Raw genomic sequence first — 70,351 nt, 5'->3', positions numbered from 1 at the left:
CCAATAATTAATTCGCGGACTTCGCAAAAATAATAGCATTAAAACCAGTACTTTAGGGTTCGAAAAGTGGGGCGTTACACTTACTCAATCGATCCACCACCACAAATATAGTATCAAAACCCTGCGAACTTGGCAATGCTTCAATGAAATCCATAGAGAGATCTGTGAAAAGTGCTATAGGAACTGGAAGAGGTTGTAATAGTCCAGATGGAGCTGAGTTACTTGGCTTGTATCTCTGGCAAGTAACACATAATCGAACAAATTCTCTGACATCCTTTCTCAATTTTGGCCAATATAAGAGAGCAGATATCCTCTTGTAAGTACCCAAGACTCCTGAGTGACCAGCTAAAGCAGTTCCATGAAAAGTAGACAAGATTTGAGCCTTTAAAATCACATCATTTCCCACCACTAACCTGCCTTTCCTTCTCAGTTCATCTTTATTCCAACTGAACTTTGGGTGAGAATCCTTGTCTTGTTGTTTTTCCTGAAGAATCTTTTGTATCAAAGGATCTTGTTTCCATGACTCCTTGATTTTTGCAATCAACTCAAGAGGAATCACAAAAGAAGTCAAGGTATAAGTCATTACTTCTGGAACTCTGGAAAGAGCATCAGCCACTGAATTATCACAGCCTTTCTTGTATCTGATTTCATAGTCAAAGTGCATTAGCTTAGTCATCCAAGCTTGCTGCGTAGGAGTAGTTAATTTCTGATCCATCAGATACTTCAAACTCTGATGATCAGTTAGAATGATGAATTTTTTACTCTGCAAATAGTGATACCATTTCTTCACAGCCATCAAAATAGCTAGCAGCTCTTTTTCATACACTGATAGAGCCTGATATTTGGGGGAGAGGGATTTACTGATGAAGGCTATGGGATGCTTGTCTTGCATTAGCACAGCTCCAATTCCAAACCCTGAAGCATCAGTTTCTACTACAAACTCCTTGCTAAAATCTGGTAGAGCCAACACAGGAGCTGTAGTCATAGCTGCTTTGAGTTTATCAAAAGCTTCTGGTGCTTCTCCAGTTCATTTGAACACATTACCCTTAATCACTTCTATCAGAGGCCTTGCTATCACCCCATAATTTTGCACAAACCTCCTGTAATAACCAGTCAAGCCCAAGAAACTTCTCACTTGTTTCACAGATTTAGGCTGAGGCCAATTTCTCAATGCTTCTATTTTGCCCTCATCAGTTGAGACTCCAGCTTCAGAGATAACATGGCCAAGATACTCTACTTTTTTACACCCAAACGTACACTTACTTCTTTTTGCTAACAAGTTGTGCTCCCTCATTAATTCCATAACAACTCTCAAATGTTGTTCATGAGCTGCTTGACTACTGCTATATATCAAGATGTCATCAAAAAATACCAATATAAATTTCCTCAAATAATTTCTGAAAATAGTGTTCATCAGATTCTGAAATGTTGTAGGTGCATTTGTTAAGCCAAATGGCATAACTAGGAACTCATAATGCCCTGAATGAGTCTTAAAAGCAGTCTTATGAATATCCTCTGGCTTCATCCTCACTTGCCAATAGCCCGACCTCAAATCGATTTTAGAAAACCAAGCTGCCTCTCCTAGCTCATCCAATAGTTCCTCAATCACAGGTATGGGGTATTTATCTTTGACAGTGATGGCATTTAAGGCTCTATAGTCCACACACATTTTCCACGTAGAGTCTTTTTTTCTTTACCAACACAATTGAGCTTGCAAAAGAACTCTCACTATGCCTAATAACCCCAGCCTTAAGCATCTCCTCAATCATTGTCTCAATGACATTTTTCTGATGTGCTGCATATTTATAGGGTTTCATATTCACTGCTTCAACTCCCTCTTTCAGTACAATCTTGTGATCTTGCTCTCTTTGTGGTGGTAGTGTTTTTGGCTCCTCAAATACTTCAGCAAATTCTCTCAGAATCAACTTAAGATTAGGCCAAATTTCCTCAACACTGATTTCATAGCAGTAGTCTGCTTCAACTTCCACAACAGGCATGCACTGATTCAATTTCCTCTGATTTACATCCTCTTCTTCTGGATTCATGATGTGTAGAAAATTCAACTGCTCAGCCTTTGGTATCCACCTCTCACCTTGCAATTTCACTTCTTCTCCATGGAATTTGAAGATCATACTGAGATTATGAAAGTTCCATTTGATTTCACCCAAGGTAGACAACCATTCTCCACCCAAGATAAGATCATAAGTTTCCAGAGGAATAAGATAAACCTCTGCATGAAATCTGGACCCTTGCATCTCCCACTCTAATTTGCTACACTTTTGAGTACATTGCAAAATCTGTCCATTGGCTACTTCCACAGCCTTTGAGTTAGCAGGAAGTAACTTACAGCTAATTCTTTTAGCTTAGCACTCAGAAAATTATGAGTACTGCCAGTATCTATTATAATTCTTAAGATCCTCTTCTGACATTTCCCTCTAATCCTCATTATTTGAGGTCCATCCTTACCCCAAACCGCATGTAATGAAAGCTGTAATTCAGACTTTTCATCCTCAATTTCTTCATCTGTTTCCTCTTGTTCTTCATTACATTCTACTTCACCCACATCCAATAGCTGCACAACATATGATTTCTTTTTGCTACACTGATGATTTGGTGTAAACTTTTCAGTGCACCAAAAACATTCCTTCCTTGCTCTTTTTTCATCTATTTCTTTAGGAGTTAAGTTGGTACTAGCTCTAACCCCTCCAATTCTGTTACTCTCCCTGTTTCCTCCATTCCAATTATTCATAGTTCCCACTTTATTATTATTAGTAGCAGTCACTGACATTGGTCTGCTACTTGAATAATAGCTGCTACTAGCCTGTATAGTGTTCTGATTTCCCTTGGCCTTAACTCCTAAGGCTCTAACAGTAAGTTCTTGCAGCTTAGCTAAGGAGTAAGCTTCAGCTAAGGTCTTTGGTCCAAACATACGCACATGCATTTGTAATTCATCAATCAATCCGGACAAAAAGAAACTTAAAGCTTGATCTTCTCTAATTCCAGCTCTAGGATACAATTCATCAAAAATGTCCATATAGTCTTGTAGCGTACCTTTTTGTTTGAGGTTCCTGAGATCAGCCAAAGGATCCTCGTACGCATGAACACCAAAACGAGCTGCTAGAGATGAGCTATAGCACGGCCAATCAGCATAGGCCATATCTCCATGTAAGCTCTCAAAGCCTCTATGCCACTGCAATGCTTTCCCTTCTAAATGAATCGCAACCACTCTAACCTTCTCCTCATCCGGTACCTTAGCTACTTGGAAAAAATACTCAGCTCTCATCATCCATCCTTCAAAACCGTCACCATCAAACTTAGGAAACTCATATCGCGTCGATCTTCCCCAATCGGATCCATTTTCATACCGATTTCCCTTGCTACTGCCTTCACCGGTTTCCATTTCATGATTCTTCTGATTTTGCAGGTTAATCGCTGCAATTGATTGCATCAACTCTCTAATGTCGTTTTTATGCTCCTCTCTCATCTCATGCATTTTCTGCTCCATCATCTCTAGCATTTTCTTCTCCATTTCTGCGCCTCGAGTCACCGTTCCTACGTCCGGAGATCGATTGCTCTGATACCAATTGTTACGATTTTACTTCGCAACCTCCCTATCTTAACTCAAATCCATCGAGATTCCGCGATAAGACACAATCACAACACTTGAATGATCAATGAAAGGATGATTGTATTGATACGAATTGATAAAATGTTCTACAATCGTAATGAACACACAAAGAGGAGCTCCAGATCCACGATCTGAGCTGATTAACTCTCAACTAAGCAACTTCCATGATAGCTCAAAAACAGAGTAACTATGGCTATTTATAGTTCGCATCTTAGCTCATTCTTAGCTCGCCTCGATCATCTTCCACGTCGGATTGTTGTACACGTCATAGCTCTGCTCCTATTGGTTGATCACACGTGTTCCCGCTCTCTCATTGGTCGATCAATTGCTCTTTAACTAACTCAACTAACTCCTGCCACGTCACTGAGATCACATGTATGTTAATACACACGCACACGTTGCATGCATGTATGTTGTTGATGTTAATCTTGTGCATGCAACAGAATTACATTTTCCACCGTCCAAGAAGATATGACTTTGTCGCCTACTTTCTGTTACCCTTCGCGTATTTTGGAAGACTTCCCAACGCACAAGCGCGGTAACATTTTTCGTTCTTGACTTACGAACTTTGTATTCATACAATTTATCATATAAACAACGAACATAAAACGAAAAACATATGCGACCATATAATTCACATAAACATGAAATTAATCCACATAATCAGAGCCAAAAAATTGGCTCTGATACCAATTATTGGTCTAGTGCTCCTTGCACAACGGAAGACTTGTACAAAACTGTAGGGATCAGACCAGTCGGGGTTCACTAATTCCCGAGACCTCTTTGTTCTTCTTACAAGAGAGCTCAGCTAAACTCTCAACCACGCGGCTGATATTAATCAAGAATTACTAGCTAGATACTAGAATTGATATCTATCTATTACAAGTCTTGATATGACTCATAGAACACTCTTGATTAATCGTCTCTCAAGCCTTGAAGTTTCGTGCACACTAAAACAGCTTGTCAGTAACACCAAACAAGATCCTTACGGATCTAAAGTTATTACACAAGAAAGAACAAGAGTCAAGCAGAGATCCGAATAGATCAAAGGATGATGCCTCAGCCACCCGCCTATAGAGTCGATCTATTCACCAGAAGTAGATCCAAGGGAGCACCGTTGAATCGACTAGAGATCACCCTCAAACTGTCGATATCTCCACCACAGAAACCCCTTCACACCGGAGCAAGATCCACCGCACATAATCTCGGACTAAAGCCCTCACACACAAAACCCTAGTTCTCACCAACACACAGGCAATCGAAGAGGTTGCCTTCACCGGCACTCACATTGATCAATCACACACAGAGTATTGGAAGACCAAGAAGAAAATTGCCGGAGAACTCATTGGAGAAGAAGAGAGAAGAGAGAGCACACACTGAATCGAGTGAGTAGAAAGAGAGTGAGAGAAGTGTAAAGTGAAGAACAAACCGGCATACACTTCATACATAACAAACACAACCCTCTATCGCACACAATCTCAGACTAAAGCCCTCAACATACATGCGATCGAAGAGTCTATAAAGTTTTTTTTCCCTCTATATATATCTCTGTATTTACATAAAATGGAATTTGTTGTAGGCATTTTTTTGACCTCCACATATCTCAGAATTTTTGCACAAAATCCAAAAACTTGATGCGTAGTTTATTAACATTAAAATAGAGTAAGTACTGCAACTTGGGCTTTAAACGCTGTTTTTACTTTTGAGCAACTCGATTTTGAAGAATTTTATACTAATAAACAAGTAAACAAAATAAGTAAACTATAGGAATAGATCAAGCAAAATTAGGAATTCTAGAGCGTTGATTTCACCAACTCTATTTCGATAAAATAATATTTATGACATCATCTGGACAACTGGAATTAATAAGACGATCACTTATGTATTCTAAACCTCATCTCAGACAATCTATAATTTTAATTACACTCAATATTGGATTAAAACATCATACTCCCTTCGTTCCAAGATAAGCGAGACATTTCTTTTTCGCACTCATTTTGAGAAAATGATATTATAAAATAGTTAGAGTGAAGAAAGAGTAAAGTAAGAGAGATAATAGTATAAAGAAAGAGTGTTATCTGAAGGGGTTGTCAGCGGAAGCGTGCATCAAATAAATCAGATAATAATTGCGATCTATTTAACAGATTATTTAGACAAAATCTATTCGCGTAATTATCACATGTATCATGCTCATAACTTGAATTAAACATGCTTTAAGTATAATTGAAACCTAAAACATGCTTTTCTAAGAAGTAGGAATAATAGCTTGATGATTCTTCAAAGAATCGACGATAACTCGCTACTTCTCCTCGTGAAGATGTCGAGTACTAGACCACGGATTTTCTGACTGGTTCCCAAACTGTATTCCGATATCAGTGTGGACTGATCTCACCGGGATACTAGGACTTAAATAAAGGAGACAGAAAAACCAATCTCACGGAAGAGAGCTGAGAGAAAAATCGTCCTCTTTTGTATAGAGAGGGAGACGAAAATTTTGATAGAAATTAAGTGTATTTTCTATTAGGTTTGGTATACTGAAAAAACATGTTTCGAGCAAGTTCGCGCGAATTGAATCTTGTCTGTATACGGAAAACTCTACAATCCACTTTTAACCCGATTCAGTATTATTCGAGCAGTATCGCACAAATAGGATCAATATATTATTACATTGTGTTTGCTTGTGCATTTATAAGATGTTTTATAAACATTTAAATGTATAAGAAGCAAACAAACTCTAAGTCTTTTGCTTAGTAGACTGGTTGTGGGCGTCATCCACTTTAAGGTAACACAGTCGGTTCTATGCAATGTTTTGCAAAAGAAAAAGAAGAATTTCATAACTCAGATAGACTTAGACTACCTATCGTGAAAGGTTGCAATGTCAGTCTGATTATTTCTAAGCCTTTTTTAAATAAGATGACATTGGTGTGGTATAACACTGAATGGATCTAACAGCAGACGTGTCTTTATGCTATATGCTGAAAGACTAGGTCTTGATAAAATACTATTTCTTAATCTACATATGTTAGCATTGAGCATACGGTATTGATTATGCACTACTTTGACTTATCAAAAGGTGCGGGTTTTTTGCAACCCAATAATCCTGATATATTGGGTAGTGGTAATTAATATCTAGCGGTGCTAGGATTGCTATTATTTTGAATCGCGCGCGAGGTGAGTCTCGTTTGATAATGTACTCAAGGGGAGCTTGAACAAGTTTTTTATTATTCGGAAACTGACCAATTGGAATTTAATTATTCCATGAATAATAAATAAGTGTTTCTTGCTAAATCCACTCTTAGAATTAATAAGATTTTAATTAATTAAGTCCACAGCAGACATTAATTAATTAATGGACATTTAAATCTTAAGCGCGGGAAATAAACAATAAACAAAACGAAAAACCGGATTACTTGTAATTTCGGATTTGGATGGGCAGTGCAATATTACTTTTGTAGTGGCTGGTCATAATATTCCAATATAAGCTTATATTAAATTGTGGGTTCAATTTAATTAGTAAAAAGCTAATTGGGTGAGGCATGAATTATTTGCGTTCTAGCATGCAATTATCTGTTTAACATGTGAATTGATTAATCGCATAATCGGTCAAATAGATCCATGTCTGATTTATTTGTTTTTGTTGAATATTGTTGGTGGACTATTATTTGGTCTATGAATTAATTCTGGCCCAAAGTCGAATTATTGGGCCAGGCCCAAGCTTGTAAGCCCTTTAGCCCGATGACTCTTACTCTCCACCATCTGATTGCTGCCACGTCTCCCCTTCACTTAGATTATGATTTTACACCGTTGGATGGAGGGTTTTGTTTGTTTTAAAAAAAAAATAACTCCTATGTAAGGGAGGAAATTACAAATAAACTCCTATACTATAGATAGGAGGAAATTACAACTGATGTCAAGGGGGCTCGAACTCGGCACCTCATGGGTTTAGGGTTTAGGGTGAAGTGTGAAGTGTGAAGTGTGAAGTGTATGCCGGTTTGAAGTGTGAAGTGTATGCCGGTTTGTTCTTCATTTTACAATTCTCTTACTTTCTCTCTCTACTCACTCGATTCAGTGCGTGCTCTCTATTCTCTCTTGTTCTCCGATGAGTTCTCCGACAGTTTTCTTCTTGGTCTTCCACTACTCTGTGTGTGATTGATCAATGTGAGTTCTAGTGAAGGCAACCTCTTCGATTGCATGTGTGTTGGTGAGAACTAGGGTTTTGTGTGTGAGGGCTTTAGTCTGAGATTAGTCTGAGATTGTGTGCGGTAGATCTTGCTCCGGTGTGAAGGGGTTTCTGTGGTGGAGATATCGACGGTTTGAGGGTGATCTCTAGTCGATTCAATGGTGCTCCTTTGGATGAAGATGTAGAGGGAAAAAAAACTTTATAGACTCTATATGGATGAAGATGGTGGAGCAGATAGTTAGTGACAGATGTATATTGGAACAAGAAGGTAAAGTTTTACCCAAAACATAGTAATAATAACAATGAGACATGCATTAACAAAATTGTCATTGGTCTAGTGGCAAAATCAGTCTCCATGGTTCAATTTCTAACTAAGGCGTCTGTATCTTACTCCTCATGTCCGCGAATAGAAATCTCGTTTTTTCATTTTAATTTGTCTGCGAATAAGAGTTCTGATTCATTTTTACTATAAATGGTAATAGAGTCACACATTTCACTAACTCATTCCTCACATTTAATTTAAAACTAATATATACAAGTTGGACACATATTCCACTAACTTTTTTTCACCTACTTTTCTTAACATTTCTTAAAACCCATGCTGCCAAAATATTGGACTCCTAATGGCGGACGGAGGGAGTATATTTTATTTTTTAAATCTCCGCTAATTGTTTTTCATTAGAGAATTTATATCTCTTTATTTTTCTTTTAATACTTCAACTGTCTACTAAAAATAGTTTCATTGTAGGTTAACATGAGCTTTAACGCAAATTCAGTAAAGTATAAAAGAGAAATAAATAAAGTGGGTATAGTAGAAGAGAGAATGAGAAATATGGATAAAGTAGAAGAGAGAATGAGAAATATGGATAAAGTAGTAGAGAGAACGACAAAAAAGTGAAAATAAATTGGAAGTAACTTTTCATTTTTAATATAGATATTGGCCATTAATATCATGGAACTTTCAAAAAGTTGGGTTTTTCCACGAACTTTAAATTTGGCTAATAATATCACGAACCGGAATTTTTTCGGTTATATTAATATCACGAACTTTTATCCGAGTTTGTTATTTCCTACCAGCGAAAAAAATCTGATTATATTAATGGATTGAAGAAGAATTTCGGAGGGTGTGCTTCAAGAAAAACCATCCTCAATGATTTAAGAACTTGAAGCTCTCGAAATTATGGTCAAGAAATTACGAAAAAAATCTGTATCATAATATTATTTGCCGAAATTTTTTCGCTGGTGGGAAATAACAAACTCGGTTAAAAGTTCGTGATATTATTTACCAAATTTTAAGTTCGTGGAAAAAAACCTAACTTTTTGAAAGTTCCATAATATTAGGGATCAATATCCCTTTTTAATATTCCTTCTGTCCTACGTTTCAACGCGAAATTTAAGAAAATTGTGTTTAATGAGTTAAACAAAGTAAAATAAAGTAGAGTAGAGAATAAAGTAAGAGGGAATGGAAAAAATAAAGTAAAATAAAGAAAAAAGTATGTGTGATTAGATCATTAGATGTTTTGTTATAGTAAAAAAAATGATACTTGGGACAACCCAAAATGGAAAAACGAATTTTGATAGATTAACGAAAATAAAAAGACTAGGAATGGGGTGGGAAAAGAAAATTCGAGAATATTTTGCCAGTATTAAGTTTTCAATTAAAATATGATACGTAATTTAATAAATTTTATGTTGAGTTTGCTTAACGCAAAAAAAAATTATTATAAAAATCTAGTACTACTAAAAAAAATTAAGGTGTGTTTTACCGAGATATCCCAAGAATGTTATCGTAATTATGAAAGGGAAACATAAAGAGGACATCAAATAATTTTTTTTTGAGTTAATCAGTAATAAATTCCAATAATAAATTCTTGATTTTGTTAGATTTGGATAATTTATAATCTTCCAAAATCTTGGCATAGATACACCAAATTCTCTTATCTTCTTCCACACGAGATAAAATTTAATCTACCATGTGCCACTGGCCTATTTTGTAGGTCAAATTCATAACAAATGTTTACATGTTGTGTGTGATGATATAAACACGGTTGACACCTCATCTCCTCATACACAATTTTATTCATTCCAACCGATTTAGAGAAAAATAAAGGCATCCTATATATACAGACTCTCTTTCCAATCAAAAACTCTCCCTTTTGTCTATCTTCTCCTTCTCCTTCTCTCTTCAGGGAAAAAAAGGAATACTGCACAAATTTCCCATCATCTAGATCAAATTTTTAATCATTTGCGTCGTCTTTCAGGCTAAAAATTCAACCACAAGTAATCACCTGTAAATTTCTCTTTGGATCACCAAAATTTAAGACTGTTGCTTTGTGATCGGAAATTTTTGATGAGTTTTTCATAGCAGATGCCACGTGGGTTTTGAGGGGAATCTTGTGCCCCTTTTGCATGTAAAAACTTTTGCTTTTCTGGGATTTTTATACCCCTTTTGTTTCTTGATCTGTTTATGTATAACAATGTGCAGAATCAAGACTGACTTTTTTTTGTTGTTGTGAAAAAAATTCCCACTTGATCTTGAGAGTGATCGTGGAATTGAACTTTTTTGGGTGATCGGATGTTGAAAGATTGGATTTTGAGGTCAATTTGTTTGTGAAATTGCGATGATCATTGTTTTGGAATCATCATCATCGGCCAAATTTCTGTGATTTTTGTTGGGATATTATTCAGTGGTGGTTTTGGGCATGCTTCATTTAACAGTATTCTTCATTTTGAGTATACGTATAATCTACGTTTGCACTTTTTTTTCTTGTGGAGATAATAATTGCTTGTTATAATGTGTTTGCTTGTTAGATGTCATTTGATTTGATGCTCTAATTTTGGGTATTTTTTCTCTTTTCTCGTTGAATCAAACTAGCAAAGGTTGCTTTTTTTGGTTGATTAAGGTCTGATCGCTGATGTGTGGCTGTGTTTCTGAACTAGATATGACTTTGATGTTGTTTTCTTGATCTTTAGCATCTCTTTCTAGTAAAGAATTCGACTTTTTTTTGCATATTTTGATTCTTGATTGTGTATTTAATGCAGGCTTGATTTTGAAAGCAGTGAACTAGAAGGTAGAAAGGTATATTAATTATTGAATTTAAATCCCTGCATTTTCCTTTATTAGATTGTGATCTTTCTGTAGTTGGATTATCCCACTCTTGCCTAGTTAAAATGGTAGAAAAAATTGGAAAAAGCTTACATTTTATTGTGAATTTCTGATCTTTCAGTAGTTCGATTATCCACTCTTGCCTAGTTAGGGCACTGCAGCGACAGAGCGGTGCCCATGGATACCACGGCTAGTGGAACATCGAGTGTTCAGTACCACAACGTCACTGAGCAGGCAATCGTGCCCCTTGCTCCTCCCCCCGTAGCACACCAAAGGAAGCAACGGCATTGCTTTGGTAATGCAATCCCCGGGGAGTTCCCGTTGTCTGCTAACCCCTCCATCGTCCTGCATTTCCTCTCTGCCTGCAATTTAAACCCGCAGGATCTTGCCAAACTCGAGGCAAGTGTGTTTTGTTTACGCTTCCCCAAAGTTGGAATCTTGTTTGATATTGTGGTTTATGATGCTGCTGATTGAATTCAAAATCCTTTGTTGCAGGTGACTTGTTCATTTTTTAGGCAGCCTGCGCACTTCACCCCTGACCACGAGCTCTCGTTGGCTGAGCTTGCAGCTCATGATATGTGCCAGAAGAGGGCCATATTCAAGCCAATGACTATAGAGCAGCAGCAATGCTTGAAGCAGAGGTGTGGGGGCTCGTGGAAGCTCGTCTTGAGATACGTTCTTGCTGGGGAGGCATGTACAAGAAGGGAGAAGTCGCAGGCAATAGCCGGCCCTGGTCACAGCCTTGCTGTGACCTCTAAAGGCGCTGTGTATTCGTTCGGTTCCAACAGCTCCGGACAGCTTGGACATGGAACCACGCATGAGGAGCCCCACCCTTCTCTAATTAGGTCGGTTATCCTTTCTGAACCCTAGTAAAAATGATGATTCTGCAAAAGGGTTAAGTTAATAACGCACGATTGTTTTGATGCAGATCTCTGCTAGGAGTTCGGATTATTCATGCTGCGGCTGGGGCTGGACGAACAATGCTGATTAGCGATGCAGGACGTGTCTATGCCTTTGGTAAAGATTCTTTTGGTGAAGCCGAATTCGGGGCTGATGGGAATAAGTTAGTAACCACACCTCAGGCAGTCGAATCTTTGAAAGATATCTTTGTTGTGCAAGCTGCTATTGGGAATTTCTTCACGGCCGTGTTGTCTAGAGAAGGAATGATTTACACGTTCTCTTGGGGAGACGAGAGCAAACTCGGCCACCAAACGGAACCTAATGATCTTGAGCCACGTCCATTGTTGGGGGCGCTCGAAAACATACCTGTGGTTCAAATTGCAGCTGGATATTGCTACCTTCTTGCTTTGGCTTGTCAACCTAATGGAATGTGAGTTCTTTACTATCCATATTTAAACATTACTACTTACCTATTTATGCCTAATAATTTCAAGAAATTGAAGGGAAAAAATCTTGATTTGGACAATGCTTGAGTTCTTGGATTTGTTAGTTTTGATGATGTCCTTGCTAGCTACTTAAATGTTGGATTTCGTCGTGCTAACACATGATATGCCCCTTGTTTGGATGTTATTAGGTCAGTATATTCTGTCGGGTGTGGGCTAGGTGGGAAGCTTGGGCATGGTACTAGAACCGACGAGAAGGAGCCAAAATTGATCGAACGGTTTGTAGAGTTGAATCTTCAGCCTGTTGTGGTTGCTGCTGGTGCTTGGCATGCTGCAGTGGTTGGGAAGGATGGAAGGGTATGCACATGGGGATGGGGGCGGTACGGATGCTTGGGGCACGGAAACGAGGACTGCGAGTCAGTCCCCAAAGTAGTCGAGGCACTGAGCAATGTCAAGGCCATACACGTTGCAACAGGGGACTACACGACCTTTGTGGTCTCGGATGCTGGAGATGTCTATTCTTTCGGATGTGGAGAGTCATCAAGCCTTGGACATGATACTGCTGCTGCTGATGAGCAGGTTAATTTGTTCCCATCCCTCTCCGTTTTATCGTCTCCCATATTAGGATATCTTGTTTAAAATTTGGTGTCTCAATCCCTGATCTAAATGAGCAGGGAAACAGGCAAACGAACGTGCTGAGTCCGGAGGTCGTGACCTCATTGAAGGAACGAGTGGTGCAGATAAGCCTCACAAATTCGATATACTGGAATGCACACACGTTTGCACTCACGGACTCGGACAAGCTCTACGCCTTTGGGGCTGGTGACAAGGGGCAGCTGGGGGTCAAGCTCGCGGCTAACCAGACGGAGAGGGCAATTCCGGACCGTGTGGACGTGGACCTCAGTTGACCTCTGCCTTTAATCTTATTATTAACATTGCATTGTAGATTTATGTTTATTGCTCAGTGTAAATAGAAACAGTGATTGTGAATAAAGGTAGGATTTAGGAGCTGAAGAATTAACCTCTTTTAGAAATTTGTTAGCTCGTTGTCTGAAACCAGTAAATAGTTTGAAGACTTGTCAAGATTGCTTTTTTAACTAATTTAGATTGGTGAAAAGTACTTTTTTAACCATTTGTGTTTCTATTTTTATAGTTCGCGTATTTTTTTTTATTATAGATGAGTGTCAATTTTGGAATTCTCCTCTAATCCTTGCTAAATAAATCTCACTGTATCGTGTAATTGTCGAATCATTTGTATTTCTTTTGTGGGTCATGAGTAATGTTGCTGATTGTGGTTATGAACATAAGCATGTATCAAATACCTTGCCCAATTTTTCATTCTAGAACGAAACCTACTTAATTGCATTTACCTTGTGCGACTTACAAGAATTGTTTTTGCAAAAAATTTGTTGCGATTAGAATTGTTAATGTAATGTAATTGCTAATTGCTAGTATTTATTACACCCATGTCTCAACATAAGCAAGTCATATTTCTTTTTGGGATGTCCCACCATAGATAAGTCATTTCTCTTTTTATCAAAAAATCGATCTCTTACTTTATTATTCCCTTACTTTATTCTATTTTCACCCCTCTACTTTTCTCTTTCTCATACTTTACTCTCTCAATTTGAACTCTTTAAATATCAATTCATTAAATCTCAAGTCCAAAAGAAGTGATTTGCTTATCTTGAGACGGAGGAGGGCGTACCAATTCAGCATTTCAATAATTCTTGAATTCAATAATTATTACATTTAAGTTGCGAGGTCTTATGATATGTTTATGCTAAAAGTTTTCCTTATTGAACTCATCTTAGAGTATCCACATCCATGTTCTTTGGCAAGAGCATGGAAGTCGGCTCGGACCCACTTTTACTCCCTGCTCCTTCGCAAGAGCACAACACCTACATTCATGCTATTCCGTAAGAGCATGCTCAAGGTCCCACCAATCTATTATTCAATTTAAATACTTCAATTACTAAAAATACTTTCATAATTTTAAAATGCATTAAAAATACTTGAAATACTATTATTGTAATATCCGAAAATAAAATAAATAAATAAGAATTTTACTCTTTTAATTAAGGTTTGAATTTTGTGAATATCTTGTTTAAGATATGGTTTGGTAGTCTTAATTGATTTATATTATTTATGTATGTGAATATTTAGATTTTTATGGTTAATTGAAAAACAAAATAAAATCCTAATTAACAAATTATATCTCTCTCTCTCTCCCTCTCTCTTTCGGTTTCTCTCCCTCTCCCCACTACTTTCTCAACCTCTCCCCACTCCCACATAACCGATGCACTCCCTTTCTTTCCAATCTCTCCCTCACATCGGTTCCTCTCTTTCTCTCTCGCAATCGTTCTCAACATCACGGTAAGGTCTCCCTCTTTCTCCCCCTCGGTTCTCACCTTTTTCCTTTCACTCCCTCTCATCGATTTCTTGGTTCATCAAGGTGTTACTCTCTCTCGTTGTGAATCGGAGTCGGAAGAGGAAGTAAAGCGTTTGAACTACGTTTGAACTATCCGGGAAAGGTAACCCAAGACCCTAACTCATGATAATTTCAAAAACACATGCATTTAGGACGTTTTGAATGTTTTAGATGCTGAATAGGCTTTGTGATTATGTGTTTGTGTGGGGTATGTCTTCGGTGGTGACTGACAGTGGGTTCCGACCCCTTTTTGACTGAGCAAACGATCTCCTTTTGGTACGAAATTTTAACTGTTTAAACTTGGGTGTGTCTTCTGTGTGGTGTGTAAATTTCAGCTTCATTGGACGTCGGATGATTTTATAATGATTTTTGTAAGTAAACTGCGCAGTTCTGCGAGATGTACGTTTCTGGGTGATGTGTTTTTGTGCAATGGGTGTGAATCTGGGTGTTTTGATATTATGATGTATGTGGGTGTGTTTGGCCAAGGGATGGCTCGGAGGAATCAGTGTTTGGTTCGAGTGTTTTGTGTGTGTTGGCCGAGAGTTTTAGGGTTTGGCCTAGGGGGGTGTTGTGGAGAGTTTTGGAGGGTTGATCTCTTGTTTTCGGGTGTGTTTTGGGATGTAGAATGTGTGTTGTGAATGTCGTATAAGGTTTGAGAATCGTTGGTTGGGGGAAAACTGGTGTGCACTTGATCGGGCCAGCGGCCGAGACGCCGAGCCAGATGCCGAGCCAGATGCCGAGACAGGTGCCGAGCCAGTGCCGAGAGAGGTGCCGAGACGGGCGCCGAGCCAGATGCCGAGCCAGATGCCGAGCCAGATGCCGAGACAGGTGCCGAGCCAGTGCCGAGACGGGTGCCGAGCCAGGGCCGAGCCAGACGCCGAGACATGTGCCGAGCCAGGCGGCCGAGACGGTCGGCCGAGGTGCCGAGCCAGGCTGCCGAGACGGTCGGCCGAGGTGCCGAGCCAGGCGGCCGAGACGGTCGGCCGAGGTGCCGAGCCAGGCGGCCGAGACGGTCGGCCGAGGTGCCGAGCCAGGCGGCCGAGACGGTCGGCCGAGGTGCCGAGCCAGGCCGAGACACCGAGCCTTTTCCGAACCTTTTCCGAGCCATGTGAGCCGTTTGCACAAGGAGGGTATACCGGGAGTACGGGTGTTTCGGGTGTGTGTCGTGTGCGCGTCGTGGGTGCGTGGTATGCGTGTCGGGTGCGTGCGTGGTGTGTTTCGGACGTGTGTTTTTGTGTGATTGACTTATAAGATGTTGTTAAGTGTGTGTGCGTGTAATGTGCTAGATGTTGAAGTCATCCACGTAGGAATCATGCATTGTCGTTTAAACCTCGTCTTTCCTGACTCTAATTATGATATTTATTTATCTTTCAAAAGGGTGATCTTTTACGAGGAAATTGTGGTTGAAGAAGGGAACTATTTAAAAGCTAAGCAATTGAGGTGGGCTTTTCTACCCTACTATTTTGTGGGTTATCTTTAATACGGACGCTGTTCCGGAAATGTTTATGGAGATGAACTGTTTGTCTTGCCAACTGTTTTGTTTTGAAACCTATCTGAAGTGGTTTACCACATATGTTTAATCGAATTCGGGTCTGTTGGGCTGCGAACCCTCAGGCTAGTGTACACGAGATCGGGAGCCATCTGAGAGCAAGTTGGCCGGTCTAGTTGACCTGGGGTGTGGCCACGCCCCTTGTCACCCGTTGGATCAGATAGTGTATGATGGTGGGAATAAGGGTGGCAATATCTGAAAATGACTGCGCAGTCGAATTTATGAAATATGTTTTAGTGTACTTGGGTTATTTTCTTACACTTAAAACCCCAAGGTTACACTGATATGGCATGACAAACTATGACTTTGGCGTGTGTCCACTGAGTGCAATAAGTACTCAGCCCTGCATGTTGTTTTCTTAATGTGCAGGTTGAGCGACAATGGGGATAACGGATGTTGAGCAATTAAAGTCAAAATTGTGTTTTTACTTTGCCTTTTGGATGGTGTCGTGTCGTCATACCCGGCATTATCTATCTCTTGGTCTTTTCCGCTGCTTTGTAATCCGATACAATGTTTTCATTTAAACTCTGTTTACTTTAACTTTAGAAATGTCGCTACAGTACATTGTTTTGAAGTGAACTTCCTCTAATTAAACGTTTTCGGGTCAAGTACTATTGTTCTCCCCTTTCTTCCCCGCTTCTTTATTCCTCCCCTAGTCGCGATCCACCGTACTTCCTATCCTTAGGAAATGCGGGCGTGACAATTATAAATTAATAAAAAATTAAAAATTACATAATTAAATCTTAAAAATTAAAAATTACATAATTAAATTCATAATAAAAAAAAATTGAAGTATAAATGAGAGATAATTTGATGTAAAGATTGGATGATGAATGTGGGTATTTATAGATGATTTTGGGATAAATTTTTTTAAAAAAATAAATCAACAAAAATTGAAAAAAAGGTAAAAAAACGGCTATATTTTTTGGAATCCGAATTTTTTTTTCTTTTTTCCAGATTATTTTCAATTTTTTATGAAATTTTTTTTAAAATATTTAACTGAATAAAAACAAGCCAATCAGCAGGCGCCACGTAGGCGTGCTCTTCGGCACGGCGGTGCTCTTGCTATCGAGCAGGGCCGTGCCGTCGACAATTGCACAGCAGCTCACAGCGGTGAGCACGGACGTGCTCTTTCGGAAGAGCACTGATGCAAGCATCCACATCCATGTTCTTTGGCAAGAGCATGGAAGTGGGCCCGGACCCACTTTTACTCTCGGCTCTTCTGCAAGAGCACAACACTCACATTCATACTCTTCCGCAAGAGCATGCTCAAAGTCCCACCATTCTATTATTTAATTTAAATACTTCAATTACTAAAAATATTTCCACAATATTAAAATGCATTAAAATACCCGAAATACTATTACAAATTGCTAAAAAGTTAAAAATTACATAATTAAAATCATAAAAATTAAAAATTACATAATTAAATTTATAATAAAAAAATTGAAGTATAAATGAGAGATAATTCGATGTAAAGAATGGATGATGAATATGAGTATTTATAGATGATTTTGCGATAAAAAATAAAAAAAAACTGAAAAATGGTTAAAAATGGCTATATTTTTTGGAATCCGAAAATATTTTTTTTCTTTTTTCCAGATTATTTTTTATTTTTTATGAATTTAAAGAAATAAATTTAATGGAATAAAAACGAGCCAATCAGGAGGCGCCACGTAGACATGCTCTTCAGTACGGCGGTGCTCTTGCTATCGAGCAGGGCTGTGCCGTCGGCAAGAGCACAACTCACAGCGGTGAGCACGGACGTGCTCTTTCAATCGGCAAGAGCACCGATGCACATGCTCTTGGAGCATCCGCAGCGGTGAGCAGGACGCTGTCCGTCCGTCCGTGCCAGCGGCATGGCACCGCTGTCCGCCGCTGCACTCTTGCATCGAGCACGTCCGTGCCAGCGAGCAGCTGACGTGGCGCATTCTGATTGGCCAACGATATTTCCGTTGGAAATTTAAATTTTTTTTAAATAAAAATAATACCAAAAATTAAAAAAATATATATTTTCAGAATCCCAAAAATCTGGCCGTTTTTTTACCATTTTTCTGGATTTATTTTTTTTATTTTTTATTTTTTATCCCCAAAATCATCTATAAATACACACATTCATTATCCATTTTTCACATCAAATCATCTCTCATTCATCTCTCATTCATATTTTTTCATACAACTTATATCTACATCTTCCTCTCCCACTCAAACCCTCAAATGGATTTCACCCATCTCATTGCGGAAGCGTAGCGCAAAGAACAAGAATACTATGAACAACATCGTGCCGCCTAAGAAGCCTATGTCGCAGCGAATACCCCCGCCCCTCCTCCTCAACCAACTAGATCAACTCGCCGATACATCCATCGTGACCGGGAGGGAGCCAACGAAAGGCTCGTTGCCGACTATTTTTCCGACCAGCCGCGGTTTCTGGAAGATTACTTTCGGCGCCGTTTTCGCATGTCAAAACGCTTGTTTATGCGTATTGTCAACACATTGTCCGCCCGTGTTGAATACTTTCAATCAAGTACAGACGCAGCCGGTCGGCAAAGTCTCTCGGCTTTGCAGAAGTGTACGTGTGCCATCCGACAACTTGCTACTGGGAAAACGGCTGACCTCTTCGACGAGTGTTTGCATGTCGGTGAGTCCACTGGTATCCTTTGCCTTAAAAATTTTTGCGAGGGCGTTCGTTTAGCTTTCGGGGATGAATTCCTTCGAGCACCCACCACCGATGATTGCCAACGGTTGCTTCGTCTTCACGAAACAGTCCATGGTTTTCCCGGTATGCTTAGCAGCATTGACTGCATGCATTGGAGGTGGAAGAAATGCCCGACTGCTTGGAGGGGGCAACACTTAAGCGGCCACAAAGGCAGCGGCCCAACACTTATCCTTGAAGCGGTCGCCGACTACCGCCTATGGATTTGGCATGCATATTTCGGAATGGTGTAGCACCGACGATCGACTTCACCGTTAACGGAAATACATACCACATGGGTTACTATCTCGCCGATGGTATCTACCCATGGTGGTCGACTTTCGTGAATACGCTCAGCAACCCGCAAGACCCGAGACGGGTTCTCTTTGCGCAGCGTCAAGAGTCCACTCGTAAAGACGTTGAAAGTGCTTTTGGGGTCCTTCAAGCCCAATTCAACATTGTGAAGGCTCCGTCTCGGCTGTGGTATGTGAAAAATATCGCCGACATCATGTACACGTGTATTATCTTGCACAACATGGTTATAGCCGACGAAGGACCGAGGGCGGCTAGCTTTTACGAAGAGGATGAAGCTGGAAGCTCAACCGCGAGGTCTCCCCCACGCCGAGATGTGCATACGACGGTGGGTGAGAGAATTGAAACAAGGCACACAATGCGCGATACCCGAACCCACGTTGAGCTACAAGAAGACCTAATCAAACACATTTGGGCGAAATTCGGCCACGAGTAGTGGAGTTTTTTAATTTTATGTGTTTAATTATGTAATTTTTAATTTTTAGGATTTAAATTATGTAATTTTTAATTTTTAAGACTTTAATTATGAAAATTTTAATTTTTAGGATTTTAATTATGTAATTTTTAATTTTTTTTAATTTATAATATTATTCCGGTTATTTTTAATGCATTTTAATATTGTTGAAATGTTTTTATTTAAATTGAATAATAGAATGGTAAGACCCTTGAGCTTGTCCTTGCGAAAAAGCACGGATGTGGGTGTTGTGCTCTTGCCTAAGAGCAGGGAGTAAAAGTGGGTCCGGGCCGACATCCGTGCTCGTTGGCAAGAGCACGGATGTGGATGCTCTTATAACTCATAAGAGATGGTTCGTCTCATCTCACAGTCTATTTCCACTTCACGTCAGCATTTTATCCCACAACCTATCTCACTACAATGGTTCGCCCTATCTCACAGCTCATCTCATTTCCAAATCAACGTTATTTTTTCTTTTTTTTTTGCACTTCGATGTTCAATATGTTATCAAGTAAATTAAATAAAAATACCAAAATAATATAATACGCAAATCTTCACAATATTATAATATTAGAAAATAGAATACGGCGAGAAGCAAACTTAAATAAAATTAAGATACGCATCAACAGTTACGAGCACAAACTTCTTCAACCATATCGCGCTGGAATCGAAGGTGAGCGTCTTGTTAGCGGGTGATCGGCTTACCATTGTGGGAAATGGAATAAATGGGATAGGGTATTTATAGTGGAAAATATGAAATATAAAAAATATAAATAAAAAAGCGGAATAGCCGATGATTGGCGGTCTCAGCCCACAATGGGCGCCGACCGACTGCCGATCTCGGCGACCTTTCCATAGGCGATGGCCGAATGGCCGGTGTTTGGGAGGAGGCGACGGAGGGCTCACCATTGTTAATGCTCTAAGGTTGTTTTTGCATTATTTGTTCAATCTTAGGAGATACGAAGATGACAGTCCCTTGTCGAGTTGTGTACCCAATGGACATGAGGTATGGGTCGTCGGTTAAGCCTAATTGAATCGAGTCCTATATTGTGATGACTGTTTTGGTTAGGTTCAGGCCATAGGGTATTTTAGTACCCATGTTTTTTAGTGCAGAAAGCAGCAGAGTTGATTTAGGTTCAAAGAGCAAAGGTGATCGTACTTAGCACTATTGGATTGTGCCCTTTTTTTGAGTATTATATTACCAAAAAAAAAATTACTCTAACCATTTACAACAAATTCAAATCTTACATTTTTAGTACATGTCTCACAAAATTTTTGCAAATAGCACCATCTTTTGGTGTAGTTTCATAGAAAATTCAATAATGGTTCGAGTTTGGTGTGTGATTGGAGAAGTTTTCTACACGAAAGGTAATTTTTTATATATGGCTGGAAATGATTCAATAGGCATCCTCAGTCGGGTCGGATTATGTCCAAATATGAAAAACTTGTTGAGTTGCTACTATTAAGAGTCCTACCAGTTCAACAATTTTTTCATATCAATTGACTGCCATGAATTAGCTCAGGTAATTATAACCAGCATAAACTTGCCAAACAATGCCAATTGACTTTGACAAAAATTATAAGCTTCTTGGTTTGAATGTGTATCAAACACTGTTACAGTGTGGCATTTGAGCAGAAAGTATCTAACATGTGCTTAATGAAAATAGAACCTCAAAATGGAAATTGAAGGTGAAAAGTTACGTTTTACATATAAACTTGAAAATTTAACATTACTACCACATACAAAATGACAAGTTAAAATTAATGGATCCACGTGTAAACATGCAATGCATCCAATAAATTAACTATTTCTCCTACCCTCTCTGAAAAATAGTCATATTTTATTATTTTAGTTTTTCCATCAAATTTAAATTTTTTTTAGTCTAAAATTTTCTCTATATTACGTTTAATCTCGTTTACTATTAACAATCTTTAAGCACCTTTTATATTTCACTCATTAATTTTACATTAAAATAAATGTTGTTTGCAGTATGCAATTATTTGTGATTGAATTACATATTTTTTTTATCTTATATACATTAATTTGAGGTACGAGTGAAAACTTGAGTTGCCAATTAACAATTCCAATACAACAAAAAACTTTCATTTTTTTAAAAGTAACATTAAGAATATGAAAGAGGAATGATATGCTATCTACCTTATGTGAGCACTACTCTTATTTGATGCACATTTAGTGTTGTTTGTTTCAATTTATATATTTAGTTTAATTCTAATATATTAAAATATGTTATTGAAGTTTTTAATTTTACAAAATTCATAAAAGTCAAAGCTCGATTTGCTCGTTTTCTCTATAATTTTAAATAAATTAATAAAATAAAAAATCAAGCTTTGATTTTTTATAAATTTTGTGAAATTAAAAATTTCAATAACATTTTTTAATGTATTAGAATCAAACTAAATATTCTTTCTGTCCCCAAAGAATATGTACTTTGGGTTCACACGTGTTTTAATGCAAAATTGATAAAGTAAGAGAGGAGTAGAGAGAAAAAGTAATTAAAGTATTGTTAGTGGAGAATGAGTCTCACCTCATTAGAGAGAAAAAATGTTTTCAAAATTAGAAAGTGCATATTCTTGTGGGACGGACTAAAAATGAAAGACTGTATATTTTTGTGGGACGGATGGAGTACTTTAAAATCAAAACTAAGAACGTTAAACGTGCGTCAAACGTGAGTGGTGCTCACATAAGGAGCTTACATAAAGTATGTAGCATATCATACCTCTCAGAATGAATTCTATATTTCCTGTTGAATTCGACAATATACCCCCTTCATTCCAACTAAGATTGACACTTTCTTTTTTTAGTTTATACCAAATAAATAGGCATATTTCTATTTTTAATAACTTTCTTTCTGCAATTAATACACTCCACTTCTTTTTATCTCTACAATTAAATATTCAATTCTCCTCTCCATTTAATATTAGCACTCCCATTTTCTTTCTTTAATTAAACACATTAATCAATAATTTCTAAAATCTCGTGCAAATTGAGGAATGTGTCATCTTAGCCAGGTCGGAGTAGTAATTAAATTTCATACGAAGACCAATTAATGATAGGCGGAAGTGAGATGCCACAGAAGAAATAAGGAGTACAGTACAAAATAAAACCCATCACCAGAGATATAAAATCAATGTCTCACTGTCACACAAGTTGAAACAATGTCTCAAAATCGACCAATTCAGCAACCTAAATATTGTTGCAGTAATTTGACAACAGCAAAATTTTAACATTCAACAAAAACATGTAGAAAGATCAATACTCTGAAGGTGAAATAACATCATCAATCTTCAAAATCATCTTCACAACTTGAGTTGCAAGCAGAATCTGCTGCTGTTTCCCGATCAGAGTCTCAAAAACATTCTGCTCACGCATGTCGTTCGTGCCAACGTCGTTGCAGTCGATACCACAGCAGTTGTTGTTCTCCTGCACATTGAAAGAACATGCCCGTGTTCAAGTTCATCATATAGCATACTAACAATATCACAATGAAAACACGACGAAAAGAGTACGCAATAAATGAAGCAGGGTGTGGTGTTACTTTGATTTGCTGAGATTTCACAGCAGATAACGTTTCAATAGGTTGGAGGCCGCTGTTTTCAGCCAGCGCCATTGGGATAGCATCTAAGGCATCTGCGAAGGCTCTGATTGCATACTGCAAAATCGAAATCAAAATGTAAAGCTTTAAAGTGTCTTGGAAATGAAGGTGCAAGAGGGATGGGGCGGACCTGCTCGACTCCGGGGTACTTATCAGCTGCTGCTTCTACGGCAATTGAGCAGGAAATCTCAGCTGAGCCACCACCATATACTATGGAGTTGTTACGGATGAGATTCCGAGCAACACATAAGGCATCATGGATACTGCGTTTTGTTTCCTCTATCATCATCTTGTTACCTAAAGCATTGTCAAGAAACTGGAATCAATTCAAGTCCATGTCTGTTTCGCACTCACTTAAGAACTTAACCAAATATATAAATCATGCTCTAGCAACACAAGCAGAATTAAGTTATATAACTCATGATAAATAACAAGTACTGAATTGATCGTAGACAATCTCAGCTCAGCGTCTGGTAGATTGAAAAATCATATCAGAATGTAGAACTATAATACATAAATGAATACCTACCACCACGTATAAATATTGTTACGGCTCTGGAATTCGCACAGTGTTCAATATATATCATCCGATCCTTAGTGGTGCCAAAAGCTTTTTCCCGAACCAAGCCAGCCTGGCATGTGTAAACCAAATAGTTCAGACATACAGTGTGTCGGTGTCTAGGATGAGAGTATGAACTATGATGAAAGGTCCAGTGTTGTTAGGGTAACAGGCGCACCGGGTCGATGAGGTGAAAATTCGGGTCGGCGGGGTCGAGAGACCCACAAATCTAGGCTAATTTTTTGCCTTTAAATATTAAATAAAATAAATATATTGCTCTAATGTTTATAATATACTGTATCAAATAATATAAATGTAGACGCAATTCATGTGAATAGAGATAAAGTGGAAAATAGAAATGATCAAAATATTAAAACAATTCATAAGTCATAACACAATATATAATTGAAACCATTGTCTGAAAATATCAAAACAAAGGAATATATGAAGGGTGGCACCAAAAGATCTTTGAATTGTTTATTTGTTTAGGAGTGAAGAGGCTGAATTCTAAAGTGTAGAAAGTAGGTTTGAAAAGTTTGATGTGGTGCATGCATATATATAGAGAATTGTGATCGATAGAGTCAGAAAACATGTGAGAGATTTGAGAAAATCAGAGATAGCATGTGTTTAGGGTGACCCACTCGACCCAGGCGACCCAGCGGCGACCCTGTATCTCGATCAACCCACCCATGTTGGGGCGGTGATGGTCTCGACCCGGGCGACCCGAGCGACATTTTGACAACACTGGAAAGGACAAACGAACATGTGGTAGAATCTTACCTTGCCCAATTTTTCTGTTGTCAACTCCTGAAATCTGGGCACAATTCTCCCACCTAGTAACAAAGTCAAGAAATAGTTTCATGAGAAAGGCCAACTAGAGAAAGTAACATAAGTATAAGAAGATTAATACTTCCTCCGCTCCATGTTAATTGAGTCATTTTTCTATTTTGGGAAGTTCCAAGATAATTGAGTCATTTCTATTTTTGGCAAAAAGTAACTTTCTCTTTTACTTTATTCTCTCTTCATCTCTCTTACTTTACTCACCATCCATTTAACACACTATTCTTAAACTTCGTGCCAAAAAGAAATGCCTCAATTAACAAGGAATGGAGGGAGTATAATTGCAAGATTTCCAAAAACCTGTGGCAATGGCTATCAGCTCTAACTCCACGCCGCCAACCCATCTAACAGCAGGCAAATTCCTATGCATCAACAAGTGGTTTGCCTCATCATCAAAACCCCATTGGCAGATTACTAGAGTGGCCCCAACATCCTGTGACACATTGATTATTTCAATTACACCAGTGTCTTTACGTCTCACAAAATTTCAAGCATATATACAAAACATAGATCCTACCATCACAAGGATCAACATGATTTAACACAAACTTTGTCAACATTGTAGAAAAGTCAATGAAGATGCATACAACAAAACAAAGTTCAAACAAAAGAATATGCAGAAATAGATCACCTTGCATTTTTGAACCATATCATCGAAGTACTTCTGCTCTTGTTGACGCAAAGTTTGGAACTTTTCCACAGTATCAATATCAACCTTATGTTTAGTCTTTGGCTTCGGAGGCTCAAAGGGGCAAGTCAAAATTGCAATATGTGCATCCTCGATCTGCTTAGGCATTTGGGGATGACTCATATCTTTGTCTACAACAATTCCATAAATTAGTTCTGTATCCTCGAGCTTCCCACCAACTTTTCCTTCTACTTTAATTAAGTCTAGATTGACATCCCTCCTCTCTAAATCTGCTACAGCGAGCACAGCTTTGACTGCAATCTCAGCCAAACTGCGCTTGCACCTATTCACTCTGCAGAGAGCATATTTGACATTACCAAGATTCCAAAACAAGTCAAAATCAGCAGATTGAAGTGTTAGGATCCAAACAGTCACAAAGTCCATCAAGCACATTTTACAGCATTAAGACAATAATATTTAGAAATTTCCCAGAACACAAAAAAATAAACAAATGAAATTTCATTCTCAAAAGCCGCAGCAGCAAAAAGGTTACGAGATGATTGCGGTAGAAAAATTCATCAAAACAAGTTCTAAAGCTTCGTCTAAGTGCATAAGCCAAGTCAATATATTATTATTAATAGCCACAAATACTCTTACAGCACAACTAAAGTTCTGATCTGGAACTCCTAAGAATAAACACTTCACTACAGTTCACAGTACACATAAAAAAAGTCAAGAAACACAACAATTTCCAAACACAGACAACAAAAGAAACACAATATATTCAAACAATAGCATGAGTATCTCAAACAAGCGCATAACAACTGCAAACAACACTTACATCTTAGATGATAAAGTAGTCATACAAGTCCGGATTAAAGGCTCCGCATCCGCGCCACTAAATTCAAATTTATGCGCTATACGCTCCAAATGCTCAAAGGCAATCCTAGAAGCCAGTTCATATCCCTCTGCAACCCTAATTGGGTGAATTCCACGCTCCAACAGCTTCTGAGCTTGCTCTAGAAGAGCACCAGCCATTACAACGACTCCAGTTGTCCCGTCCCCAATCTCATAGTCCTGACTCCGAGACAGCTCCACCATAAGCTTAGCAATCTGATTGTCAACATCCATCTGCTCCAAGATGGTCGCACCATCATTTGCTGACACCAAAAGCAAACCAATTTTCACACAGAATCTCAACAAATTCAATTCACGAAGCTACAGACATCATCTAAAACCCTAAGAGCTCATTTATGGTAAATTCAATTCAATTCACGAAGCTATAGACATCATCTGAATTAAAAGCTGCAGGCATTCGAAAACCCTAGGAGTTGCAAAATAGAGCGACTGCTTACTTATGGTGACCTCGCCATCGGGGCTCTGGAGCATCTTATCCATGCCTTTAGGGCCAAGGGAGGTGCGGAGGATCCGAGCGACGGCTTTGCCGGCGGCGATGTTGGCCTTCTGCGCATCAAGGCCGCGCAATCTGGTTTTCTGCTCCTGCTCGCGTAAGATGATGAAGGGGCGGCCGAACTCGTCGAACGCCAGTGCCATTGTCGCGGATCAAAGCTTGAATGCGGTTCGAATCGAAAATGAAGAGTGGAAGGAGAGTGATGTGAGATTTTTCCAGAAGATTTAAGTATGCCCTAGTTTACTTCATTTTTTTGAGTTAGTGGCATTACTGTAATATTTATTTTATACAATTATTCTTTTTTTTTCAAAATTATAACAGCCCATATTATTTCTTTTGAGTTGATTGGTCGTTTTTTAAAACCTCGCCCAAGCATTTAAATTAAGAGCATCAACAATGGCGGACATCTCTGCAGACGTCCGACCGGCGTGCGGGTCATACGTTCGGGACGTCCACTATTGCAACGGACGAGAGGCCGTTTGCGGTCATGCGCGGACGTCCGTCGGGTCATCTGTCGTGTTGTCTGCTATTGCAGTGACTCGACGGACGTCCGGACGGACATCCCAATTTCATTTTTTTTTCTTTTTTTAAAATAACTCTATATATACGGCTGGTTGTACTTCATTTCATTTGCACAATTTGTATTAACTAGTTTCTCTCTCTCTACTCTCATTTTTATTCAAGATAAATGGAGCACAATAGTGATTCTCCCGCCACGAGCGAGTCACAAACGCCGACATTCCCCGTTGGAGGTGGGGGAAACGCCTGGGGAAGTGCAGGGATGCTTGGGATGGTGGGGTTGATGCCCCAAATGCCGAGAATGATGGGTGGGTACTATAATATGTACCTTTGGATGGGAGGGATGGGTGGGAGTGGGATGGTGCCCCAAATGTCCGGGGTGAGTGGGGGGGGATGACGGCTGGGATGATGGGCGGCAAGATGCCCGGGATGGCGGCGGGGATGAGGGGCATGATGCCCGGGATGATGACCGGTATGATGCAGGGCATGTTTGCCGCTGCGGGAGTAGGAGAGTGGGGGTCCCCCAATCACTTGGGGACAATGTCTATCAGCCCTATATGGATTTATTGTCTGCCGGTTCACAGAGTATTCCACTAGAGACTCAGTTCACCGGCATTGATACTTTCTCGCAGGAGAAGTTGGGTCTATCTCCGATCAGGGAGCCTCCCACTCAGAGTCAACCGGCGGTTGGGGACGGGTTGCTTCGGCAGGGAAGTCGAAGAAGAAGGGCAAGGGAAAGGGAAAGGGAAAGGGCAGAGGCGTTGGTGAGTCCTCGCGTGCGGAGGACGAGGGGGAGGCGGGGGCAAGGAGGAAGAGGCCGACGATTGGAAAGAGGACCGTCTGGAGTGAGGAGGAGTGTGTCGGTCTGGCAAAGGCCTTACTTTATTCTCTCTATTTTTCCTCTCTCTTACTTTATTATCTTTTTATTTAATACATTACACATCATTTTCTTAATCTTCATGCCGGAAAGAAATGTCTCCTCTACTATGGAACAGATGGAGTATTTCGGGATGTACACAGAAAAACAGTTTTATTTCGAAAAAAAATATCAGTCCTTAAAATCATAAACTTTGGTCAAATTTTAGTATTTCCTGCAAATTTTTAAAATTAGTCTAAAATATCACAAACGACAAGAGAATGAATTATTTTTAGATTTTATGACGCCTGGAGCCATGTGTGGCCTGTGTGAAGGAAGCCTAGACTGGAGATGAATTAATTACAAACTTTAAATTAGTCAATCACTATATTCAACTAACTTACGTGCATCTTTTATCCTACTTGGAACTATTAAATCAATTTTATTTACCACGTAACTTTTTATCCTACATGTCAAGAACTTAAAAAGTGGTCTAAAATATCATAAACATTTTATAGTTGCCCCTTAGAATAAGTTTTTTGCCGAAAATATCTCATTTGGGTTGATATTTTAGACAAATTTTAAAAGTCTTGAGAAATAGTATTAGAATTTGACCAAAGTATGGTTTTAGAGCTCAATCCCTTTCAAAAATGAAAACTTTGTCTCGTAATTCATCCACCTTTTCTCCTTCTCTCTTTACTTTTTCTCTTTTATCTCATATTTTATCTACTTTTCTATTTTTCTCATAATTTATTACTTTTTCTCTTATCTCTCTTACTTTACCAACTTCTTATTAAAACTCGTGTCGTCCATAAATGAGATTGTCTTCCATGGATGGCGGGAATAATATATTCTCTCCGTCTCAAGTTACTTGAGTCGTATTCCATTTTAGGTTATCTCAAGTTACTTGAATCATTTCTTTTTTCAGCTAAAAATACAACATCTAATCAGACCACCTACTTTATTCTTTCTCTTACTTTACTCTCTCTTCTTTCTCTTACCTTATTCTTTCCTTTACTTTATTAATCACTAAACACAACTTTCTTAAATCTCGTGCCAAAAAGAAACGCCTCAAGTAACGTGGGACGGAGGGGGTACATGTGTATATGGAGACCTTAAGAAATAGAGTGAATTACATAAATGACCCCTCGACTTTGGATTTGCACTATTTTAGTTTCTGGACTTAATATTTTAAGGGATCCCTAGATTTTGATGCAATCACTTTTTTTGCTCTTTTTTCACTTTTTGTCATATTTTGGGATCAAAATGCCTAAGGGTGGCAAAATGGGTAGTGGGTAACGGGCAATTCCCATCCCGACCAGATACCCACCAGGTATCAGCTACCCGTTACCCAGTGATAATGGGAAATAGGGCGGGATCGGGTAGCGTGTTTTAGAGTTTTGCGGGTAGCGGGTATACTGATGCACTATTTATTAGCACTAAAAATACATGCAAGCATACAGAGTATATCTAGTATAGCTAAAGGTCAGTACCGGATATCGAACACAGGGAATAAGATTGCAACTGACTACCATATACTAAGCGTCATATACTATCTAGAGACACGTGATTTTTGGGTTGATTAATTAAACTAGACTGAAAGAAATAAACAAAAAAAAAGGAAAACATAAAAAGAAATAATACAAAGCAGGCTTAAGAATGTAGAATTTTAAGATCCAAAAACACAATCGACTTCCTTGAATTACGGTCTCCAGAGCTATTAAGTCGATCACAATGATAGATTAAACCCCCTCCCGAGGTGAGAAACCTGTAGATTAGGTGATAGGATTGAAGTCCCCTTCTAACCCTTAAACTCCTAACTCCTAAAAGCATATAAGATCAAAGACCTCACTCAATACCTCAACTCTCCTGAGTTCTATTGAATTAAGGTGTGAATTATCCCTTTTTCCAAGTCAATTATTTCGTCTCCCGAGTACTCTAATCAACTCTAACATGTAATCAAGAGATAGCTAATCAATTGAACATAGAAAGGACCAGATAAATCAAATAACTGCAAGAGCTAACAAGGAAAATCAATCGAATATCTATACCAAAAATTCTGCAAAAGATGTTCTACTCATAGACAAGTAAAAACTACAAATAAAGTACGAGACATGAAAGAAATTGATAAAACCCAAGGTTGAATCTTCAATCTTCAGTCTTCTCTTGCCTGAATCTGCAGAACTCCGCTCCAATGGAAGATGGATGAATTTAAGGGTGGAATATGGAATGGAAGAAGTGTAGAGAGAGAGAAGGATTGGAGGCTCTGATATAAAGATTATGAATTAGGTTCAGAGGTATTTATAGGCTGGAAAAAGGTTGATTTTTGATCAATTTCGTGCCCTACAAGAAATATGAGAGATTTGGCTTTCCAATATAATAATTTCTTTTCTTCCGTGAATTTCCGCCTAATTTCCGCCAGATTTTGACTGCACTGCGCGATGTTTGTAAAATGGCCATAACTTTCTCCACAGAACTCCGATTTAGATGTTTAAGGTATCCACGCGAAGGTCTTTCGAAGACGAAGAGACTGGTATCTAGTAGGCACTGATTGGATTTCAAAATCGCTTCCAGAATGGGCTTGAACAGAGGCTGCTGCACTTTGGCCTTTTTTCACCTTTTTCTATCTTTTTCTATCATTTATCAACAAACGCGTCAAAAATACCAAATGTATAACATATGCAATTTAAGAAAATAATTTGCATGATGGACATTTAAACAAGTCAAATCCAGTCCTTAAAATCATACAAAATCTGTGTTTGTCAACTCCCCCAAACTTAATTAATTGTTTGTCCTCAAACAAAAACAAGAGAAAAACTACTAAAGAAACACGGATGCTAAGAACTAGATTTCATAGTTGCCTCAAAAATTGTAACAAGAAATGAAGAGTTTGACAAGAATACAAATCAAATCAAGCAAAGCTTATTAGTGCATTTTCATTACTAGCTCGTTGATCACATTGAAGTACATGCGATCACAAGTGTTTAGAATGTGTTTATCACTCACTCTCAAAGTGTATAAGGTAAAGAATATATGTTCTCAGATCATGCAACATGCAAAGTTTACCATAGGCTTGCTCGATGTCTAATCCCTTATCTATTTTATGTGATTAAAGTCAAAAATCCGAAAGGTCTTTATTTTCGGTTATAATGTAGGCTCTTTGCTAAGGTGAGGAAATATGGCTAAAAAGTGACTAATCCCAAACATAGCAAAAGTGATCAATTTCTACTACATCAAACATAGCACTGCACCAACAATTCGAATCTCAGTAAATTCTAGACTTTGTCTAAATTTCTTCTCACTTCCCAAATTCCTTTGATTTTTTTTTCTTTTCATTTTTTTTCTTTTGTATATTTTTTTTCTTTCTATGCACAACCAACTATCTCATTCAAACCACAAATGTCTATGCACTTTTCACAAGTAAGCACACTACTTTTCTTTCTGTCTTATCTCTCCAACTCTTTTCATAAGATATGAACTAACTTTCTCTAATAGTGTATGAATATTCCCCATTTATTTATCTTTCAAAGAAAAAGGCTTTAAAGGCTCAAAATGGCTAGCTAGGGAAAAATATTTTGAATAGGGTCATAAATTTGGATATATAAAGTAGCTAAGAAGGATGACCTAACGTCCGTTTTTTATCATTTAAACACTATGTAAACTTAGGCAGACTAGGAGCAAGTTCTAGAAACAAATACATGAATGCAGATAAATCACACAAGAAATAAATTTATGGCTCAAGTCTTACAAGGTATGAGCATGATTCAAGGCAAACAAGCAATTTATTATTTATGCACATTTTCACTAAACCTTCAAATCAATGCATCAAGTCAACTCAATCAACACATAAACGAACTTTTAATCATAGACAACTCAGTCTGATGTTCCTAAACATGAGTATTTCTAAATTTTCTATGTTATGGTCATGACAAGATTCACCTCGGGATTATTAAAAAAAAAACTAACAAAAATAAGCAAAAATAACTAAACTCACGGTCCACCACTTCATCCCCCAAACTTATTCAAAACTACGTTAAGAATAAGTTTGCAAAGTCTGTGGAGATGTGAGTAAACTAAGAAAACAAATCAAACTTAATAAAAAAAAAACCAATGTTGGGTTACCTTCCAACAAGCGCTTGGTTAACGTCTTTAGCTTGACGTTCTTTGAGGCTCATAAAATATCCCCCATTCTCGAGATTTTCTTTGGGATGCCTTATGTACCTACAATTTCGCAATGTGAGCATAGAATGAAGAAAATTATAGTAGAGTACAATGCATAACATGTGGCAATCCCCTAAACTTTAATCATATCAAGGCATAAAATATGCATATCAAATTATCTACCTTAACATGATCATTTTTCATCCCCCGTAATATTCTCTGTCCCCCAATTAATTACAAAAATTTTCAACAATAGACCAAGATCACGCAAAACAATTTAAGCTCCTAAAAACACAATTCATGCAAGATAAAATAGTCTCACAATGCTACGAACATGAACTATGTGTATCAACAATCAAGCCAAAGTGATATTCAATTTTGATCCACCAAAGACCAAACATACCTAAGCACACCCAACAACTATTTCTTGCAAATATCCAAAACTCACAAATTCATCAAAAATAAATCCAAATTAAATCGTCACTCATCAAACTCCTATCCAAACTCCCAATATATATCAATAACAAAGTCATTCATGAAAGAATTCAAGTTCAAAGCTCAGAAATTAAAAGAGAACGTACCTTCTATTGGTTAACGATTGAGCACAAGAAAATTGGTAGCATCCAAAGAATATGATTAAGTGATGTGAACGTGAAGTGCGAGTGGGTGATTTATGTGGAGAAAAAAAATAAAATAAAAATAGAGGGAGAGAGGTTCTAGTTTTTTTTTTTAAGATTTTCTTTAAAAGAAATGAAGAATAAGAAGGTTAAAAAAAGGAGGAAAAAAAAGAAAAGAAAAAATTCAAACGGAAAAGGGAAAAAAAAGAATTTTTTTATTTTTATTTTATTTAACTAGCTCTACGGAGAAAAACTTCAGCTCTACGGAGGAGAAAACTAATGGTAAAAAAATAATAAAAGCAAGAGAGCAAGCATATTTTATATTTCACCCATGCTCTACGGAGTATATCAAATGTTGTAGAAGATAATTGCATCTTCCATAGGAGCGCAGAGTAATCCATTGTTGTGCTCCGTGCTCCTTGCAAAACAAATAAAACAAAAAAAAAATTAAAATAAAACTATACAAAATATTACACTCCAAATTAGTATTATCAACCGTTCTACAATATCAGCTTAAAGCAATAATATTCCACGGCAACGGCGCCAAAAACTTGATGCACTATTTATTAGCACTAAAAATACCTGCAAGCATACATGGTAGATCTAGTATAGCTAAAGGTCAGTACCGGATATCGAACACAGGGAATAAGATTGCAACTGACTACCATATACTAAGCGTCATATACTATCTAGAGACACGTGATTTTTGGGTTGATTAATTAAACTAGACTGAAAGAAATAAACAAAAAAAGGAAAACATAAAAAGAAATAATACAAAGCAGGCTTAAGAATGTAGAATTTTAAGATCCAAAAACACAATCGACTTCCATGAATTACGGTCTCCAGAGCTATTAAGTCGATCACAATTATAGATTAAACCCCCTCCCGAGGTGAGAAACCTGTAGATTAGGTGATAGGATTGAAGTCCCCTTCTAACCCTTAAACCCCTAACTCCTAAAAGCATATAAGATCAAAGACCTCACTCAAAACCTCAACTCTTCCGAGTTCTATTGAATTAATGTGTGAATTATCCCTTTTTCCAAGTCAATTATTTCGTCTCCCGAGTACTCTAATCAACTCTAACATGTAATCAAGAGGTAGCTAATCAATTGAACATAGAAAGGACCAGATAAATCAAATAACTGCAAGAGCTAACAAGGAAAATCAATTGAATATCTATACCAAAAATTCTACAAAAGATGTTCTACTCATAGACAAGTAAAAACTACAAATAAAGTACGAGACATGAAAGAAATTGATAAAACCCAAGGTTGAATCTTCAATCTTAAGTCTTCTCTTGCCTGGATCTGCAGAACTCCACTCCAATGGAAGATGAATGAATTTAAAGGTGGAATATAGAATGGAAGAAGTGTAGAGAGGGAGAAGGATTGGAGGCTCTGAGATAAAGATTATGAATTAGGTTCAGAGGTATTTATAGGCTGGAAAAAGGTTGAATTTTGATAAATTTCGTGCCCTACAAGAAATAGGAGAGATTTGGCTTTCCAATATAATAATTTCTTTTCTTCCGTGAATTTCCGCCTAATTTCCGCCAGATTTTGACTGCACTGCGCGATGTTTGTAAAATGGCCATAACTTTCTCCACAAAACTCCGATTTAGATGTTTAAGATATCCACGCGAAGGTCTTTTGAAGACGAAGAGACTGGTATCTAGTAGGCACTGATTGGACTTCAAAATCGCTTCCAGAATAGGCTCGAACAGAGGCTGCTGCACTATGTCCTTTTTTCACCTTTTTCTATCTTTTTCTATCATTTATCAACAAACGCGTCAAAAATACCAAATGTATAACATATGCAATTTAAGAACATAATTTGCATGATTGACATTTAAAACAAGTCAAATCCAGTCCTTAAAAACATGCAAAATCTGTGTTTGTCATATACCCGTTAGCCCAGATAATATCCGGTATTATTCGTATTAGCCATATACTATCTTTCAATACTTTGTGTTAAATTACTGTTGTGAGACTCATCGGGAATAAGTATACACGACGAATAAAAAATAAGCTGCCAAAATTAATACTGTAAATTGGGGAACATTATTGGCTATACATGATGTTCTTTCTCTCTCACAATAATCAAATCTTAATAATAGTAAAGAGTCGGAAAAGGACATGTGAAAAATGAAGCTTCAACAATCTTAGTGGTTTTACGAACCTAACTTTTGGTTTGAAGCATTTTTTTCTATACACGATTGAAGGGTCAGACTCAGCATACTTAGGCTTGGAAATCTCACATTATCACATATAGAAGCACCAGTTTTGTGTCGGGTACGAGTAATAGTAATATCGGGTACGAGATACCCAACACGTTGCGGGAGATGTATTTATACAATAAATTTGACTGAAATCGGATATTGGTACCCGACTTGTAAGGTGCAGGTTACGCGGGTAACCTGTTTCGCCACCCTTAATAAATGCCCCCAAAGCCATGGAGGGGCATTTGTATACTTATGTAAATTCCACCAATTTTGTACCATCTCTCACTTCTCGACTTTAAAAATATCGGCATGATCCCTTAACTTTGAAAAATATCTTGGGTGATCCCTAAACTTTAATTAATCGCATTTTTAGTCTTTTTACACTTTTTAAAATATTTTCGAACCAATAAGATTAAATATAAGTATATTTATGAAATTTATGAAATAAATTAAAGAGAGAGTTTGCAAAAGAAAATTCTAGGATTAAAAGTTGTTTTATAGTTACATACCATTCCTTTTAAACCACCACTTATTCAGCAAGTCACACATGAGAGCATGTAGCTTGATTCCCTAGAAGTGAGAGCGGGTTTCTTGGCTGCAACTAGATTGTTAAATCTTTCTTCCTCCACAGCATGCAGTATTTTTCTCTTTTCTTCATCTTCTCATTGCCTCCTACTCTTGCTCGTGCACTCTCCTTGAGCCATCAATTTCTACCAAAATAACCTTTTTCATATGCTAATTAGTTCCATTATAGGCACAAAAAGATTCAAATTCCTATCATTTGTCGTGGTCGTGAGGACCTCCTTAACCTCCTAAACTAATTGAAAGGGGTTTGACCTCAGATATCGTGGTCAAACATTTCAAGAAAGTCTGAGATGTCGACTACCTGATGGTCAAACATTTCAAGAAAGTTTGAGATGTCGACTACCCGAGCGAATTTATTGTACATTGACACATTGCAAAAACACATACAAATTCAAAAAGAGTGGAGGATTAGGTTCTTCCCAATCATCATGTATGTATAGCTCTCTTTAAAAAAATATGATCACAAAAGTTTTATTAATGTGATGTCTAGATATGTTGTGATGAAACATTTTCCTTCCAATGCTTTTGATAACGATGAATTTCAATGGAGTATACAATAAGTTTATAATGTTGCAGCTAAAAGTTGATTATAACGATGAAACATTTTCCTTTCAATGCTTTTGTTGCAGTTCGTTTCAGACGAAGTGCTTGTTTAAGCTGAATTGTGGTCTTGTATCCTCTTTAGAAGCTTTGACGCACAATCGTGGGCTTGTTGCAGCTCGTTTCAGACGAACTGCTTGTTTAAGCTGAATTGTGGTCTTGTATCCTCTTTAGAAGCTTTGACGCACAATCGTGGGCTTGTTGCAGCTCGTTTCAGACGAACTGCTTGTTTAAGCTGAATTGTGGTCTTGTATCCTCTTTAGAAGCTTTGACGCACAATCGTGGGCTTGTTGCAGCTCGTTTCAGACGAACTGCTTGTTTAAGCTGAATTGTGGTCTTGTATCCTCTTTAGAAGCTTTGACGCACAATCGTTAGCTTGCATATGTTCTAAGAAGGGGATCAGCCTTCGAAGAACAAGATACCTCAGTAACATTTGTAAGAGACGACACGCACAGAGACAGACACAACGCACGTAGAGACAAGAACAAGTAAAAAACAAAGAAAACACATAAGACTGACTGAACGGTCTCTTACAAATGGAACTTTTTGAGGTTGTAAATATGCCATGCTCGGGGCGTTTATTCTCCTGACTTGAGAGTCAATTTATAAGACCCTTTGCCGAGGACTTCTGACACCCGATATGGAAATTTTTGATGGTGGGTTAGAGTTTGCCCAGCTTTTCTGCTCGGCTGACTTCGTTGTTTCTCAAGATGAGATCTCCCACTTGAAGTTGCAGCTTCTTCACCCTTTGGTTGTAATACCGGGCTACTTGCTCCTTGTACTTGGCTGCTTTTATGCAGGCCAGTTCTCTTCTTCGGCAAGATCTAGCTCGGCTCTCAGTCCGTCCTCCTTCAGTTCTGCTGAGAAGAAGTTTAGAGTTCGGAAACTGGGTATGCCGATCTCAACCGGAATTACGGCTTCAGGGACGATTTAGTCTTCCCGGCAGGGAAAGCATCAATGGTCAGGACTACTCCATCATATTGTTGCTCGTCATCGTCTTCGGGATCCTGTTGCCTTTTCGGATTCTGAGGAAAGCAGCTCGTACCCCTCTGCTTTTTGTTTTTTTGTTTTTCGGCTGCTTGCTTTGGTATTTTTTAGCGTTCCTGTTTTCACAAGGACATCAATATCTGCAGCCAAATTTCGGCACTCCTCGGTATCGTGACCGTGGGTTTGATGGAAAGAGCAATATGCATCAAGACTTCGGCGTGTGGCCGATTTCGTCATCCGTTTTGGTTTTTCGAACATTTCGGAATGTAGTTCGAAAATTTCCGCTCTTGACTTGTTCAATGGTACGAACTGAGCGGGTGGCGTCTCAGGATTGAGACGTGGTCCCAATCTACTTCGTACCGGTGCCCTCTGAATTCTTTCAAAAGGAGTTCGGCGAGGAAGAACATGTCGGGGGTGAGGATTCTCTCTCCTGGAGGACACGTCACTACTGCGGTAGTGACTTTCATGTCTGAAGGAGGAGGGAGAATCCCCCGTTTTCTTCTCCGGCTGCTGGCTTTTTTGCAGGAAGGCTAAGAACTCCTCCTGCTTCTCGGCCAAAAACAGTTTGACAACCTCATTCAAATCGGGCTGCTGGGAAGATTCTGTGCGATGACTCCTGGAGTGGCTTGCTCCTTCGTGAGAACTGGAAGTAGATGTCTCCCGAGGCCGTTTTTCAGACCTGCGAGCTAGACTTACTTCCTCACGGTTGTCACGGACAGAATTATGGGTGTTACGTGATCTGGAATGCATTTTTTTGGTGGAGGAGGATCAAAAACTCGCTTTATCACAAATTTGGTTCTGAGGTTCCCACAGACGGCGCCAGTGATGAAGCGGCGAATTTTTGATGTTTGATGAATGCTCGTAAAAATAAATCACGACACAGAGATTTACGTGGTTCGATTTACTGGAGTAAATCTACGTCCACGGGAAAAAGGGAGGGCAAGATTGTATTGCTTGATCTGTTTTCTACAGCTTACAATTACAAACTTGCTATTTTGTGTTTTATCTCTAGAGAGCGAGAGAGCGAGTCCCCCTAATCTATTTGATCTAAGTTCTATTTATACTGAACTAAGATCGTGGCTTGCGTCATCACTAATGATGGTTGTGGATGTCGTGGAGGTCATGCGATCCTGCATGGGCCCACTATCCTGCATGAGTTAATGACTGCTTGACACCACTGAATAGATCGTGGGTGTAGTGGAGATCGTGGAGGTTCTGACATGAGTTGACTATCTCCCAGTTCGGTCGAATACTGAGACCGAACTGCTGAACTATTGCCGGGCAGCTTTTGCCGATCTGAGAGTAGAGCTTGATGCCGACCTGAGAGCAGAGCTTGATGAGTTGGCTTTCACCGAGCTGTAGGCTGGGGCCGAACTCTTTGGTTGTGCCGAACTGAACTCTTTAGTCATGCCGGACTGATACTCTTTGGTTGTGCCGAACTGATACTCTTTCTTGGGCTTTACTGCTGTTGGGCTTGTTTAGTTCGTACTCCATCACTACCCCCCCCGAAAAAGCGAAGTGAATCATTTCGGCGAAGCGAGTCACTTCGGCGTTCTGGATAAAGGTAAGGGGTAAGTTGAGGTCTGTCCTCGGTCTTATGAAGTAAACTTCTTTGACCGGACTTGGTCCTTGGTCTTATGAAGTAAACTTCTGACATGAGTTGTCTTTGGTCTGATGAAATAAACATCTTTGACCGGACTCGTCTTTGGTCTGATGAAATAAACATCTTTGACCGGACTCGTCTTTGGTCTGATGAAATAAACATCTTTGACCGGACTCGTCTTTGGTCTGATGAAATAAACATCTTTGACCGGACTCGTCTTTGGTCTGATGAAATAAACATCTTTGACCGGACTCGTCTTTGGTCTGATGAAATAAACATCTTTGACCGGACTCGTCTTTGGTCTGATGAAATAAACATCTTTGACCGGACTCGTCTTTGGTCTGATGAAATAAACATCTTTGACCGGACTCGTCTTTGGTCTGATGAAATAAACATCTTTTGACCGGACTCGTCTTTGGTCTGATGAAATAAACATCTTTTGACCGGACTCGTCTTTGGTCTGATGAAATAAACATCTTTTGACCGGACTCGTCTTAGGTCTGATGAAATAAACATCTTTGACCGGACTCGTCTTTGGTCTGTGTTCTAATTTGGCGATTTTTGTCGCCGGGATCGAACTTTCCCTTGTCCTAATTTCGGGATCGGACTTTCCCTTGTCCTAATTCGGCGAGTTTTATCGCGTGGATCGGACTTTCCCAGTTAACCGAAGTGGTCTTATGCAGTAAACCTCTTTGACTAGACATGGTCGTCCTCGGTCTTATGAGGTAAACTGCTTTGACCGAACTTGGTCGTCCTAATTCGGCGAGGTTTATCGCGTGGATCGGACTTTCCCTAGTCGTAATTCAGGCAAGTTTTATCGCGAGAATCAGACTTTTGTTGCAGTTCGTTTCAGACGAAGTGCTTGTTTAAGCTGAATTGTGGTCTTGTATCCTCTTTAGAAGCTTTGACGCACAATCGTGGGCTTGTTGCAGCTCGTTTCAGACGAACTGCTTGTTTAAGCTGAATTGTGGTCTTGTATCCTCTTTAGAAGCTTTGACGCACAATCGTGGGCTTGTTGCAGCTCGTTTCAGACGAACTGCTTGTTTAAGCTGAATTGTGGTCTTGTATCCTCTTTAGAAGCTTTGACGCACAATCGTGGGCTTGTTGCAGCTCGTTTCAGACGAACTGCTTGTTTAAGCTGAATTGTGGTCTTGTATCCTCTTTAGAAGCTTTGACGCACAATCGTTAGCTTGCATATGTTCTAAGAAGGGGATCAGCCTTCGAAGAACAAGATACCTCAGTAACATTTGTAAGAGACGACACGCACAGAGACAGACACAACGCACGTAGAGACAAGAACAAGTAAAAAACAAAGAAAACACATAAGACTGACTGAACGGTCTCTTACAAATGGAACTTTTTGAGGTTGTAAATATGCCATGCTCGGGGCGTTTATTCTCCTGACTTGAGAGTCAATTTATAAGACCCTTTGCCGAGGACTTCTGACACCCGATATGGAAATTTTTGATGGTGGGTTAGAGTTTGCCCAGCTTTTCTGCTCGGCTGACTTCGTTGTTTCTCAAGATGAGATCTCCCACTTGAAGTTGCAGCTTCTTCACCCTTTGGTTGTAATACCGGGCTACTTGCTCCTTGTACTTGGCTGCTTTTATGCAGGCCAGTTCTCTTCTTCGGCAAGATCTAGCTCGGCTCTCAGTCCGTCCTCCTTCAGTTCTGCTGAGAAGAAGTTTAGAGTTCGGAAACTGGGTATGCCGATCTCAACCGGAATTACGGCTTCAGGGACGATTTAGTCTTCCCGGCAGGGAAAGCATCAATGGTCAGGACTACTCCATCATATTGTTGCTCGTCATCGTCTTCGGGATCCTGTTGCCTTTTCGGATTCTGAGGAAAGCAGCTCGTACCCCTCTGCTTTTTGTTTTTGTTTTTTCGGCTGCTTGCTTTGGTATTTTTTTAGCGTTCCTGTTTTCACAAGGACATCAATATCTGCAGCCAAATTTCGGCACTCCTCGGTATCGTGACCGTGGGTTTGATGGAAAGAGCAATATGCATCAAGACTTCGGCGTGTGGCCGATTTCGTCATCCGTTTTGGTTTTCGAACATTTCGGAATGTAGTTCGAAAATTTCCGCTCTTGACTTGTTCAATGGTACGAACTGAGCGGGGTGGCGTCTCAGGATTGAGACGTGGTCCCAATCTACTTCGTACCGGTGCCCTCTGAATTCTTTCAAAAGGAGTTCGGCGAGGAAGAACATGTCGGGGGTGAGGATTCTCTCTCCTGGAGGACACGTCACTACTGCGGTAGTGACTTTCATGTCTGAAGGAGGAGGGAGAATCCCCCGTTTTCTTCTCCGGCTGCTGGCTTTTTTGCAGGAAGGCTAAGAACTCCTCCTGCTTCTCGGCCAAAAACAGTTTGACAACCTCATTCAAATCGGGCTGCTGGGAAGATTCTGTGCGATGACTCCTGGAGTGGCTTGCTCCTTCGTGAGAACTGGAAGTAGATGTCTCCCGAGGCCGTTTTTCAGACCTGCGAGCTAGACTTACTTCCTCACGGTTGTCACGGACAGAATTATGGGTGTTACGTGATCTGGAATGCATTTTTTTGGTGGAGGAGGATCAAAAACTCGCTTTATCACAAATTTGGTTCTGAGGTTCCCACAGACGGCGCCAGTGATGAAGCGGCGAATTTTTGATGTTTGATGAATGCTCGTAAAAATAAATCACGACACAGAGATTTACGTGGTTCGATTTACTGGAGTAAATCTACGTCCACGGGAAAAAGGGAGGGCAAGATTGTATTGCTTGATCTGTTTTCTACAGCTTACAATTACAAACTTGCTATTTTGTGTTTTATCTCTAGAGAGCGAGAGAGCGAGTCCCCCTAATCTATTTGATCTAAGTTCTATTTATACTGAACTAAGATCGTGGCTTGCGTCATCACTAATGATGGTTGTGGATGTCGTGGAGGTCATGCGATCCTGCATGGGCCCACTATCCTGCATGAGTTAATGACTGCTTGACACCACTGAATAGATCGTGGGTGTAGTGGAGATCGTGGAGGTTCTGACATGAGTTGACTATCTCCCAGTTCGGTCGAATACTGAGACCGAACTGCTGAACTATTGCCGGGCAGCTTTTGCCGATCTGAGAGTAGAGCTTGATGCCGACCTGAGAGCAGAGCTTGATGAGTTGGCTTTCACCGAGCTGTAGGCTGGGGCCGAACTCTTTGGTTGTGCCGAACTGAACTCTTTAGTCATGCCGGACTGATACTCTTTGGTTGTGCCGAACTGATACTCTTTCTTGGGCTTTACTGCTGTTGGGCTTGTTTAGTTCGTACTCCATCATCTAGATATGTTGTGATGAAACATTTTCCTTCCAATGCTTTTGATAACGATGAATTTCAATGGAGTATACAATAAGTTTATAATGTTGCAGCTAAAAGTTGATTAGAACTTCTATGATTCGATCTGTTTTTCAATAATAAATGGAAAAAATGACCAATTAGGAAAACATATCATTAACGTAGGTAATAAAGTTTCTAATTGCTCTGATGTGTGGACTGGTTGTGTTTGGTAAAAATTCATATATGGGCATTACAATGCATTTTGTTGATGACAGTTGGACTTGAATAAGCATTTGATTGCGTTTAGAGAATTTCTCACACCACGTACTGCAACAATTGCTCAATTAATCATTCAAGTTTTGAATGAATATCAATTAATCAATAAATAATTTTCTGTTGTTTTGATGATGCTAATGCTAATATTTGAAGTATAGATGAACTAATCAATGCATGTTCTCCTATTATTGATAGCAAATATTCTCATTTTAGATGTATTGTTCATATATTAAATTTAAGTGTTCAAGATGCGATGACAAAAGCATGTAGATACAATTAATGCAAGTAGTGTAAGCACACTAATTACCATATGAATGTATCAACTCGTTGGAACTCGACGTACAATACGTTGGAATAACCGTAGAATACAATGAATATTTATGTTTTTTAATAGACCTTGCCCACGTATCCCTTCTGATTTGTTTTGTATACTTGTGATAAGGCCAATTTCATGCATAGATCTAGGGGTTGAATTCATACAATTATAGGGTCTAACACATGTCTTAAGCCAGGTGTGCAGAAGAATTCACCAGGTCGAGGAACAAAGAAGGCGAATTACAAGGACCATGCAATTGCGGCGAATAATTGAGCAAAGTCGGAGGAAAATGACTAGACAGAGGGATCGTGAAGCTGAAGGGCAGAATGGATATTTCGGCGAAGGTTTCTAGAAGATCCTACCGAATCTATATAAGGAAGAGAGCATGTAATGCTCAAAGAGGAGAGCCCTTTTTGGCACTGAGGAGAAACTTTTTTTTGGCACTGAGGTCTCTGGTTCTTAGCTCACACAATTCTGCACACTTAGGTATTTTTCTTGTTTTGAAAGGGGTCACGTTCGGGTCCACAGTTGTTTTCTGATTCCAAAAAAATTGTGGTGTAACACCGTCCTCGCAGAGGGCGAAGAAACAATTACTTGTTCTAATTTTAGTTATTGTTGTTGATTTCACCGAGCTTCGCTGCTTGAAGCTCGGCCCTGTTCTCGTTTGAAGCCTTCGTAGTTTATGAAATCTCTTTTTTTCCGTATTTGAGCTGCTGTTGAGTTTTGATTATGGATGTCGTTTACTTTGAGCTTGTTGGTTACTGAATTGGATGTTTGGTTTCCGTGCTGGTTGTTTATTAGAGTAGAATCGTTGGGATCTGGTGTTGATTAGAGTAGATTTATTGAATCAGAAGTTATGGAGTGAGTTTGGTTGTTGTTGGGTTCGGACTGCTTGGATCCGGAGTGGATGAAGCTTCCGACGTTTAGATCTGCGACAGGGTGATCAGGATTTATGCCTAATTTTTGTGTTTTCATTTCATTCCGTCTAGTATACATAGATCTATTTTATTTCCGGTTGGCTGTGAGTTTCCGTCGTCCGAATCTTTACATTTTGTTTGAATCTCGGTATGTGCTTTGTTTACTTCATCTTCGTGTTTGATTCAGTTGAAGTTATACATGTCATTGTTAGTTAAATTCGTAGTTTGTTAGTTGCAGCTTTTCTTTCGTACTTGATATTTCTAGGAGTTGGTCCCCACTTTTATTTGCGTTCTGTTTAGCAATAGTTGGTAATTGTTGCTCGGTCTAGGAAGTTAGTTTAAAATTACGTAGCCCTAAGGATGTTCGATCTCAGCATGACGTTTACAGTTTCCTAGGTCTAGTGTTTAATTTTGTGCCTAGGTCTAGCCGTATTTATACCTCAACCCAAATTTGTGTGCTAGCAGCCGCTTTCTAAACCAAAGTCTCTAGATGCTTTCTTACGCGTCCATCTTCGTGGGACCGACCCCTGCTTCTCTATACTAATCTATAGTATAACGGGTTGAGGGATCTTTGAAACGCAAGAGTTTGTGTGTTCATAGACAGAGTCTTCCGTGTCACCTTGAGTTCCTAGACCTAGTGTTTAGTGGATTCATTGGACTTGGTAGCTCGACCTAGAAGTTTATTACACATATACTCACTCGACAAGCAGCCGTTTCAAATGGTGCCGTTGCAAGGGATGGATGGCGTAATTTGTGATTGTGTTCAGAGGATTTTGGCATACATAGTTTTAATTTTTTTTTCTTTTTTTTTTCTTCTGCATACATAGTTTTAATTTCTTTTTCTTTTTTTTCTTTATTTTTCAGTTTATGAGCAGAGGCTCGCGGTTTGGACACTGTGGTAACTCATCTGAGTGGAGGAACGATCAGTTTATTTGGCAGGTCAAGGACACAGCATCTACGGTCACCACCAGATCGGGATTATCTACAGGAGATCCATTTCCGTTTGGTTCGGAAAGTGAAGAGGATTGGAACTCGTCAGGAAGGGAGGATCCTAAATCATCTTCAGAAATAAGTACAGAGGAGGAAGAAATAGGGGACATGGCGAACATAATCGATCCAGATCCGGAGATCGGTTCGCTCACTGCTCATCTAGATGGAGAGCCAGCTCAAACCATAGTGATGAATCCGCGACAGAGGTCCATTGAGATCAAGACGAACGTGCTCGGTATCCTACCCACATTCTCTGGACGTAGGGATGAGTGCCCGTACGAGTTCTTGAATGAATTCAGCAAATTGTGTAGCATTCAGAAGAGGCCAAATGATGCAACAGAGGAGGACTATCGCCTGCGTGCGGTTCCTTTTGCCTTGAAGGGGGAAGCCAACACGTGGTTATTAAGGTTACCCCCGGATTCTATCCGCACATGGAGGGATTTCAAACTGGAGTTCCTTGATTACTTTTTCCCTTCCAACAAAACAAATGCTCTAAAGAAAGAAATAGTAGAGTGTAAGCAGGACTACGACGAGTCGTTAAGTCAATATTGGTCGAGGTTCAAAGGGTTGTTGGATGCGTGCTCAAATCACAGGATGATAGATGCAGAGACCTATTATCTATTCTATGAAGGAGCAAACCCTGAGTCAAAGGATTTAATGAAATCCTCGAGCGGGGGAAATTTTACAAGGAAGAAGGGAAGCGAAGCAAGGGAGATCCTGGGCAAATTGATAGATGTCAAGAAGGCATACGATAACCCAAGGAATTTTATGAAGAGAGGATCAGTGAATGCGATGAGGGAGTAAGATGATGAGAAGGTAGAGGCAAGGATCGACAGGCTTGAGAAAGCACTGTTGAACGCAATCGAGAAGACCAAACTACCAACCTCACAAGCGAAGGAAAAACCTCCGGGTCTAGAAGATAGTCAACTTCAGCAATATTATGGACCTCAGGAAGGAGAGTACCAGGCCCAAGCTAATGCGATGGGAAGTTGGAATCCCGACGGAAGTTGGAATCTAAGAAGACAAAGAGACGCACCCTGGAGGAACCATCCCAATTTTAGATGGTCGGACAACGAACAGAGCCAGCCAGCACCACAACAGAGTATCCAGTTTGCACCTCAGCCGGAGAGGCAGGGTAACTGGTCTGGAAGGAGTCAAGAGGGGCAGGGCAACTGGAATAATCGAAACCAGGGAGATCATCCGAATTGGGGGAATAGGAACCAAAACCATCAAGGGAACTCTTATGTACCACCGCACCAAAGGAATTTCCAAACCAACTACCAAGGGCCAGGAAATCAGTACAACAATAGTTCAGGAGGTCAAGGAAACCTTCGCCAGAATTAAGCGAGTGGTTCGAATCCAAGTGCAGGCCCAGGGCCCAGTTAGCCAAATTCAAAAACACCAAGGAATCTGGAGGAAATGGTGCATGACCTCGTCAGTTCTCAACAGCATATGCAGAACAACTTGCAATCGAACAATGATGTAGTCCACAAGCTTCAGGATGCTCAACAGGAGCAAAAGGCGGCAATGGATATGTTGGCGAAGCAACTGTCTCAGATAGCAACTTCCTTGAGCGAGATGCGAGGGAACGAAGGGAAGATCCCTACCTCAGTAAGGCCGCCAGATAGAGCTAACATCAGTCTGATCACTTTAAGATCCAGAAAAAGGTATGAAGGTCCAGAGATGAGGACGAATGAGGAAACAAACCCCACAGGAGGCAGGGACGAAAAGGGTACAACCTCTAGACCTGGGAACTTAAAGGGAAGCAGTTCCGTTAGACCAGATGACCTTAGGGCAGGAGATTTGGAGAAACCATTACCTAAAGAAGCAGAGCCATTTTTCATAGATCCAGAGCCGGAAGTAGAGAATGAGGAGGTGAGAAAAGGAACTGGTGAGCCCTCAGCTGGAGGATCTACTGGAGCAGGGTAGAACCGGTAGACTTCATGGACATTTTCGGGAAGTTGGAGATTAATTTACCGTTTCTACAAGCCTTGAAGTTGCCGGTCTTCAGCAAATTCATTAAGGAGTTTGTAGCTGGAAAGACGAGTCCCAGCAGGAAAATTCTGATTGGAGAAAATGTATCAGCAGTGATTCAGAAACGAAGGATGCCATCAAAATGCACTGACCCAGGTATGTTTGCCTTGCCTATTTCAATCGGTGATGTCAGAATTGAGCATGCCATGTGTGATTTAGGGGCATCGATAAATGTTTTACCGCTTTCCATTTACAAGAAGCTGGTAGGAGTAGGGATGGTCGATACAAAAGTGGTAATTCAATTGGCAGATAGGTCGTGTATCTGTCCAGAGGGAGTCTTAGAAAATGTTATCGTCAAGGTGCATGATTTTCTGTATCCAGCCGATTTCCATGTTATTAAAATGAGTGATAATGAATCTGCTGAGTCTAGTGGTGTGCTCTTAGGAAGACCTTTTCTCCGTACCGCTAAGACTATAATTGATGTTTTTGATGGAACTATATGCCTTGACTACAATGGGGAAAAATATACCTTTAGCATCGATGAAGCAATGAAGAAGCCTCTTGATGTAGAAAATTTGCATGCTATCGATGTTATTAACCCCTTAGTCTAGGAATATCTTGAGACAGAATTGATGCATGAACATATTGACAATTCAGAAATGAGTCACTCTATCGACAGAGAAGTGGCTGGATGGTGTGAAGCAATGAACACAAGTGAATTATCAGATGAGGAGCTACCTAAAGCAATCTTGGAATTCTGCACAAATCCAGGAGTAGCTAAGTCAAGGAGCACACCTCACGTGGCGAGCGTGGAAGGTTCTTCTAGGTCAGGGGAAGAAATGATATCTGATGGAACAGAGAAAAATCCCTTGCCCCAAGAGGCAAACACCCTGAAGAAAGAACTGAAAGTGCTCCCACCAGGTCTCAAGTATGCTTATCTAGAAGAAAATGAGACTTTTCCCGTTATCATCAACAGCAACTTGACCAAGGAACAGGAGGAGGAATTGCTGAATGTAATCAGAAGAAACAAGAAAGCCATAGGATGGACTCTCTCCGATCTGGTAGGAATCAATCCTGATCTTTGCATGCACCACATTAGGCTAGAGGAAGGTGCGAAGGCATGTAGAGATCCACAACGCAAGCTAAATCCGAACATGAGAGAGGAAGTTTTGAAGGATGTTTTGAAGCTGCTTTCGCTGGGAATCATTTACTCCATACCTGATAGTGAATGGGTTAGTCCGGTCCATATGGTACCTAAAAAGTCAGGAATACAAGTGGTCAAGAATGACAAGAACGAGCTGGTGCCCACTCGACTAGTTACTGTGTGGAGGATGTGCATCGATTATAGAAAGTTGAATGAAGCGACGAGGAAAGATCATTTTCCCTTACCTTTTATTGATCAGATGCTGGAGCGTTTGGCAGGCAAGCAATATTTCTGTTTACTTGACGGATACAGTGGATACTTCCAGATCTACGTAGATCCTGAAGATCAAGAGAAGACTACATTTATGTGTCCCTTTGGCACGTATGCTTATAGAAGAATGCCGTTCGGTCTATGCAATGCGCCAAACACTTTTCAACGGTGTATGATGAGTATCTTCTCGGATTTATTGGAGGATTGTATCGAAATTTTCATGGATGATTTCACTGTGTATGGGAATTCTTTTGACTCCTGTCTAGCAAGTTTGGATACAGTATTGAGGAGGTGCCAGGAAAAGCATTTTGTTTTAAATTTCGAGAAATGCCACTTTATGGTCCCTGAAGGAATTGTCCTAGGGCATGTAGTTTCAGAGAGGGGTATACAGGTAGACCAAACAAAGGTTGATGTGATCTCAAAATTGCCTTACCCTACGAATCAGAAAGAAGTTAGAGGATTCCTAGGGCATGCGGGTTTCTACAGAAGATTCATTAAGGATTTTGCGAGGATTGCCTAACCACTCACCCATTTGTTGCATAATGAAGTTGATTTTGTTTTCGATGAGGGGTGCAAGGAAGCTTTTCAGCTACTAAAGGATAAACTAGTCTCTGCCCCTATTATCAGAGCGGAGCACCAGACTGGAGTTTACCGTTTGAAATAATGTGCGACGCAAGTGATTACGCAGTGGGGGCAGTACTAGGTCAAAGAATCGATGGGAAAAGCTATGTGATTTTTTATGCATCGAAAACACTCAATCAAGCCCAGAAGAACTATGACACCACGGAAAAGGAAATGCTGGCGGTAGTATACTCGTTTGAGAAGTTTCGCCCGTACTTGCTGGGGTCGAGGGTGATAGTCTTCACTGACCACGCGACTATCAAGTACTTGTTGGCGAAGAAAGAATCCAAGCCAAGATTAATCCGCTGGGTGTTACTTTTGCAGGAATTTGATTGGGAAGTTCGAGACAAAAAGGGGACAGAAAACAAATTGGCTGATCACTTGAGCAGGATTTTCCAAGGAGAGACGGATGAAGCTATACCTGATGCATTCCCGGAGGAGCATCTGTACTGTATAAAAACATTTCCCAGACCCATCTGTTGGGAGATGGTGATGGCGTTAACAGGTCCAGGAGATTCTGAAAAAGGGAAGTGTCAACTGAACGCCGAGCCTTGGTTCGCAGACCTAGACAACTACTTGGTCACTGGAGAAGTTCCCAGTCCTCAAGAAAGCACCTGGGCCCAGAAGATGAAATTGAAAAGTGAAGCCAAGTACTATTTTTGGGACGACCCGTATCTATGGAGAATGAGAGCTGACCAGGTGATTAGGAGGTGTATTCCAGAATGGGAACAGAGGGATGTGCTGAATCATTGCCATGCCTTAGCTTGTGGAGGTCACTTTGGACCTAGGAAGACTGCAAGGAAGGTGTTAGATAGCGGTTTTTACTGGCCTACGTTGCATAAGGATGCTTTTGAGTTTTGTCAGAGCTGTGAGAGATGCCAGCAGACAGGGGGAATTTCTAAGAGGAATGAAATGCCGCAGGTCCCAGTGATCGTATGTGAGATCTTCGACGTTTGGGGTATGGACTTCATGGGTCCATTTCCATCTTCGTATGGGATCACGTATGTCCTTGTGGCGGTAGATTATGTGTCGAAATGGATAGAGGCCAAGGCTACCACCTCTTGTGAAGCCGGTGAGGTGGCAAAATTTCTTAGAGCTAACATTTTTAACAGGTACGGTGTTCCTAGGGCTATTATTTCTGATCAAGGGACTCACTTCTGGAACCGAACAATTGAAGCTCTGATGAAAAAATACGGAATCCACCACAGACTGTCTACACCTTATCATCCCAGTCAAATGGGCAGGTGGAAAGATCAAATAGAGAGATCAAGGCAATACTAGAGAAGACGGTGAATCCGTCAAGGAAAGACTAGAGTAAGAGGCTTGACGACGTACTATGGGCATACAGGACAGCCTATAAAACGCCTATTGGAATGTCACCCTACAGGCTAGTGTTTGGCAAGATGTGCCATTTTCCTGTAGGTGTGGAACATAGGGCATATTGGGCGGTCAAGGAAATTAACATGAACCCTCAGGCGTGTGAAGAAGAGAGGAAACTGCAGCTTCAAGAACTGGAGGAATTAAGGCTTGAGTCTTATGAGTCCGCGATGTGGTACAAAGAGAAGACGAAGCTATGGCATGATAAAAACCTCCGGGTCAAGGAACTTCACGTTGGTCAGAAAGTTTTCCTTTTCCAATCTAGGCTCAAACTGATGCCTGGGAAGCTAAAGTCCAAATGGGTAGGGCCATACACTGTTGTTAGCCTTCGAGCAAATGGAGCTGTGGAGATCCAGGGAAGTGCCTCGAACTCTACTCCATTTCTTGTTAATGGTCATCGGGTGAAGGTTTTTAGGGATAATTCTGAGTTGTGTGTAGTGGAGGAAATGCCACTACGCACACTCTCCATTATCGCCTAGTCAGTTTGGCAAGTAGTGCTCTCGATGAATTCCTGGGTCAGGTAAATTGGGATGTTTATTTATATCTATTCACTAAACTAGGGAATCTCGAGAGTGCTAAATTGAATGTGTAAATAATTTAATCGTTGTTTTTAAAAATGAAAAAAATCCAAACAAAGAAAAAATTCTAATCTTCCAAAATAATTTCAGAATGCCAGATTTCTTTAGGGAAATTGCTTTGTCACCTTTGAATCCTTAACCTAGGAACCTGTTGTTTCATTTTTGTTGTTTTTGTCTAAGTGTGGTATTGCGAGAGGGAAGCGTTTACATGGGGCAGAGAAATGTTAGTTTGGGAGGGAAGAGATATGGTTTCGTTATTCAAAACCCACTTTATGGGTAGGGGTACGGATGCTTACATCATGCCTGCAACCGTTCCCATTCCTACCTAAATATCTCTTTTCCCTCCTTATTCTTTATTTCCTACAACTGAATTCTCTCTCTCACTAAAGACCCCAATTTTCTCCCTTGCAATTCCACCAATTTCTAACCCTAACCAGAAATTTTCTTCCAAGTTCTTTGCGAAATTTTCAGATTCAGGCCATGGAGAACACATCAAATGCAGGAAATCCCACCGGATCTGCCGATTCCAACGCGGCAACGTTCATGGCAGAGTTGATGCAGAAGTTTGGCGGGCCGGAAGAGGCGATGAAAGTCTTCGCCCTGTTCACGTCAATGATGGGGAAGGCCACACCTGCCGCATCGACGTCCATCACAACCACCGCAAGTTCCTGAGGATACGATTTCCCGACCGTCTACCGTACATGCAGAAGCCGACCCGTTTACTGGCGAACCGGAAAAAGAAGTCGCGGTAGGCGGAGAGCAGGAACAAGGGACAGATCTGGTTGTGGAGATGGAGCAGACGACGTTTGTTGAGGGGGAAACCCCTGTTGTCTCTGAGGTTGGTGCCGTTGAGGGGTTCCCCCTGTTATTTCTGCTACTGTTGGTGTTGTTGAGGGGGAAACCCCTGTTGTCTTTGAGGTTGGTGCTGTTGAGGGGGAAACCCCTATTATTTCTGCTACTGTTGGTGTTGTTGAGGGGGAAACCCCTGTTGTCTTTGAGGTTGGTGCTGTTGAGGGGGAAACCCCTATTATTTCTGCTACTATTGGTGTTGTTGAGGGGGAAACCCCTGTTGGTGAGTTGGAGGGGGCGACCCCTGATATTTCTGAAGAATTTTCTGGGAGGAGAACCCCGGAAGGGATGGCGGGCGGCGATGCCCTAATTTCTCAGAAGAAGGTTGCTGAGGGGGAAACCCCTATTTATATCGAGGGGGCAACCCCTGGCTTGTCTGGAGAGGTAGAGGCTCCCGTTACTGAAGGAGTACAGGAATCCGTTGAGGATAGGGTGAATCTGATAGTGGATTTGACAGATGTCCCGGAAGGGACGGATTCACCGGTGAACGAACGAAACGCCAGGAGACAGGCTCGACGGAGCCTGTTGAACGTGATAGATGATTTCATCCCACCTACTGAAGGTGAAATGCTGGGCCTAGCACCCATGGAAATCGTGCAGGATAACTCTCCTAGACCTAGCGAGGAGGGGAGTGACGGGGAGGAGCGTCGCTTGGCGACGGAAAGGAAATGGAATGGCAAACAGGCAGCTCCTTCCTTGGTCAAGAAGACGAAAAGGCCCTCTGGGGGTAAAGCTATTGAAGTCTCCATCCCTTCCCCGGCGAAGGTACCATATGCTAGAGAGTCGGTTAGCCCTGCTAGGTCCAGTGAATCTGTAGAGGAGCCAGAAGAGGAACTCAATTTCAAACTTGCAGAAGTGTGGATTACCAAAGGTTTGCTTAATGCCATGAGGAAATTTGATGACCCTAAGCGAGCGGCGACCTACAAGGAACGGAGTGGTCCGGGTAAACTCGCAAAGTCTGGAAAACGATATGATCCCGAAGAATTAAAGGAGATAGATTCCGATGAAGAATTCCGGCAGTACATTGATGCCATCGGTTTCGATTGGTTGTTGAAGCATAGCTCTGAAGAGGTTCCAACGGCGCTGGCACGTGAATTCTTTTCTACATTCCGTTTGAAACCAACCACCGACTTGGATGCTGATTCCATCACTTTCCGTCTATTCACCGAAGAACATGAAATGAGTATCCGAGAATGGTCCCTCCGAATGGGATTGTTCACGCGTACGGAGAATGATGAGGGACTATGGAATGATCGGGTGGTTGGAGCGCCGAAGTTTACGCCTGGATTCAATCCATAATCGGCCTGGGAGTTCATCACCCACCCGAAGGTGGGACAGTTTAAGACAAGTATTTCAAAGGGGTTTCATATAGAGAATCGCATACTTCGATTTGCTCAGACTTTCATCGGTTACAATCTCATGGGGACTGCCAAGTCGGCCTTGACAACGGCGGATTTATACTTTACTTGGTGCATGGCCAAGGGAGTACGGGTGCATTTAGGCTACTGGTTAGCCCAGGCATGCCATCAAATGACCGCCAACCCTTCCCGACACATGTACACGTATCACCTTTTAGGGGCTTATCTTCAGCGAAACACGATAATGAAGATCACCAAATCGGCCCCTGAGGTGGTTTTCTGTGAGCCTCCAGAAATCTTCAACGTTGACAACTTTTTCAACAAGGGGTTGTTGTACATGCATGGGAAGGAGGTTTGTTTCTAAGAAGTCGGCAGGGTGGAGCCCCAGGTCAAGCAAGAACCGGAAGTTGTCGAGTCCAAAACTACTGTTGAAGTTGAGGCAATGAGGAAGGAGGTGGCAGAAATGAGGACAGATATCAGGGGAGTCAGAGAAGAAATGGCAGCCCTACGGGGTAGTGTGAATGAATTGGTGGGGATGTCGTCAGCCCACAACGGTCAGATGAAGGAGGTTGTCCAGTTAATGATGATGATGATGACAAAATGGATAAAGGAGAACTTCTCCGAGCCCCAGGTGAAACTGACTACTAGACCCAGCACAGTGTCCACCCAGCCAGGGCCAGGGAGTTCGACTCCCCAGCATCCCCCACCCGTGTCTAAACCCATGTTAGTCCCGTCGACATCAAAGACCTTGACTGTGAAGCGGACATTGACCAAGCAACCGAGTGAGGAAGTGAAGGAGAAGCCGGATTCACCGGCGAGAAAGAAAGCAAAGGTGACCCGACCTTACGTACCGCCCCAGTCTGGCTCCCGCGGGGGCCAGACTCCGAATTGAATCCCCCATGAACAAGTAACTTTTACTTTTCTGTTTTTTTTTCTTTCTTCTTTCTTTTCAGTTTATATATGTTATTTGCCAGCATGCTTTTTTCTGTATATATGTGTTGTGCTTTCACACACTTAGCCCAATGATTGGTCTAAGTGTGAGAAGGGGTTGTTCTTTTATGCATGTTTTGGCTTTTGTCTGTTGCACTTCTCCCACTTAGCCCGATGTTCGGTCTAAGTGTGAGAAGTTTGTGTTGTTTGTGCGTGTCTTGTCTTGTTTATTGTTGAGTGTTTGTTTTGTACTGGGTTTTACTTCCCTGTTTCCCCCCTTCACTGGGATAGCTTGGGGACAAGCTGGAGTGAAGTGGGAGGGGGAGGGAGTGAGTGCAGTATTTGTTTTTGTGGTTAGGAGTCTCTAGGTCTAGTCTAGGTTTAATGTTTTTGTGTGTCGCATGAGCTAGTGATATAATAAGGTAAGATTCTCTTAGTAAGAGCGATTGAAGATAGGATGCATGTCAACTTTGAGGCCTTTTTACCTTAATAAGCGAATGCGGGCTGAATGAAGTAAGGACGATAGAAGATGCCTTAGATAACCTAGTTGTGCAGCTCCACTATAATGCGAGTTATAAGCCTAAATATATTGAGCTAACATGTTAGAAACGGGGCCGCCACTTGATGTTTATGGAGTAGAGTCGGAAGGAGAAAAAATGTGGTTCTGGAGGTATAAGCTGGACGAAGTCCAGGAGTTGGAGGTATAAGCTGGACGAAGTCCAGGAATTGGAGGTATAAGCTGGACGAAGTCCAGGGGAAAAAAACACATATATAAAAGGAGGAATAGAAAAAAAAGAAATCTAAGGGCAGAAAGCAATAAGTAACCTGACCCAGGAATCAAAAGGGAAGGGGGACTGTAGAAAGGAGAAACTCTCATAACCTGAAGCATCAGTGGTGTGTCGTTGCCTTAAGAGTGAATCGATCCTAACATCCCTGGTGAGGAATGAGTGATCGAGCGAACCTAAAAGCTGGGAAATCGATAGGCTATCTTGACAAACTGACAGACCGTTTAGGTGGAACAAGGAAGGAGGAGGATTTGAAGGCTGTAGTCAATCGGATAGAACTTAAGCTTGTGGGGACGATCGCCTAAAAGTTGAAACTAGTTCATGCTTGTGTGTTTTTTTTCTCTCTCTTTAAGTGTGGTTTTCTCTTTTGTGAATCCGTAGTATGTCTAGGTCTAGTAGTTTGTGTGTTGTTCGTGTCTTGTTTGTAGAATCGTTCATGGGAACTGTGTATTGAAATTTGCCTTATTTCATTTTCTTGAGGACAAGCATGGTTTAAGTGTGAGCAGTTTGATAAGGCTAATTTCATGCATAGATCTAGGGGTTGAATTCATACAATTATAGGGTCTAACACATGTCTTAATCCAGGTGTGCAGAAGAATTCGCCAGGTCGAGGAACAAAGAAGGCGAATTACAAGGACCATGCAATTGCGGCGAATAAGTGAGCAAATTTGGAGGAAAATGACTAGACGGAGGGATCGTAAAGCTGAAGGGCAGAATGGAGATTTCTGCGAAGGTTTCTAGAAGATCCTACCGTATCTATATAAGGAAGAGAGCATGCAATGGAGAGCCCTTTTTTGGCACTGAGGAGAACCTTTTTTTTTTGGCACTGAGGCCTCTGGTTCTTAGCTCACACAATTCTGCACACTTAGGGATTTTTCTTGTTTTGAAAGGGGTCACGTTCGGGTCCACAGCTGTTTTCTGATTCCAAAAAAATTATGGGGTAACACCGTCCTCGCAGAGGGCGAAGAAACAATTACTTCCTCTAATTTTAGTTAATGTTGTTGATTTCACCGAGCTTCGCTGCTTGAAGCTCGGCCCTGTTCTCGTTTGAAGCGTTCGTAGTTTATGAAATCTCTGTTTTTCCGTATTTGAGCTGCTGTTGAGTTTTGATTATGGATGTCGTTTACTTTGAGCTTGTTGGTTACTGAATTGGATGTTTGGTTTCCGTGCTGGTTGTTTATTAGAGTAGAATCGTTGGGATCTGGTGTTGATCAGAGTAGATTTGTTGAATCAGAAGTTATGGAGTGAGTTTGGTTGTTGTTGGGTTCAGACTGCTTGGATCCGGAGTGGATGAAGCTTCCGACGTTTAGATCTGCGACAGAGTGATCAGGATTTATGCCTAATTTTCGTGTTTTCATTTTATTCCGTCTAGTATACGTAGATCTGTTTTATTTCCGGTTGGCTGTGAGTTTCCGTCGTCCGAATCTTTACATTTTGTTTGAATCTCGGTATGTGCTTTGTTTTCTTCATCTTCGTGTTTGATTCAGTTGAAGTTATACATGTCATTGTTAGTTAAATTCGTAGTTTGTTAGTTGCAGCTTTTCTTCCGTACTTTATATTTCTGGGAGTTGGTCCCCACTTTTATTTGCGTTCTGTTTAGCTATAGTTGGTAATTGTTGCTCGGTCTAGGAAGTTAGTTTAAAATTACGTAGCCCTAAGGATGTTCGATCTCAGCATGACGTTTACAGTTTCCTAGGTCTAGTGTTTAATTTTGTGCCTAGGTCTAGCCGTAGTTATACCTCAACCCAAATTTGCGTGCTAGCAGCCGCTTTCTAAACCAAAGTCTCTAGATGCTTTCTTACGCGTCCATCTTCGTGGGACCGACCCCTGCTTCTCTATACTAAACTATAGTATAACGGGTTGAGGGATCTTTGAAACGCAAGAGTTTGTGTGTTCATAGACAGAGTCTTCCGTGTCACCTTGAGTTCCTAGACCTAGTGTTTAGTGGATTCATTGGACTTGGTAGCTCGACCTAGAAGTTTATTACACATACACTCACACGACAAGCAGCCGTTTCAACTTGGTAAAACAATATAGATTTATTTCAATTATTGCAAACTTTGAAAAAATGCTACTATTATTATTATTCTGTTTATGTCCATGAGCATTGCATAAATATGGCGATTGACTCTAATAAGATATGGATGAGAAACACCGCAAATATGAAATTAACGGCTCTTTTTATTTTATATGGTTGAAAAATGGCTCACAAACATAAGTATCAAATACATATGAGTGAGTTCTTAGCTTGCAACCGAAATAACATAAATGGAAAATAGAAAATAATATAAAATTGTAAGTTAATGAGTAATTTTTTCCTTGTATTAATTTGTTATTATTAAGTTACAAGAAGTAAAATGACCCAACAATGCCAGCGCCGGCGGCCACCACCACAGCCGCCGCAGCGTTGGTTCCGACTGCTGCAGCACCCGCGGTAGGCGAGCCGCCAGCTGCCGATGGTGGGAGGCTCTTGAAGACTCCTTGGGGAACCGGGCCTCCGATGGGGGCAGCGTCAGCGGCTGCCCCACTGAGGGCGCCGATCACTGAGTTGGGGTCCAACCCAGCTGCGGCAGTGGCAGGGGCGATGTCGACTGCGGCGGCGGGAATGCTCGGCTCTTCGGCGATCGCCACGGCTGCGAAGAAGAACATCAAGGCAACCACAATCACTTGTTGTGTTGCCATTTTTGGAATTTTCTTTTTTTTTTTGAAAGAAAATGCCGCAGCTGGTGTGGAGACCGAGATGTGTGTTGCGGTGATTGAAGTGGCGGAAAGACGAGGGTAATATAGGTGCGGAGGCGGCGGTGATGCGGCGGACGTTACGGATTATCCTTCCATGCACAATAGCTTTATTTTCTTGAGACCATTGCTATATTTGACATTAATTAAATCTAAACCATCAAAATATTTAGGACCATCAATATATTGTCAAATTAACTGCACATAAAAATGGAACTAGTGGTTCATAAAAATGAAATATTCACTCTTAGACCTTAGATAAATTCACTGTAACAAAATTGGAAACTACAAAATTTTGTAAGAACATTACAACACACACATGACAAATACAAAAAAGAGGTTTAACGAGATGTACAAGGATATATCTATGGTCACCAAAATTCGGCTAAAGTAAAAGAAAATCATGATGCCAGAGGTGAAAGCTACAGGGAGACAAAAGCGTCATCTCCAACGATATTGTCCTGAAATCATACAAGCAACTGCATTTGGACTGCTGCCGGGATTCAGTACAAAACATGAAATACTGCTGATGGGTGGAGGCTTCAAAAAATTACCTTCGCAGCTACAAAAATCTAGTTTGATTGATCTTCATGTATATGTATCAATACATTCCTTTGAAAACTGGGTTTGTGCGGCATATGCTCGCTCCACATTCCTCATATTCTGCCTTCGTATGGCAAGCCTGTGTCAGGGAAAGAGATTACTGCATGACGGTCTAGGGTTAAACATTCAAGAGAGCGAAAGACAAGAAGACAGTAATCTAACATCACAGGTTGCATTTAAAGAGATACTGCCTCCGTCCATCAATACAAGAGCACATTTGACTGGACACGAGTTTTAAGAAGGTTAGTGGAAAGTGGGTCCTACTTTTATATATTAGTTTTATAATGAAACGTGAGTGAGATAAAGTTAGTGGAATGTGGGGTCCATTACCAAAAGTAGTAAAAAAGTAAATGAGAAGTTTATTGGTGGTTAGACGAAAATAGCAAAATGGGAAGTTTATTAGTGGACGGAGGGAGTAAATCCCATCAATTGGCCATAGTTATTGAATTCTACTTTGAGCTAACAAGTTCTTTTCGTCTGTTCTCTCATGAGAACAGTTTATTTGCAAAAAATTGAAGCCTTTGTTGAGATAGTAATGGTGGTGCCACACTGCCACGTATGGTTATGTTAACCTTTGAGAAAAAAGGGGAGAAGTAAAACTTACGGTGAAAAACTCAGGAGTGGATGCAAGCACGGACCCTCCAAACCAAACCGCGTATCTCTGGATTGGGTGGCTAACGACATTTACTTCCACGGGTTGCGACTGTAGAAATAGATGTGTAGCGGTCAACTTCTATAAATGGTGATCACAAAGTTCCACCGGCAATCAAGTGATGAAAAGAGCTAGTAAGGTTACCTTTATTTCTCCAACAAGCCTAGCATCTGATGTAAGAACCCGGGCATCAACAATCTTCTTTATATCCCTTTGTAGCCTCCGGTTGAAGTCCTTGAACATGGTTGATCCTCCAGATAATACGATGTTCTATATTGCAAACATGCTCTAGTTAACCCAAAAAAAAGAAAGAATAAGAAGGCAATCTCTTTTCACCTTATACAATGCTCTTCTTGTATCTATTGGTGCTGACTGAATACATTTATCAATCACATCAGGCAGAGGGGTGGTAAAGTCACTTGTGTAGATTTCAGGGTTGAAGAAAACCTGAAAAACGAAGCACAAAACACCAAAAGTTTAACCATAGGATATATTCTATACCATTTGCTACATCCATATGATTTTCCAATAATTCATCCTGTACAGGAACAACAAAGAGAATAGCACGAAGAGTGCTGCTCGGATAAACCACACATAAACAGAGCAATCGAAGCGAACCTCAGGTCCAAGGAACCTCTCGTAGCCTATATCACAAGAATATGGAGCCCCGGTCTTCGGCTTGGTACCTCGCCACTGCTTGATGTATTTTGCAGGTTCTCCGTCGTGTTTATTGAACTCCTGACTTGTAAAGAACACAGACTAGTAAATCGAAACTTATTGATATATACGTAACAGAAATATTAGACAAAATATGCACATTTGAACTTATTTGTATTTCCATGGATGTTGAGATGGAACAGGTCATTAGCCATGAAGCCACAATTCTTTAGACCATACCTTGACAATGTCCGAACAAGTGTAGCAATACATTTCCTTCACTCTTCGGGCTACATCAAAGGAGTCTTCAGGTGGAACATGCTCCCCCCTTTCCTAAACGGAGCAAACGAGGAATTTGAGAAATAATATTAAGAAAAACTACGAGCATGAGTAGCATTTTATCTTATTTAAGAATATAGCAATGACGTCATCTTGCAAGAACGACACAGAAACAAATATTATCTGATTTTAACAAACTAAACCATTTACTTCTCATCATAATCTATAAGCTCTCTTCAATAATGTACAATCTTAATTGACAAACTTCAAGTCCAGATTGAAAAATATTGCTTTTTTCTAAATACCAGAAAGCATATCCATTTCATCAACTCCATAAGTTAAATATAAAGTACTGTAGAATCATACTCTCATGAGCTGCTGAATGAACCAAGTTACGTCTTTTCCTGCGATTGGAATAGACTTAATGCTGCTCCCGATAACATAACCATCTGCAACAGGCACGACATGAGTAGCCCCATCTCCCACGTCCACTACAACTCCTGTCATCTCACACTAAGGGAAGTATTGAAGAGTAAATAAAACAAGAATTCACAAACAACTACTCGACTGTGTGGTATATTGTTCATTCTATTGTTCCACATGGCTTGTCTTATTTTTGAGACGACATGGGTCATCTTGCTTTATCAGCGAGACAGTCAAAATGACATTAGTTGTGAACAATTCAATAATATTATGGAAATGTAAAAGGTAGGTGACCATATATTACTGTTAGGAAATAATCAATGCTTCACAATTTAAAGATAATAACTCAATTATTGATTATTTATTTCACGCAAAAACTTCACTAAAAGTCATATAATCCCACAGCTCAATGAAAATTACAGCAATATTCAACTCCCGTTCTTGAAGACATTAACAAGCTGACTCAATGTTAAACAAGTTACTAATAATTCAAAACAAATCAAATCCCTAAATTTCAAGAAAGAAACAAAACATTCACATTATTCCAACCTTGGAAGTAGTGTATCCAGCTGCCAAGGCAAGAACAGGCTGCACCGCAATATACAGCCCCGGAACATTAAAAGTCTCAAACATGATCTCTCCGGTGTACTCACGACTCTCCGGTGCAGTCAAGGCGCTCTCCGTCAAACAGAAGTAATGATCCTCTGGGTCGCACCGCAGATAGTTAAATATACAATGCTGCCAGAACCTCTCCATTGAATCCCAATTATCCACCTTTCCTTGCTTAATTGGATAGCTCAAATTGTAAGTGCTGCTAGATTTAGATCTAGACAACGCCTCTTCGCCTATATAAAAATCCAGATCCGCCATCACCCCAGCATTGTGCTGCCCTATCCAATTGCTGTTTTTGGTCGAATTCGGCCGCGGCTGGTTCAAGAACGAGTTGTTTAACGCAACTACAGTCGGAACTATAAAGCACGGCTCCACATTACCAGCAAAACCCATTTTAGTATACCTGCATTCGATCAAAACAAAGCAGAATGTATTTTAGCAAAACCTAGATCGAAAACAAGGAGACTAATACTGATTCATTGAATATTCAGCTAAGTCAACACAACTGGACTCATTGACGCATTTCGTCAAACAGATTCGCTTCAACCTCAGAAAGGGGGGAAATTCTACCAAGTTAACACACTCACTGAATCAAAGACCAATTGAATCATTCAACTTACCCAGTGCCATTGTCGATTACCACAGCAGGACGCGAGGCGGCGGGATCCATCAGAGAAAACAATCCAGTTGCTCAAAACATTTCGAAAATCTCAAGGAGTAAAGCGATCATGGTCGTTGAAATACGTCAGCTGCGTTTGGTGGGAATGAGCTTGACTTCTCAACTCCGGGTTGGTGCAGCGACAAACAAATCTAGAAGATGAAGAAATAGTCGCGAAATTCATCACCCAGAAAAAAAAGCAGTGAGCTTTCAGCTGGTATGAACTGTTATTGTAATAAGTATTCAGGAAAGAAAAAGGGCAAAGGGACAAATTGTTTCTAGCAATCAAACAAGAAGCTGGTGGAATGTGGACTCGAAATTAATTGGTGTTGCTCGAATTTGGTTGGTGAAAAGGGAATATTACACAGTGATTTGGTCGGCTATACGGATTTTGGAATTCTGAAAGGAGATGTGTGACATAAAACTAGAAAAATAAAGAGATCTGTTGCATCTCTTCGCTTTTTGTCAGGCATTTAGATCATGTACAATGGTAAATAGGTCAACTATAGGCTAGCCATAGCTCTACATCACCGGTCTTTAAAAACTCCTCATGTCATATCAATTGGACAAACAATAGGCTAGTCATAGGCTAGCCATAGTAAACAAAATTATAAAAATAAATAATTAACAATCACACAAAATACGAAATTAAATTTACGACAAAGATACGGGAAAATTCAATAATAATATTAAAATTAAAAAAGTACATTAATTAAAAAACATTACATTAATTTAAAAAAAACTCCTCTTCCACACACGAGCCCCCCGCCTCCGCCTCACTCTTCGCCGTTTCGCCGTCGCCGCCACCGTTGTCGCCGCTATCCGGGACCCCCAAATCTGCGGCATCTGAGCCCGCGTCTGAGCCCCCCAACTGTACCGCAGCGGCATCCAAATCGACCCGCATACTCACGAGCATTGAGTGAAGAAAACTCTTCTCCTCGGGGTCAGTTGCCGCCTTTCAGTCAGCTAAGATCTTGTACATCTGAGCCCGAGTTTGTTGACGCGCGAAGAAGGCGAGCTCGGCTGTCGACTTGCCAACAGGGGGGATGCCGACTGGACCTCCTGGGACCCCTGGCGAGCCCGTTGCGCCCGCCTTTGACCAACCGGGTGAGTGCGGCGAGTAAACGCGGGAGGGGACGGGAACTCCTGAACATCCTCGGGGAGGTCGTGGGAACTGCCGCTGCTGCCGCCGCTGTAATCACCGGTATAGTTCAGTCGCTGCTTCTTCGGCCAGCCAGCATCGACACCTGCCCGAAACTTCTCGGAGTCCAACAACACCTCATAGCAGTTCTAGTAGGTGAACTCCTTATAAAGCCCAGCATCGCCTGCCATCCCGGCATACTACCCGCCCGGCATCGCCAGCCCGCCCTGCATCCCCTGCCATCCCGGCATACTACCCCCGGATGCCATCCCGGGCATCATCTGCTGCCAAGGGTACATGTTGCAGTACCCGGCCATCGAACCCCATCCACTTCCCACGGGTACCGTGGGAGTTTGAGACCCGCTCGTCACTGGAGTAGACTCATTGTTGTGCTCCATTTCACGTTGTTTCTCTTGTACAGAAATTAAGATAGAGAGAAAACTCGTTAAAATAAGTGGTGCGAATGAAAATGACGTGCATATCGCGTATATATAGTGTTTCAAAAATTAAAAATAAAAATAAAAAATCAGCTGGCCGATCGCTCGCCGATTGGGAGCCTGCAATGGCGGCCCGCCGATCGGCGAGCGCATCGGCCAGCGCTCGGGAATCGTCGTGCGCTCGCCGTTTTTCTCACCGATTTGGCGCTCGCCTGCTGCAATGGTTCGGCGAGCGGACCGGCCAGCGCCGGGAATCGGTTAGCCGGTCCACTCGCGCCCTATGCACCGCCCCATCATCATTTTATCCTTCTACCATTTCATCTGCAGTGGGGCGCCCTATAAGCCGCCCTAAAGGTCGCCCTATAGGTTTCACTATTGTTTTGTTAATTAATTTAAATGTTTTCAAACATGTCAATGCAAAATAATTAAAAAACACAATGATTAATTAAAAACGGCAAATCCTACATTGATTAAAAAAAGTTACACGAGTTAGAAATGAAAAAAAAATGACTACTCTACAGAAGTCTCAACTTGCGGCGCAGCTCATCGATCATCCCCTGGAGGTACTCGGCTTTGGCCGGGTCCTGACACTGCATGAGGGCTTTGGCCGGGTCCTGACACTGCATGAGGGCGTTGTGTGGAATCCATTTTATAGTGTAATTTGAGAGTGGAAATGCGAATGGAAATGTTAAAAATGAATGTGGGGTAGTGGGTATTTATATAAAAAAATTTCGAATATAAAAAAAAATGCGTTGCATCGTCCACCCCATTGCGGATGCCCTTAGCGATGGTAACTCCTCTCCGGAGCTCATCTCAGAGCTTATCTCTTTGCAATAATAGTCTATCTCAGAATATATATTGTTTCCACATCAACACTTTTATATTTTCACTTTTAATTGTTAGTGTTAAATAAAATGATAGAATAACAAAAAATAAAGATAACTCAATAAAAAAACAAATTTCATTCAAAAGAAAACATCCTATATTTAAAAGAAACTAGATAAAGATAGATAAAAAACATAGAATATATAAAAAAAAATTGAGATTAGAGAGGGATGAATGTGAATTGGGGAATGAGGTATATATAGTGTGTAGATGAGATGAATTAATTTTTTTAAAAAAATAGATATCGGCCCTGGATTGGCCCGAAGACCTCGCAATGGAGGCCGATAGACGAGCCGATGAGGGCCGATTACCCTATCGACTGGGGCGATGCGGTGGCCTGGGGGCGGAGGCGGAAGGGAGTGGCCATCAGCTCCCTCTCCACAATGAGAGCCGATGCCCCATTGTGAATGCTCTAAGAATCGGCTAAAACATCTAATGTGGAATGTATTTATGAAAACAAACAAAAGACTATATATAAACTTATAAAATGACATGAATTTCCACACAAAACTAATAAAATAAATAGAAAAGTGTGCTAATAATGACTTAATTCTAAACCATTGACCCAAAACCACATTACTTTCGACTAAAAAAAAAAAAAAACCACATTACTTTCGAAGAAGTTGAAATCATGACCAATGTTGGTTTCAATTTGTCAGAAAATCACATAACATTTTCATTAAATGTCAGCTATCGGTATAGGCTCCTCCCCTACTTCAAACTATATTTCCGTAGAATCATATACGCCCTCCGTCCCATTTGAGATGACACGTTTTCCTTTTTAGTTTGTGCCAACTAAAATGATACATTTCTTTTTTGAAAACTTTTTTACTTCAATTAATACATTCAACCACTTTTTCTCACTCCTATTAAAATATTCATCAATTAAACACATTAACCCATAACTTCTAAAATTCCGTACCGGTCAAGGAATGTGTCATCTTAACCGGGACAGATGGAGTATATCATATATGCACAAACGATAACAAAATAAAATGCATATAACACACGTAGACGCACAAGCCAGAGACCTCCAAACAATTAATTAGTTAATCCATTAAAATTCAAAGTAATTCATTCAGCAAATTGAAATTTAAAATAAACTCGAACTGAAAACTAATCGTTGGCAACAAGTAGACGCAACTCAGCAGATCAGCATCGTCGACTGCAGGGACGCTGCGATGTCATTTAACGGGCGGAGCTTCGACTTACATTTGATTGGTTTGGAATTACTGTTGGTTCTAAGGATTACAAGAGATAAAAGCCGGGCGTAATACAACCCAAAAGAAGGAATACAAGAAACGAAACTGAACTGAATTACAATGAAACAAATAAACCGTGAATGTTTAGCCGAGTCGAGGAGGCCTCTTCCCGCAAGACGAGATACGCCCCGGTAGTGCTCTTCGGTTTGGCGTGTCGTCCCCAAAGATAAAACGGCTACGTCTCTATTGATGCAGCACCGCAATCAGTAGAGCTCCGGCGAACTGGATGGAGGAGAGGGCAGAGCTTCGACAGAAGGACAATGCAGAGAGAGGGAGAGAGCTTATGATGATGCAGAAGGCTTGTAATGGTGTGTACTAATGCAGTGGTATGGCTAGCCTATTTATAGGCCAAGCCACCATGCAGGGTCAACCGAGCCATGAAGGCTCATCATGGCAGATTCGTAACCGCCGTCGGTTACGAGCGTGTGGCAGGCGTGTGCCTATCGCATGTGGAGCGTGTGGATTTCTCACGTGGCAGCCGTGACTGTGCCTCGCTTGACGACGTGTCAAGCCACTTGAACCCTCCATAGTCGACACCATCGGATACACAGGCGGCCCGCGCCCGCGCCCACGCCCCCGAGGCCCGCGGCCCGCGCCCACGCCCACGAGCACGAGCACGGGCTCGGGCTCGGGCGGGGCGGGCGGCGACGGCGGCGCGCGCGGCGCGCGCGTGTGGGCTTTTTCACCCATCTTGATCCACTATAATTATTAAGTAACATAAAGTCACTTAATTTAAACACATTAAAGATGTATTAATCTTCCAATGTGGGATAATTAACACTAGTTAATTATTTCCTAAGCATATGCTCCAAGCTTTAATTAAAAGCTAATTATGCCCAACTTTAATCCACTATTTCTCACTCACCGGAAATCGGATTTGAGAAAGTGAATAGACTACATTTATCTACGTAAAATGTAGATCGACGCTATATCATTTAATTTCACAAAATTAAATGTCTCGTCACATTTATTCTTTGGTCAAAACCATTGACCGGGCATATTTAATCCATGATTTTTACAATCCCCCACATGAGTGGAAATAGCCAAATGCATATGCATGCAGACATAAGCTCAACCCTCGAGAGGTATATAAGCATAAGGATAGGTAGTTGTTGACTTTGAACCCTCCATAGTCGACACCATCGGATACACAGGCGGCTTAGTAGCGCGATGCTTTGAACTAATCCCCCACGGCGTGCACCGAGACAATGGTGTTAACGCTTAAACACCTCAACCTCATCCGTTCTCACGTTTTGTGTCCATTGCGGTCTTGGACACCACTTTGGATTCATAAGTGCATTTTTTTATGAAGCGACCACACTTCGCACTTACATAGGTGATTCTTAGTCAAGTACCTTGCCATACTTGGTCTCTTTGAGAATTCCATCTCTTTGAGATCCTTAAGAACCATTAAAAGTCATAGACTTAGCCTTTACCACTAGGCAAGCTCTCCAACACTCTATTGCTTTCTAGGGAATAGATATAGTTGAGTGTTTCTCATGAACTCTCATAGCTTAGTTGTCCCTTTGAACCAAGTTCTTGGGATCTCCAGTCATCATGGTTGGGTTACCACTGTGATAGTTCTTTTAGTTTGTGGATTTCAAACCCATTCCCTCTAGCAACTTATTCATTTGATCACGATTTAACCCTTTGGTTAGCGGATCCGCTAGATTATCTATTGACTTCACATAGTCAATTGTAATCACCCCTGTTGTGATCAAATGTCTCACGGTGTTATGTCGTCGACGTATATGTCGAGACTTACCGTTATAGAAGCCATTGTTTGCCCTTCCAATAGCTGCTTGGCTATCGCAGTGGATCAGCACTGGTGGCACTGGCTTAGACCAACATGGAATGTCTTCAAGGAAGTTCTTAAGCCACTCGGCTTCCTCACCAGCCTTATCCTAGGCAATGAACTCCGATTCCATTGTTGATCGGGCTATACAGGTCTGTTTTGTGGATTTCCACGATACAGCACCACCCCCAATAGTAAAGACATATCCACTTGTTGAAAGTGAGTCTCTATTATCGGATATCCAATTGGCATCACAGTACCCTTCAAGTACCGGGGGGTATCTAGAGAAGCGTAGCCCATAATTTTGAGTATGTTTTAAATATCTCAAAACCCTTACAAGAGCTCTCCAATGCTCTTTGCTTGGATTGCTCGTGTAACGACTCAACTTGTTCACGGCACAAGCGATGTCAGGTCGAGTGCAATTAGTCAAGTACATAATGCACCCGATGACCCGTGCATACTCTTCTTGAGCAACGGGCACGCCTTTGTTCTTGCTAAAGTGAACGTCGAGTTAAATTGGAGTCTTAACCGGCGCGCCAACATAGGCTTTGAATTTATTCAATATCTTCTCAACATAATGTGATTGTGTTAAGATGATTACATCATTCGTTCTTAGAATCTTCATTCCAAGAATTACATCGGCTAGACCCATGTCTTTCATGTCAAAGTTTCTCTTTAACATGGCCTTTGTATCGTTAATTACTTGAGTGTTGCTACCCAAGATTAACATATCATCAACGTAGAGACACACTATAACATGACCGTTATTAGTGCTCTTGATGTATACACATTTGTCGCACTCGTTGATTTTAAACCCATTTGATAACATCACATTATCAAACTTCAAGTGCCATTGCAATGGCGCTTGTTTCAATCCATATAGGGACTTTACGAGCTTGCATACATTTTTCTCTTGTCCAGGTACTACAAACCCTTCGGGTTGTTCCATATAGATTTCGTCTTCTAATTCACCATTCAGAAACGCGGTCTTTACATCCATTTGATGAATCTCAAGATTGTGCAATGCAGCAATAGCGAGAAGCACACGGATAGATGTAATCCTTGTTACAGGTGAATAGGTATCGAAGAAGTCATGTCCTTCCTTTTGTTTAAAACCCTTTACTACTAGTCGGGCTTTATACTTATCAACTGTTCCATCGGCCTTAAACTTTCTTTTAAGAACCCATTTGCATCCTAAAGGTTTAGCACCTTCGGGCAAATCAACCAACACCCATGTGTGGTTTAGCAAAATTGAATCAATTTCGCTTTGAACAGCTTCTCTCCAATGCAGCCCGTCTGGGCTAGCAAAGGCTACTTTTATCGATGTTGGTTCTTCATCCAACATAAAAGCAATGTAGTCAGGACCAAAAATTTTTGGTGTTCTGACTCTATTACCACGTCTTAGTACTGTATCTTTTGGATCGGGCCTTGCACGCTTGCGCGATTCAGGTTCCGCATCTGCTGATTTAGAACTAGTGGCTTCTTCTTCCACTTGTTTAGAACTAGTGGCTTCTTCAATTCTTGTCTCAGAATTGGTTGAGACTTTTTCCTTGTCTTTGCAAGGAAATGTATTTTCGAGAAATACAGCATTCCTCGACTCAATTGTTGTTCCTACTGTGATAGTCGATATTTCAGACTTGTGAACAACAAATCGATATGCACTACTGTTAAGTGCATATCTAATGAAGATGCAATCAACCGTCTTAGGTCCGATTGTAACTTCTTTGGGCGGAGGAACCATCACCTTTGCCAAACACCCCCACACTTTGAGGTATTTGTAGGATGGCTTCCTTCCCTTCCACAACTCATAAGGAGTGACATCTTTTCCTTTGAGAGGGATCTTATTCAAGATGTAGTTGGCTGTCAAAACAGCTTCCCCCCACATGTTATGTGGTAATCCTGAAGTTAGAAGCAGTGCATTCATCATCTCTTTTAGAGTTCGATTTTTGCGTTCTGCAACACCATTAGATTGTGGTGAATATGGAGCAGTTGTTTGATGAATTATACCACTTGCGTTGCATAACTCCTCAAACGGGGCTACATATTCGCCTCCTCTATCGCTTCGAATCATTTTGATTTTACAACCAAGTTGATTCTCAACCTCGTTCTTATAATTTTTGAACGCTTCTATTGCTTCATCTTTACTTCTTAAAAGATAAATGTAGCAATACCTTGTGCAATCATCTATGAAAGTGATAAAGTACTTTTTACCACCTCTTGTTTGCACCATCTTTAAATCACATACGTCCGTGTGAATTAATTCAAGGGGTTTTGTGCTTCTTTCAACTGAGTGAAACGGCAACTTAGTCATTTTTGCTTCAAGACAAATTTCACATTTATCTTGGGTATCCAATTCATTAGCCTTTAGTAAATCTAAATTCACTAATCTTTTAATAGCTTTTGAATTCACATGTCCCAATCTACAATGCCACAAATTTGAAGACTCAATCAAATAAGAGGAAGTAGATGCTTTATTTTTATTAGCCAGTGGGTTTGGAACACGCAGTGTTGCTACACTAAGCTTGAAAAGTCCGTCGGTTACATAACCTTTTCCGAGGGACTTCCCAAACTTATACAATGCAAACCTATCGGATTCAAATACAAGTTTAAAACCCTTATTCACTAGTATTGATCCTGAAACTAGGTTCTTCCGGATGTCCGGAACGTGCAGCGCATCCTTCAAGGTGATTGAGACGCCAGACGTCATCTTTAGGATTACATCACCAACTCCGAGGATTTCAGACGAGGCTTGATTCCCCATGTTTATCTTTCTCCCTTCAACGTTGTTGTAGGTGGAGAACATACTCCTATCTGCACAAACATGTGCAGTAGCGCCGGTATCAATATACCAGCCACCCTTGTTGTTGTTGACAAGGTTGACCTCTTCAGTGACCACAGCAATGAGGTCGTTCCCATCCCAGTCCTTGAATTCCTTCTCAATGACGTGGGCAGCCGGCTTCTTCTTCTTGCTGCGGCAGTCTTTAGCAAAGTGGCCTGGTTTGCCACACTTGTAGCAGTCGCCTTCAAACTTCTTTGAAGGCTGCTTTCCCTTCCCTTTGTCGTTTGGACGGTTTGGGCGAGGGCGTTTGTTGGAGGGTCCGCCCCGCTCCAACAGATTGGCTTTGGCCTCATTTGGGGTGAAGCCCTTAGCCTTTTGATCACTTTTGCGCACGTCGGCTTCGATGCGCAACTTCACGATCAAGTCTTCAAGGGTCATCTGCTTTCGCTTGTGCTTGAGATAACTCTTGAAGTCCTTCCAACTTGGAGGGAGCTTGTCAATGATCGTGCACCTTAGGAATTTGTCGGGCAAGGTCATCCCTTCAGCCACTAATGAGTGGATGATCATTTGGAGCTCTTGGACTTGCTCCATGACGGGTCGAGAGTCGACCATTTTGTAGTCCATAAACTTGGATGCTACAACTTGTTCCGTCCCTGCAACATTATCTATGCTATACTTCTTTTCTAGGTTTTCCCACATTTGTTTAGATGTGGTTACATTGGAGTATACATTATAGAGGCTATCATCTAATGCACTTAAAATAAAATTTTTACATAGATAATCCCCTTTTCTCCAAGCTTCATAGTCTGCCATGACTTCGAGCCTAGTCTCTTGGTCGCTTGGCGCGGGCGGCTCGTT

At 40.6% G+C, this 70,351-nt stretch overlaps 4 protein-coding genes across 7 annotated transcripts; 1 reads left to right on the top strand and 3 right to left on the bottom strand.

The window, feature by feature from the left end:
* Positions 1-9,882: 9,882 nt before the first annotated feature.
* Positions 9,883-13,386, top strand: LOC121759455 (ultraviolet-B receptor UVR8-like). Of its 3 annotated transcripts, none has more exons than XM_042155031.1 (7): positions 9,883-10,088; positions 10,851-10,887; positions 11,036-11,313; positions 11,410-11,759; positions 11,843-12,244; positions 12,449-12,836; positions 12,932-13,386. In XM_042155031.1, the coding sequence occupies exons 3-7, from the start codon at positions 11,092-11,094 to the stop codon at positions 13,163-13,165; spliced, it is 1,596 nt and encodes a 531-aa protein (XP_042010965.1). In that variant the 5' UTR covers positions 9,883-10,088; positions 10,851-10,887; positions 11,036-11,091; the 3' UTR covers positions 13,166-13,386. The 3 variants fall into 3 exon arrangements, with proteins under 3 accessions (XP_042010965.1, XP_042010966.1, XP_042010967.1); XM_042155032.1 differs by having other exon boundaries at positions 9,883-10,098; XM_042155033.1 differs by having other exon boundaries at positions 9,883-10,219.
* A 9,417-nt stretch (positions 13,387-22,803) lies between these two features.
* On the bottom strand, positions 22,804-26,980 carry LOC121757140 (T-complex protein 1 subunit epsilon). The gene is made up of 9 exons (XM_042152638.1): positions 26,692-26,980; positions 26,178-26,496; positions 25,340-25,688; positions 25,009-25,141; positions 24,649-24,701; positions 23,839-23,941; positions 23,440-23,606; positions 23,253-23,366; positions 22,804-23,137 (listed from the first exon to the last, which is right to left on the bottom strand). The coding sequence occupies exons 1-9, from the start codon at positions 26,888-26,890 to the stop codon at positions 22,967-22,969; spliced, it is 1,608 nt and encodes a 535-aa protein (XP_042008572.1). The 5' UTR covers positions 26,891-26,980; the 3' UTR covers positions 22,804-22,966.
* Positions 26,981-56,735: 29,755 nt separating this feature from the next.
* On the bottom strand, positions 56,736-57,313 carry LOC121758540 (integumentary mucin C.1-like). Its single transcript, XM_042153922.1, has one exon. The coding sequence runs from the start codon at positions 57,254-57,256 to the stop codon at positions 56,918-56,920; it is 339 nt and encodes a 112-aa protein (XP_042009856.1). The 5' UTR covers positions 57,257-57,313; the 3' UTR covers positions 56,736-56,917.
* A 220-nt stretch (positions 57,314-57,533) lies between these two features.
* On the bottom strand, positions 57,534-61,638 carry LOC121756947 (actin-related protein 3-like). Of its 2 annotated transcripts, none has more exons than XM_042152385.1 (10): positions 61,157-61,638; positions 60,474-60,939; positions 59,868-60,014; positions 59,463-59,555; positions 59,184-59,303; positions 58,902-59,012; positions 58,710-58,835; positions 58,518-58,616; positions 57,865-57,992; positions 57,534-57,789 (listed from the first exon to the last, which is right to left on the bottom strand). In XM_042152385.1, exons 1-9 carry the CDS (start codon positions 61,204-61,206, stop codon positions 57,912-57,914), a joined length of 1,293 nt encoding a protein of 430 aa, XP_042008319.1. In that variant the 5' UTR covers positions 61,207-61,638; the 3' UTR covers positions 57,534-57,789; positions 57,865-57,911. The 2 variants fall into 2 exon arrangements, with proteins under 2 accessions (XP_042008319.1, XP_042008318.1); XM_042152384.1 differs by having other exon boundaries at positions 57,534-57,771.
* Between the last annotated feature and the right edge of the window lie 8,713 nt (positions 61,639-70,351).

Source organism: Salvia splendens, chromosome 12 (assembly GCF_004379255.2).
Source record: "Salvia splendens isolate huo1 chromosome 12, SspV2, whole genome shotgun sequence".
Classification (NCBI taxonomy): domain Eukaryota; kingdom Viridiplantae; phylum Streptophyta; class Magnoliopsida; order Lamiales; family Lamiaceae; genus Salvia; species Salvia splendens.
Note: the sequence above shows the minus strand (reverse complement) of the source record. Positions and strands in the feature narration are given on the sequence as shown.

What these genes read in the sequence shown, in the direction of transcription:
- LOC121759455 (XM_042155031.1), top strand. Translation starts at nt 11,092, where the DNA reads ATGGATACCACGGCTAGTGGAACATCGAGTGTTCAGTACCACAACGTC. An exon ending in GCTTGTCAACCTAATGGAAT is followed by an intron (nt 12,245 to 12,448) that starts GTGAGTTCTTTA and finishes GGATGTTATTAG; the next exon opens with GTCAGTATATTCTGTCGGGT. An exon ending in CTGCTGCTGCTGATGAGCAG is followed by an intron (nt 12,837 to 12,931) that starts GTTAATTTGTTC and finishes CTAAATGAGCAG; the next exon opens with GGAAACAGGCAAACGAACGT.
- LOC121757140 (XM_042152638.1), bottom strand. Translation starts at nt 26,890, where the DNA reads ATGGCACTGGCGTTCGACGAGTTCGGCCGCCCCTTCATCATCTTACGC. An exon ending in CGATGGCGAGGTCACCATAA is followed by an intron (nt 26,497 to 26,691) that starts GTAAGCAGTCGC and finishes TTTTGGTGTCAG; the next exon opens with CAAATGATGGTGCGACCATC. An exon ending in GCTGATAGCCATTGCCACAG is followed by an intron (nt 24,702 to 25,008) that starts GTTTTTGGAAAT and finishes CTTTGTTACTAG; the next exon opens with GTGGGAGAATTGTGCCCAGA.
- LOC121758540 (XM_042153922.1), bottom strand. Translation starts at nt 57,256, where the DNA reads ATGGCAACACAACAAGTGATTGTGGTTGCCTTGATGTTCTTCTTCGCA.
- LOC121756947 (XM_042152385.1), bottom strand. Translation starts at nt 61,206, where the DNA reads ATGGATCCCGCCGCCTCGCGTCCTGCTGTGGTAATCGACAATGGCACT. An exon ending in CTGGATACACTACTTCCAAG is followed by an intron (nt 60,015 to 60,473) that starts GTTGGAATAATG and finishes TACTTCCCTTAG; the next exon opens with TGTGAGATGACAGGAGTTGT. An exon ending in TCATTCAGCAGCTCATGAGA is followed by an intron (nt 59,556 to 59,867) that starts GTATGATTCTAC and finishes TGCTCCGTTTAG; the next exon opens with GAAAGGGGGGAGCATGTTCC.